The sequence below is a fragment of the Odocoileus virginianus genome, chromosome 9 (genome assembly GCF_023699985.2).
Source record: "Odocoileus virginianus isolate 20LAN1187 ecotype Illinois chromosome 9, Ovbor_1.2, whole genome shotgun sequence".
In the NCBI taxonomy this organism is placed as follows: Eukaryota; Metazoa; Chordata; class Mammalia; order Artiodactyla; family Cervidae; genus Odocoileus; species Odocoileus virginianus.
This window is the reverse complement of record NC_069682.1, coordinates 76,093,894-76,157,102: the sequence shown is the minus strand read 5'-3', so window position 1 is coordinate 76,157,102 and position 63,209 is coordinate 76,093,894. Positions and strand designations below refer to the sequence as shown.

General features: G+C 47.1%; 2 long non-coding RNA genes across 6 annotated transcripts; one reads left to right on the top strand and one right to left on the bottom strand.

Moving 5' to 3' along the window:
• Positions 1–35,463: 35,463 nt before the first annotated feature.
• Positions 35,464–49,947, bottom strand: LOC110151117 (uncharacterized). Of its 4 annotated transcripts, none has more exons than XR_002317958.2 (4): positions 49,707–49,947; positions 37,206–37,333; positions 36,418–36,728; positions 35,464–35,588 (listed from the first exon to the last, which is right to left on the bottom strand). It is a non-coding gene; the product is annotated as an uncharacterized lncRNA (long non-coding RNA). The 4 variants fall into 4 exon arrangements; XR_011489674.1 differs by lacking the exon at positions 37,206–37,333 and adding an exon at positions 47,348–47,436 and having other exon boundaries at positions 49,707–49,946; XR_002317957.2 differs by having other exon boundaries at positions 37,210–37,333; positions 49,707–49,946.
• LOC139036809 (uncharacterized) lies at positions 39,184–45,825 on the top strand. 2 transcript variants are annotated; one of them, XR_011489676.1, is made up of 3 exons: positions 39,184–41,878; positions 42,667–42,760; positions 44,427–45,825. It is a non-coding gene; the product is annotated as an uncharacterized lncRNA (long non-coding RNA). The 2 variants fall into 2 exon arrangements; XR_011489675.1 differs by having other exon boundaries at positions 39,185–41,878; positions 44,273–45,825.
• Positions 49,948–63,209: the final 13,262 nt, after the last annotated feature.

Genomic DNA, 63,209 nt, shown 5'->3' with positions numbered 1-63,209 from the left:
TTAAACTTGCTCTAGACGGTGTGTTTCAGGCTTAAGAAACTTAACGAAAGTTAGTTCTCAGGAGGATCCCATTCAGCTCAGGTTCTAATGGAAGAAGACAGAGGGGCTGACAGACGGAGTCACACCTACGTCCTGTAGAACCCCAGGAGGCACGTCCCAAAGTCCATCACACAGCAAGAATGCAGCCACCTCCAGGGAGACACACACACTCGTCTTAACTAACTGGTTTTCTGCCTTGATATATGTATTTAATAGTAGGCATGAGCTGTGTCTTTCTATGTAGGACTTATAAATGTCATTCATAAAGACAATCAATATTACTTTTGCAAAAGTAGATAAAAATTTTGTTTTAATTTGTTTTAAGATGCTTTGAAGTGGTCAAGCCTACTCAATGCCTAGCCATATTATTCTGTTAATAGTATTCTTATTAATAGAATATCAACTTTAATGGGAAGGGAGGCTTTAAAAACTTCAGCTTTAAAAACTACATTTCCCAGCTTCCTTATCAAGTAGACTTGGCCTTTGAACATTTCATTGATGCTGGCCAATGAAAGCTCAGCTGGTAAAGAATCCTCCTGCAATGTGGGAAACCCGGGTTTGATCCCTGGGTTGGGAAGATTCCCTGGAGAAAGGGAAGGCTACCCACTGCAGTATTCTGGCCTGGAGAATTCCTCCTTGGGGTCACAAAGAGTCGGACACGACTGAGCCACTTTCACTTTCACTTTTCACTTGCAATGAAATGTCGGAAGTCATTGGGTGTGCTTCCCAAAAAGTTCCTTAAAGTTGGAGGATGGGATAGGGAGGAGTGGTCAAGTCTCGGGTAATCTCTTTTTCCATTCTCCTTTTCTGCCAACTGAAAAACTATGTGAGTAGGAGAATAAGACCCAAAATTTTGGCCTTAGAATCTATACTACACCCATGCTTCTGAATTTCTTACTAAATGGAAAAAACAAATCTTACTTAAGCTGTCGATATCTGGGTTTTCTTCGGTAGGTAAACGGTATTTGGGGGCTTCCCTGGTGGCTTAGACAGGAAAGAATCCGCCTGCAATGCGGGAGACCTGGCTGCAATCCCTGGGTTGGGAAGATCCCCTGGGGAAGGGAATGGCTACCCACTCCAATACTCTTGCCTGGAGAATCCCATGGAGAGAGGAGCCTGGTGGGCTACAGTCCATGGGGGGTCTCAAAATGTCAGACACAACTGAGTGACATGCAAAGCTACTTTGAAGGGAGGAAATAAAGGAGGGAGTAAAACATTTCCCCCTCTTTCCAGCCCACCAAAAGTCATCAGAAGGGGCTAATTAAGGAACAGCTGAAATAATAGTACTTTCTTCATAGTATTTCAAAAATTCAGAAAAGACAGAGGAACCAGAAATCAAACTGCCAACATTCGTTGGGTCACAGAAAATGCAAGAGAATTCCAGAAAAACATCTTCTGATTTATTGACCACGCTAAAGCCTTGACTATGTGGATCACAACAAACTGGAAAATTCATAGAGATGGCAATACCAGACCACCTTACCTATATCCTGAGAAACCTGTATGCAGGTCAAGAAACAACAGATAGAACCAGACATGGAACAAGGGACTGGTTCAAAACTGGGAAAGGAGGACATCGAGGCTATATATTGTCACACTGCTTTGTTGTTCAGGCGCTAAGTTGGGTCTGACTCTTTGTGACCCCATGGACTACAGCACGCCAGGCTTCCCATTAACTTATATGCAGAGTACATCATGAGAAATACCTGGCTGGATGAATCACAAGCTGGAATCAAGATTGCTGGGAGAAATATCAACAACCTCAGACATGCAGATGATACCATTCTAAATGGCAGAAAGCAAAGAGAAACTAGAGAGCTTCTTGATGAGGGTGAAAGAGGGGAGTAAAAAAGTTGGCTTAAAACATTAAAAAACTTCAGATCATGGCATCTGGTCCCATCATGCATGCCTGAGTGTTAAGTCACTCAGTCCTGTCTGACCCTTTGCAACGCTATGGACTGTAGCCCACCAGGCTCCTCTATCCAAGGAATTCTCCACGCAAGAATGCCGGAGTGGGGTGCCATGCTCTCCTCCTGAGGAATCTTTCCAACCCAAGGATTGAAATCCCATCTCTCTTGTCTTCTGCATTGGCATGAGGGTTCTTTACCACTAGCACCACCTGGGAAGCCCCAGATCCCATCACTTCATGGCAAATATATGGGGAAGAAGTAGAAACAGTGACAGATTTTATTTTCTTAGGCTCCAAAATCACTGCAGACGGTGACTGCAGCCATGAAATTAAAAGATGCTTGCTCTTTGGAAGGAAAGCTATGACAAAACTAGACAGCGAATTAAAAACCTGAGACAGCCCTTTGCTGACAAAGGTCAGTATAGATAGTCAAAGCTATGGTTTTTCCAGTAGTCACGTATGGATGTGAGAGTTGGACCATAAAGAAAGTTGAGAGCTGAACAATTGATGCCTTTGAACTATGGTGCTGGAGAAGACTCTTGAGAGTCCCTTGGACAGCAGGGAGATCAAACCAGCCAATCTTAATGGAAATCAACCCTGAATATTCATAGGGAGGACTGAGGCTGAAGCTGAAGCTTCAATACTTTGGCTACCTGATGCGAAGAACAGATTCATTGGAAAAGACCCTGAAACTGTGAAAGATTGAGGGCAGGGGGAGAAGGGGATGACAGACGATGAGATGGTTGGATGGCATCACTAATTCAAAGAACAGGAGTTTGGGTAAACTCTGGGAGACAGTGAAGGACAGAGAAGCCTGGCTTGCTGCAGTCCATGGGGTGGCAAAGAGCTGGACACAACTTAGTGATTAAACAACTGAACAACATCCTGTTTCAACATATTCTGTCTTTTTGGCCACAAATGCAATCCGATGTGAAATTTAGCAACCACGCATATAATAAAGGGTGACGTGAAGAAATGACCATCTGAAATATCTAAACCCAAAACTTTATTTCCATTTTGGCCAAAAGCAAGATGTTCCTTTCAGTGGCAAGAGGCCCTCAACCTCCCACTTCACTGTGTGACTCAGTCTTACTGCACTCCCAACGACATTATGGATTTTTCTGTAACCTCCTTTCCTTAATAAATTCAAGATAGACCCACACGTTGCAAACAGCTTATAATAGTCTTACTGTTTCTGGGCTAAATCGGGGATGCAGCCCTGGCCAGTAGCTACGTCCATGGATAACTGAATAATCGCTTCAATTCCCTGCTTGTTTCTGAGAGAGTGTCGGCCTGGCCTCTGGGCATGGCTGATCATTACTCATTGTCAAACTGAGAGTTTCAACGCTCAGTGTGACCGTGTGTACTCTATCTGCTTTCTCCCTGGCAGATTATTCAAATGCCATCGAGTTGAAGTCAAGTTGCCCCAGAGCGCGCTGAATCTCGGCCCCAGAGGTCCCCATAGGAGCCCTTCCCTGAAGAGCTTCTTTTGGTATATTGTAATCTGTTTCTCAGTGAATATGTGATGATCGGATGCTTTCAGCCTGATTCTTTTTTCCTGCCTCATGTCCCCTGGAGATTCCGCTGCCTCCTTATAAAAGCCATGTGTTATCTTATCTCTTCCAGTGCAGCTGCTAAAACCAGAAAGCAACCTGGAAAACATTTCCCCAAACTGTACTGTTTTTCCTCATTTCTTTCTGACACCTCCAGATAACTTGTTAGCATACTGTCTTTCTCTATTGAGCCTTGCCCCAGTGGGTGTTTGGGGACTGAATGACATCACCTAGGAATTTATAATTAGAAACAAAAATGCTGCTTTCCAAATCTATAACACCAAGAGACAACTGGAGAGATTTTAAAAGTTGTTGGTGAAACCTCAAAGGCAAAAGGCCTTTTCTGATCACGTGGACACTCTGCCAGCTTTTAGGACGCTACCAGGAAAGTGTTGGAACAAGCAGCAACTGACCTTTCCAAGTGCTGATGGCCGTGCCATATGCCAAGGCGAACTCTCAAGACCTGGGGTTAGCCTTGGACACTGGACAGGAAATGTCACTGGGATCTCAGCTCTCCCAGGCGAAGCTGTGTTTCTCCAAGTTCCTGGAAGTCTCTGAGAAGTGTTCTGAGTTTATGCCACTGCAGACATGGAGCACAGTGACTTGATTATTAAGCTTTTATTTGTTCAACCAATTCTTATTGTGCTCAGTCACTTCAGTCGTGTCCGACTCTTTGTGACCACACGAACTCTAAGCCACCAGCCTCCTCTGTCCATAGGATTCTCCAGGCAAGAATACTGGAGTGGGTTGCCATGCTCTCCTCCAGGGGATCTTAATGACCCAGGGATGGAACCTGGGCCTCCTGCATTGGCAGGTGGATTCTTTACCGGCTGAGCTACCAGGAAAACCATTAGTCACTGTGAGTGTGTGCTAAGTCACTTCAGTCGTGTCCAACTCTTTGCAACCCTGTGGACTGTAGCCTGCCAGGCTCCTCTGTCCAAGAGATTCTCCAGGCAAGAATATTGGAGTGGGTTACTATGCCCTCCTCCAGGAGATCTTCCCAACCCAGGGACCGAACCCATGTCTCTCATGTCTCCCGCATTGGGAGGTGGGTTCTTTACCACTAGCACCACCACTAGACACATGCAACCATGTTTAAATTTAAATAACTTTCCCTGGCAGTCCAGTGGTTAAGACTCCACCCTTCTACTACAGGGGGCCCCTGATAGGATCCCTGGTGAGGGAACTAAGGTCCTGCAGGCCCTGAAGTGGGGTTAAAAAAATAAATAAATAAATTTAAATTATCAAAAGTTAAAGGACAAAGTAATCTGCTAGGTTGTATTTGCCACACTTCAAATAGTCAGTAGCCATGTAGGGCTGGTGTTACCCTATTGGACAGCACAGATCTAGAACATTTTTATCATCGTGTAAAGTTCTTTTTGGACAATGCTGAGCTAAAGAGCCTGCCTTGCCTGGCACACTCCAGAATTATTCGTATTGACATGTTGTAATCATTAATAACACCTCTTTTATTCTCAAAGTGTCAATAATAATTTATGAATGGACAGGAATTTCGCCACCATCTCCTCGAAGCCCGCGCCGGCCTGGTGGAGCCACAGTCTTTGCCAGGACCTCCCTGAGACCACAAACCCTTCGCTTTGATGAACAAGTTGGCAGTGTCCCGCAAGACCCCTGCCTTTTCCCTGCTTCTCTGGCACCTGTGAAATTCAACATTTATTGACAGGGGAAAAAAAAAAAATCCCAGTGAAGAAATTTTCAGTTCTCTCAAAGTGAATAATTTACTTGTAAAGCAGTTTCAGTTTTGGTTTTTAGTTCCCCTTTCGGAAAAAACTCATCTTGACCCCATTTGCCCTGAAGGGTGGGAGCTGGTCACACAAGAAGGTGAGGGGGTGGGGAGGCCCTGCCCACCGAGCACAGGCCCCGCCTCTATATCGGGGACCGGCGCTCAGGCTCCGCCCCCGGCCTCCTCCACTCCCCGCCCATCGCGCCCAGGCCCCGCCTTTAACTCAGGGACTGACACCAAGGCCCCGCCCACCGCGCCCAGGCCCCGCCTCCATCTCGGGACCGGCGCCCGGGCCCCGCCCTCAGCCCCCTGCACTCCCCGCCTCGGCCCCGCCTGTCCCGCCCAGCAGAGGGCACCTGCGTTTCCTCTTCTCGGTAAAGACGACACCAGCGTGAGGGACACTCTCCCTTTCAGTGTGACTTCTTTGTGAGCAGCAGTCCGAGGCCCCAGATAGCACAGGTCACTCTGAGGACACGGCGTCCCAGCGTGGAGACGAGAGCCGCACCCCCGCGGCGCGCAGCGCCTCAGTCTCCGGGGCCCGCGGCGCGGACACCATTTTGCAGAACTGAGGAGGCGGCCCGAGCCGCGCTCCCTGCCTCCGCGCCGCCGCGCGAGCGGGCCTGGGGCCAGCGGGCCTCCCCGGGAGCTCCTCGCCCGACGCGGGGTCCGCTCTTTGGAGGCGCCCTGAACCCAGCCTTGGTCTCACACACCTTCCGGGGAACAAGATGGTGGGGACGGCAAGGGCGGCTGCAGGAACCAGGGCTGGGCCGTGCTTAGCTGCCCTCCCGGACCGCAGGCCCACAGCGCAGCATCTACCTGTCCATCCAGCATCTCTTTCAGCCTTTCTCTACTCCCCACCTCTCCTCCATCTCTCCCCTCCCCCACCTCTCCCCACCTCTCCCCTCCCCCCACCTATCCCCCCACCTCTCCCCTCTACCCCACCTCTCCCCTCGCCCCATCTCTCTCTCCGTCTATTTCTCCCTCCGCCCGCTCCCTCCTTCCCAATCTTTGTTTCATTCTCCCCTTTCCCCCTCCGGCCCCGCATCTCTCTCCTCCTCATTCTTCCGGCACTTTCTCTGCAGGGGTCTTCCCCTCCCCCCGCGGGCGGGGCCTGCAGTCCCAGCGGATTCAAGGTCCGCTCTGGGGCCCCTTAACGGTACCAACTCATTACTGAGCATAGTTTATGATTTGTTTTTCTGTATCTAAGGGGAAGATGCTGAGGAAAGTTTGCATTTGGCTTATTTTTGCCTCTTCTGGTGCCTTGAACATATTTATGAGGTTAAAAAACTCCTATCCAAATGGATGTCCACTGCTGCTGCTAAGTCAGTTCAGTCGTGTCTGACTCTGTGCGACCCCATAGGCGGCAGCCCACCAGGCTCCCGTCCCTGGGATTCTCCAGGGAAGAACACTGGAGTGGGTTGCCATTTCCTTGTCCAGTGCATGAAAGTGAAAAGTGAAAGTGAAGTCGCTCAGTCTTGTCAGACTCTTAGCGACCCCGTGGACTGTAGCCTACCAGGCTCCTCTGTCCATGGGATTTCCCAGGCAAGAGTACTGGAGTGGAGTGCCAGGAATTTTACAAAGAGCAGGATGTCCACTGCTCTTTGTAAAATTCCCAGAAACCTTTTGGAAGGGGTTTGTTGCACCTTTTGGGAAGAAGACAAGCCCGCGGCTGGACTCCTGGGCCCTTGTGACAGCCAGTGATTGGTCGGCCGTGTCCAGTTTCCTTCTCTGTGATATCTGCCCCTCCTGTAAGGAATAAGCAAGACAGTGCAGGTAAAGGCTTCAGAAGGCATGTGGCATGGATTCAGTGAATACCAGCGAGTACTAGTTTACCATTTCTTTGCCACGAGCTCCCTCCACACTGGAGCTTGGCTTCTGAGCACACATGCTTGATAGAGGAAGCTTTGTATTATCTGAACCAAGCAGTTTGGCTCCACCAACTCCACAAATGCATTCTTGAATTTTATTAGCCCAGCCCTGCTCCACTGGGGAGGAAGCTGGAGTCCAGGGAGGCTGGGCGATTGTGACATCCCACAGCCACAGGCCAGAGGGCCAGTGTTGAACGTCCCTCCTTCTCTAAGGCCTTTCTATCTCTGATTACTTTTCACCTTAGGTCAAGTTATTAGGTCCTTATGGCTGAGATTTGTCTTGCCTGCTTCTTGAACCTGAAGTCAAACTGACTTAAGCAAAATAGGAATTTCTTGGCTCATATAGTTTAAAAATCTAGGAGTTCAGGCATGGCTGGTTCCAGGACAGGGGCTCAAACCAATATCCACCAAGTTCATCTCTTTTTCTGCTTTACTTCATGTTGGCTTCACTCTTGGATAGGTCCCCTTTCTGTAGTAGTCCCTGGTAACTTCACATTAACATTCTCTTAGTTTTAAGCCCAGGTGGAATTAAAGCACCTTTTTGCCAATAATTCCAACAACAGTCTTAACCCAGGTCTTATCTGACCAACTTAGACCATTCATGAACAGATAAAGTGGCCAAACCTAGGAAATAATGTCCATCCCTGAAGTCAGGATTCAGGGTCAGCCCCCCAAAACAATAGAATGCAAAGACTAGAGATCTCTTCAAGAAAATTAGAGATACCAAGGGAATATTTCATGCAAGGATGGGCTCAATAAAGAACAGAAATGGTATGGACCTGACAGATGCAGATATTAAGAAGAGGTGGCAAGAATACACAGAAGAACTATGCAAAAAAGATCTCCATGACCCAGATAACCACAATGATGTGATCACTCACCTAGAGCCAGACATCCTGGAATGTGAAATGAAGTGGGCCTTAAGAAGCATCACTATGAACAAAACTAGTGGAGGTGATGAAATCCAGCTGAGCTATTTCAAGTCCTAAAAGATAATGATGTGAAAGTGCTGCACTTAATATGCCAGCAAATTTGGAAAACTCAGCAGTGGCCACACGACTGAAAAAGGTCAGATTTTACTCCAATCCCAAAGAAGGGCAGGGCTAAACAATGTTCAAATTACTGCACAATTGCACTCATCTCACACGCTAGCAAAGTAATGCTCGAGATTCTCCAAGCCAGGCTTCAACAGTACATGAACCGAGAACTTCCAGATGTTCAAGCTGAATTTAGAAAAAGCAGAGGAACCAGAGATCAAGTTGCCAACATCCGTTGGATCATAGAAAAAGCAAGAGAGTTCCAGAAAAACATCTACTTCTGCTTTATTGACTACGCAAAAACCTTTGACTGTATGGATCACAACAAACTGGAAAATTCTTCAAGAGACAGGAATACCAGATCACCTGACTTGCCTCCTGAGAAATCTGTATGCAGGTCAAGAAGCAACAGTTAGAACCGGACATGGAACAATGGACTGGTTCCAAATTGGGAAAGGAGTACGTCAGGACTGTGTATTGTCACCCTACTTATTTAATTTCTGTGCAGAGTACATCATGTGATATGCCGGGCTGGATGAAGCACAAGCTAGAATCAAGATTGCCAGGAGAAATATCCATAACCTCAGATGTGCAGATGATACCAACGTTATGGCAGAAAGTGAAGAGGAATTAAAGAGCCTCTTGATGAAAGTGAAAGAGCAGAGTGAAAAAGTGGGCTTAAAATTCATTCAAAAAACAAAGATCATGGCATCTGGTCCCATCACTTCATGGCAAATAGATGGGGAAACAACGGAAACAGTGAAACACTTTATTTTTGGGGGCTCCAAGATCACTGTGGACAGTGACTGCAGCCATGAAATTTAAAGATGCTTGCTCCTTGGGAAAAAAGCAATGACAAACCTAGACAGTGTATTAAAAAGCAGAGACATTATTTTGCTTATAAAGGTCCATCTAGTCAAAGCTATGGTTTTTCCAGTTGTCATGTATGGATGTGAAAGTTGGACTATAAAGAAAGCTGAGTGCCGAACAATTGATGCTTTTGAACTGTGGTGTTGGAGAAGACTCTTGAGAGTCCCTTGGGCTGCTAGGCGATCCAACCAGTCCATCCTAAAGGAAATCAGTCCTGAATATTCATTGGAAGGACTGATGCTGAAGCTGAACCTCCAACACTTTGGCCACCTGATGTGAAAAACTGACTCATCTGAAAAGACCCTGATGCTGGGAAAGATTGAGGGCAGGAGGAACAGGGGATGACAGAGCATGAGATTGTTGGATAGCATCACCGACTCTATGGACATGAGTTTGCGTAAACTCCAGGAGTTGGTGATGGACAGGGAAGCCTGGTGTGCTGCAGTCCATGGAATCTCAAAGAGTTAGACACGACTGAGCAACTGAACTGAACTGAATTCATTGGAAGGACTGATGCTGAAGCTGAAGCTCCAATACTTTGGCCACCTGATGTGTAGAACTGACTCACTGGAAAAGACCCTGATGCTGAGAAAGATTGAAGGCAGGAGGAAAAGGGGATGACAGAGGATGAGATGGTTGGATGACATCACCAACTCAAGGGACATGAGTTTGAGCAAACTCTGGGAGATGGTGAAAAACAGGGAAGGAAGCCTGGCATGCTGCAGTCCATGGAGTCGCACAGAGTCAGACATGACTGAGCGGCTGAACAACAATAACTCCAAGACCACATGAGCTGCAAGTGGGGGTGGGATTGGCCAAAGGAAAACCAGGGAACATTTTCCCATAGAAGGGAAAGTGGATGCTCTGTAAACAAAATCTGTGGCTGTCTGTGACACACAGTAGGTGCTCAATATACTTCAGCTATTAAAGGGAGCACTTGACTAAAAGTTAAAGACCTATGGGGATTATTGAAGCTCCAGAATCATACCGTTAAGCTGGTGGCTCTTTACTTTAGAATTCTTCCATCCGTTAACCCCACTTTTAGAACTTCTGATTCAGTTGATCGGAGTGGGGGTGTGCCCAGCACTGGGTGTTAAACGCACCCAGGAGAACTTAATGTATGGGGCTGAAAACCACTGCTTTAAGCTAACCCATATGCTTGGCTGGTACTCACAAAGCTCATAACCATGGCACCACTTCCTTGGTTTAAGAGCCAAGGAATTGTTATATAATTATATATATAAGTAATTATTATATGTGACTCTTCAATGCAGAATTTGAAAACCTTCACATTATTTCTTTCAGTGCTCCATGTGCTGAAACAGGACTTTGGTGGCAGCTAAAAAAATGCGAAGTGGATCAGAACTTAGGGTGTGTGTGTGTGTGTGTATGTGTGTGTATCCTCTGTGATTATACAAAGCCTTGCTTTGGGTGGTTAAATCAGCAACACAGATGACTTGGGAACTTAACAAATGCTGAGTCATCCACCTCTTTGTTATTTCAATTTTCTTCCCCTCTCCCCTACCTCATGTCATCCGTAAACACGTAAACACCGGGTGAAAAGTTGTGGGTATTTAACCTCACCAAGACAGACCGGTGGACATCCTCTATCTCCAGAGATGGTATCCTGAGAAGGACACAGCATCCTCTGCGTGCCTCACTGCAGCCAAGAATGCATAGTGAAAGAAAGTGAAAGTGAAGTCGCTCCGTCATGTCCGACTCTTTGTGACCCCATGGACTGTAGCCCACCAGGCTCCTCCATCCATGGGATTTTCCAGGCAAGAATACTGGAGTGAGTTGCCATTTCCTTCTGCACAAGAATGCATAACTTATACCTAATCAGACCGTCACAATTAGAGGAACATTCTGTTACAGTGGGGCAGAGGGCAGGGGAAGGACTGCGGTCTTCAAAAATGCTAATCTCACAAAAGACAAAGAGAAGCTGTGGAAATGTTCCAGGTCCAAGGAGGCTAAAAGAAACAAAACAAAATATGACAATTAAATGCACACCCTGCCCCTAGACAGGAGCCTGTACTGGAAGGGAAATGTCAAAAGGAACAGTATAAGGCTGGCTGATAAAAACTGGAATCTGGATGGTAAATTAAACTGTTACATCGGGATAAATGAATTAAGTTTTAAAATCTATTGCAGCTGTGTAAGAGAGAATCCCCATTCTTAGCAAATACATACTTGGAGTATTTGAGAATCAAGGACCATGATGAATGTAACAGTGATAGATGGTTTAGGAAGAAATAGTGTGTGTGTGTGCTTGTGGAGAGAGACCAAACAAGCAAATAGAGTAAAATATTAATAATGTTAATAGGTAAATATATAAAAGGAGAAAGGTAATCTACATTATTTCTCTATTTGCAACTTGATGGATAAATTAAAATTATTTTCAAATTAAAGGTAGTTTAAAAGCTGGAGACAGAGAGACTATAAAAATAAACTGCATTCATTTAGTTGAAATGTGGAAATACACTTCATGACTCATGAAGATTAAGAATTCCAAACACACACATACACGAACACACACGTGCACACCCCATATATCAAAGCTCACACTTCATACTAATAAAATGAAGCATCCCTGCGTGCACTCAAGATAATTCGACAGTCAAAATGTGAGGTTCATTCCTAAACATTTTCATAAACTCTCCCAGATTATGGGGTTTAGCGGAAGCTGCCAGACAGTACAACCACACCCCAACGGTTTCTCAGGACTTGAAGTTTCCGAAATACAAGCCACTAAGTTACACTGACATACAGAAACACTCCCTCTATTTAAAGCTCCCCGATGGTGTCACTGCCCTATAGAATAAAATCCAAACTCCTAACCTCTGGCTGATGAAGCCCTATGGGCTTCCTAAGTGGCGCTAGAGGAAAGAATCCTGCCAACGCAGGAGACATGAGAGACGTGGATTCAATCCTGGGAGGAGGGCACGGCGCGCCACCCCAGTCTTCTTGCCTGGAGAATCCCATGGACAGAGGAGCCTGGTGGGCTACAGTCCACAGGGAAGCAGAGTCAGAGCTGAGTGAAGCAACTTAGTGCACACACACGGGCACACACCCGGGCACACACCCAGGCACCTATACCTATACCTACACCTATCCCTACACCTATACTTATACCTGCTCCTATAGGTATCGTGTCTTTTCTTTTTTTTTAGTGGTACCACTCAGCTTCCAGGATCTTAGTTCCCCAACCAGGGATCAAACACAGGCCCCCAGCAGTAGAAATGTGGAGTCTTAAGCACCGAATCACCAGGGAATTTCCTGGTCTCTTTTATTTGTCAGGCTTCATCTCACAGACTCCCCCATATTAACCTGATTTCTAGAAGATGCTGAGGGCTTTCTGGCCTCAGGGCCAGTGCACCTGCTGTTCCTGTTCCTAGAAAACTCTTATCCAGTTCTTCACATAACAGCATCCATCTTCTGAGATCGTTTCAGTCTCAATTCAGCTGTCGCCCAGCTCTATTTATCATGGAAATGACCATTAAGTGGATTTACTTTAAAAATCCTTACAAATATACTAGAGAAAACTTAGCTAAACACTTCCCACTCTGCCCAGTTTCTGGGCACGTCTTTTCTCTTCTGCCCTAAAGAGACCATGTTCATGACTCAACCCCTCACTTCTTTTGGGGTTCTCAGAGAGTTCTTCCATCAGAGCGTTCTTCCACCACTATTCTCTCCTGTGCATTATGTTTTTCTCTAGCTTAAATATTTATCATTTATTTAATTGGAGTATAATTGCTTTACAGTGTTGTGTTAATTTCTGCCGTACAACAACATGAATCAGCCTTAAGCACACATACCTGCTCCCTCCAGAGCCTCCCTTCCATCCTTCCCCCTCCCACCCCTCTGCGCCATCACAGAGCGCAGAACTGAGCCCTGGGGTTGGAGAGCAGCTTCCCACTGGCTTGCAGTTTACAGGAACTGAAGCGAAACTGAAAGCTGCTCAGTCCTGTCTGACTCTCTGCAGCCCCATACAGTCCATGGACTTCTCCAGGCCAGAACACTGCCGTGGGTTGCCTTTCCCGTCTCCAGGGGATCTTCCCAAGCCAGGGGTGGAACCTGGGTCTCCTGCACTGCAGGCGGATTATGATAGTGTTTACGTCAGTGCTACTCCAGTTCTTCTCCCCTCACCCACCATGTCCACAAGCTCACCCTGCTTTATTTTTCCTCATAGCATTTATTACTGACCACACACACCGCGTATATATCTGATAATACAATCTACATATTTTTCTGGTTATCAGTCCAACTCACCAACCCCAAACCTCCAATGGATTATAAACTCCATGAGGGCAGAAAGTCTGTGTGTTTTTTTATCACCACCAAATCCTAGCAGCTAAAGCAAGCGTGGTATAATGGTCACTCTAAAATCTTTCTTGAATGAATCGGTGAACAAATGAGCAGGACTGGATACACAGTTGGCACTCCATAAGTGAGTGCAGAAAAGAACAAAAGTGGAAGACTTCAACTACCTGAATTCAAGACTTACTATTAAAGCCACAGTAACAAAGACAAGATTTTTATTGATATAAGAAGAGACTTGTAGATTAATGGGACATCCAGAGAAATGCCCACAAAAATATGGTCAGTTGATTTACAAAAAGGCATCAATTTAATGGGAAAGTGGTTGTCTTTTTGCCAAATGATGCTAGAACAATTGGATATCCATATGAAAACAATAATGAACCTTGACCCTTTCCTCATAGTATACATAAAAAATTAATTTAAAATGGACCAAAGAGCTAATAGACCTAAACATGAGAGAGAAATTTATAAAACTTTTAGGAGAAAAGTCTTTACAACCTTAGGTTAGGCAAATATTCCTTGGGGCACAAAATCCTTCATATAAAAGAAAAAAACTGATAAATTAATCCTCATAAAAATTAAAAACTTGATATTCAAAAGACCCTATTAAGAAAATGAAAAAGCAAGTCACAAATGGGGAAAATATTTGAAAAACATATATCTGAGGAAAGACTTGAATCTAGAACACATAAAGAATGCCTGTATTCTAGATATATAAGTAGTAAGAAGACATTTTTTTCCCCCAATGGGAAAAATGTTTAAGTAGACGCTTCACCAAAGAAGAAATAACAACATCAAATAAACACATGTACAGATACTACGCATCATTAGTCATGAGGAAATATACATTAAAACCACAATGAGGTATTACCACACACCTGCTAAAATGGCTAAAATTTTAAAGATTGATAATCCAGTGGTCGGCAAAGATGCAGAGCAGTTGGACATTCCCTACAGGGCTGATAGGAATGCAAAATGGTGTGGCCACATTGTCTAACAGTTTGCTGATTCTTATAAAGTGAAATGTACACTTAGCTTACGACCCAGCAATCCCACTCCAAGGTGTTACCAAGGAGAAATAAAATCATGCATCTATACAAAAACGTGTGCTCCGTCTTTCATAGCAGTTCTCTTTATAATAGCCCTGAACTGGAAATAACCCAAGGGTCCATTCACTGATGAGTGAATAAACGAATTGGAGTACCTCCCTATAATGGAATATTACACCGCAGAATGAGGGGAGGGATTACTAATACACTCAAGAACAAGGGTGAAGCTCAAAAACGTGTTCAGTGAAAGTATGTAATCGTTTATATGAAATTCTAGGAAAGGCAAAGCTTTAGCAACAGAAAGAAGGTCAGTGCTGGCTAAAGGCCACAGTGACAGTTAGAGGGCTGTGTGTCTTGGTCAGAATTCAAATCAAGGATTAACACGGGCGCATTGCATTATGTGTATGATGCCCCAATAAAACACAAGCATGTTGGATGAAGAAAGAAACGTACTACTATCAAGGGTGATATTTCTTCATTTTCCACCTCCAGAACGTGCCAGCCTCAGCAGCCGTTGCCCGTCTGCACCCACATTCTTGTGGAGCTGCTGGGTCGCCATAACCTTGTCTGCTGTCGCCAGAGGACAGACAATAACGATGACTAACGTCCGCGTGGTGACCAGGTGCAGAGCCTGGCCTTCTCATCTGTAAAGTGGGGTCACTGCAGTGCCGGCCCCATAGACATTTGAGGGAAGGCGTGAGGAGGTCATCGTATTAAGTATGACTTGGTTGATGCTCAGCAAATATTAGCAAGCACTGTACTAATTATAGGCTGGGCACATATTAATATTAATGTGCCCAGTCCTGGGCTTAAGTTCTTCGGAGGCATGATTCCATTTCACCCTTACAGGGCAGGGCTTCTTCTGAGTCTCCTCTTACAGATCAGATGGAAGATCAGAGCAGAGAGGGGATAAAAGTTTACACAGCTGATAAGTGATCAGAGTTGGGATTCAAATCCAGACCTGCCTGACGGCAGGCTCAGAAGTGCTGCGGGAATCCAGTTCTGATCATCGGTGCTCTCCTTTCTCTTCTTTACCTTCTGTTCTTGACTCACCGAGGAGTCATTTCCTGAATCATTAGATCCTTCAATGGCCCCTCTGCCCACTGAGTCCTCTGCCCACCTCTATGGCACGTCCTTTCTTAGTGTCTTGCTAAAAGAATATTAAATTAGCTGGGAAGCAGTGGTCGTTCAAAGAGCCTTCCCAGACCTCACTCCATCTCCTTTCATTGCTGAGTTTTTCGTCATCGCATTTACCCTCTCAGTATAGTGTCAGTTTTGCAGAGTATCTTTTTTTGCAGGCTGTCAACACACACACACACACACACACACACACACTCTCTCTCTCTTCCTGATCCTCATCACCCACCCCACTGGCAAAGGCTGAATCTGTGTGGAATGTTGTCTTATTTTTTCTCCTGCCCCTAGTACTTAGACTTGTCACAAGAAACTGGTGTAACCATAAAACTTTAGAGGGAACTTGTAAGGCCCTCATCCAGGGCTTTTTCATAGATGGGGAAATCCAGAGAGGTTAAATGACTTCCCCAAGAGCACACAGCTGGTTGGGACAAAGCCACAAAGCTTGCGTTAGATTCCTCTGGGTTCCCATCAAGTGACGGTCCTGCCGCTTCTCCCCGCTCTCACTTCCAGGCCTAAGGAGGCAAGAGGCACAAGACACAACTGAAGCATTCTTAATCTTAATTTTTAAAATTATTTTTAATGTCATGTAGGAGAGCTGGAGTGAGGCATCTAAGGGACGTTTGAACACCACCTGTGTCCCATCCACACACCATGCTGGCTGTAGCTCATTCTAAGATATGGTGTCTTTTAAATCCTATAATGCTGTACACAGCGCAATGTCATTGTGGTGGACAGTAATTAGTGTCTACTCAAGTTCTTATTTCATTCACTGTAGACATTGAAAATATTCCCTAATTTTTGGTGGCCTTTGTCAGTTCTTCATTATTATTTCTTGAGATGCTCGAAGCCTCATCAAGTAGGCACAGGCTGGGCCTCTCCCAGACTCTCTGTGGTCCCAAGTCCCATACTTGTTTAGTGTCCACATTCTTCAAGACAAGAGGCCCATCAGACTCGCTCCCGGGGGCACACAGCTCCCTGGAAGGCTGAGAAGACAGACAGTCTTCTCAAGCACAAGCTCTAACAGGAGGTGATGGTTATGCAACTGGCTTACACAATTTCCCTTTTGCATCTCTAGACATCTCAGCCTTGTCCCTGGTTGCACGCTGTGGATGACTTGGCGTGAAGCATTATCTTTACAAGAAAACAAGTCGAAGATCTGTTCCCCTGGTGATGAAACCAGCACTCACTCAGCGGGCAGCCGTGGGAAGTGGGTGCCTGGTTATGCTCAGGCCTCAAGATTACAAGGCAACACCCCATGTGCCAGAGCATTACATAGAGGCCCACTGTGGGTAGATATTTGGGAGTGTGTGTTTGTCATAAACTCAAAGTCTGGGTGAACAGCCAGCCCAAAGTGGCAGAAACAATGATTAGCCAACCCATGACTCAAAGGGTGAGTGTATATTTCTGGGATGAAAACTGATTGTTTAAGAAATTCTTCGTAGTCAACACAAATATCAATGTTCGATAGCATTGAATGGTCCCAACTTACGCCAAAAAATGACTATCAGTAGCAATCAGGATACCTTTCTGTTTCCCCTTGAACAAACTATGGTTGAAGCAGCCCAATTTCTTAGAATGAAAGTCTATCCTTAGCACTTAATTCTTGGATTAGTAGATTTCCTTTGTTGCAGAATTTGGTTATTAACCAAGATAAGTACTTACCTATCCATTTAGAGTTCAGATCAGATGGAGGAGGGTGTAATAGCAAGACCCACTGCGGCTGCAAGCAACAGCAGCATCTGTCAATCTGCTTTAGGAATAAAAAGGAATTCATCATTGTCATAGCTGACACATCCAAATTTACTTCTGACTTCAGGCATAGCTGGATCCAGGCGTCAAATGTGGTTAGCAGGAGCGTGCCACTCTCCATTTCTTGGCTCTCTTTTCCTCTATGTTGTTGTCAATTTTCAGGTAGGCTCTTTCCATATGACTGTACAGTGATCATCCCTAGCTTCAGGCCTAAATGATCCTCATGGCTGGTGAGTCCAAAGTAAACACATGTGCACCCACACCTTTCCTAATACCTCTAACCAAAGTCCCAGGTAAGAATCCGACTGACCATGTACTTGAGGCACGTACACAATCCAGAATGCTTTCTTTCTTAACTGGCCGTTTCATGTGTATCCAGTTGTTTACCATTAAAACCAGGAAAAAACATGTGAAAGTGTTAGCCGTTCAGTCGTGTCCAACTCTTTATGACTCGTGGACTGTAGCCCGCCAGGCTCCTCTGTCCACGGGATTCTCCAGGCAAGAGCACTGAGTGGGTAGCCATCCCCTCCTCCAGGGGACCTTCCCCACCCCGAGAGTGAACCCAGGTCTCCTGCACTGCAGGCAGATTCTTTACGACTCAGTCACCAGGGAAGCCCTTTATAAACCAGACTGACAAGTCAGTTCTTTTTTAGGTCTCCTTAGACATTCATGTAAGATTACTCTGGAGTAGAAAGGCGACTACGTCTTTGAACACCAGATGCACAATAGTTGGCTTAACTTTAGGAGCCACGGTATACGAAAACACTAACTCTGTAGACCGTGTTTATACCCCCAAGGAGCCAGGGGGCTCTCCCTTCCTCTGGAAAGAACAGGCATGTCACTGGCTATAACATAACCAGCAATAGCAGAATTTCTTGGAACCCCAAAAAAACTCTGATGTATGAATTCCCACTTTCATTCCTGCACCCCCTCCTCCTCTTAGCCTTTAATACATTTTTGTAAGTGATAAAATTTTTTAAAAAACAGAGAGTGAAGTCCTCCTAGAGATCCTGCCCAGTCTTTTTTTTAAGTTTACAGTAATCAGAATCACAGCTGAGGGTTAGGATATTCATCCAAACCAAATCTCAGATCTTTTCACCCTGTGTCAGACCGGGGCTGAACCCCTGCCCTTGTTCTAACTATGAACTTTCTGACCCAGCTCCAGGCATGGGATTAAAGCTGCTTCGGAGTCTGAACTCTGCTCCACTCAACCAATCTGGGCATTTCCTTCTCTCATTTCCTCAGAATCTGCTTGGGAGTGTCCGGGAGAAGGTTGTCACGAACAAACTTGTCATAAAAATAATCAAATAAATGGAGAACAGGTCTATTTCCGGAATTTGAATTTTTGTATGCTAGGAAAGAAACCCAAGGGGATAAGGGGCAGAGAGAGAGAGAGAGAGAGAGAGAGAGAGAGAGAGAGAGAGAGAGAGAAGTCAGGTGAATCCAATAATACCAGGTCAACCTACTTCTAGTTCTCTCCTCTGGGACTCATTGCTCCTAACAATGGCCCTTTTAACTGCAAACACAGAAGGACTAACCTTTTTCTAGCCTGTCAGTGAGAATGATCAGCATATATTGGTAAGTATTTCCGTACCAAGCTCACTTGGAAAGGATACCGTTTCAAGCCTGGACAAAGCTCATATTGTCATGGTCCAGTTCCAGTTATTTTAGGCAAAGAAGGGGAATTTCCACTCCTCCCTCTAATCAGCCATGAGCACTCTGCCCTGAGTAACCACTTCCTTGGAATCTGTCAGAGTCCCAGTTATCTAACAGGAAGAGAAAATCCCCTGATACTACGCACAGAATTCCCAGCTCGGCCAGTCACTGTAAGAACATATCCGTGAGCTCACGCAGGAGCAAAGAAGTGACCTCATTCAGCAGAGGGAATGCAAGAGAGCTGATTCCAAAAGAAAGGTCTGCGACGGGGCAAAAGACATCATTTAATGTCGGTGTTCATGATGACAGTGACTCCCGTTACAGCGGAGTCACTGCGTGCCAGGTGCTGGCCCACCTGTGCCGTTCTTGTACTGGTCTGGCCTGCAAGGTTACCGTGTTTAAGGCTTTTTTTAAGAGTCAGTTAACGAATATTAGGTGGTGAGAGATATGGCAAAAATCCAAAGTAATGTGCAAATGGCCGTGGAAAAACAGTGAACTGGACAAAACCACTCCTCAAAATGAAAGCAAAACAAAACAAAACATACCACCACCATGACGAAAGAAAAAAAATTCACCATACATTCAACTTTCCTCAGGTGCCAGACACCTGACGTTTGTAAAATATCTCACAAGCATTAACTCTAATACTCACAAAAACCCTATGAATTAGGAAACATTATTTGTCCCCAGTTTACAGATGAGGAAACTGAGGCTTAGGAACACCAAGCAACCGGCTGAGGGTGACCTGGCCCAGTGACAGGGCTAAGGTGTGACCACACTCCCACGAGACCCCAGGACCCGGGCAGGTGCCAACTGTGATGCCATCACCATGTGTGCCAAGCTCAGGGCTCGGTCGTCTGGGTGATGCCAGTCACTCCTCTCGGCAAAGGAGGTGCCCTGAGTCCCTGGGGAAGCAGCCACGTCCTGTCCCTGCAGAATGAGAGCAGCCATCCCCGGGTCCGGGCTCTAAGCCACACGATTTGTCCTGGAGCTGACAGGTGACGAGTCAGTCACCCCGGCTCTGTCCTTCTCCTGTTCCTGTAAGCAGCCTGGTGTCCCGGGAGGTTAGGGCCCAACTCAGAGCGTCGCCAGCCACTGCGTGCAAGGCTGGCGCTGTCCCCTCCCAGCTCCCTGACGGGCAGAGCGCCTTCCCAGCTGCTGCGCGGCTCCTCCTTGGAGCTGCCGTCAGCACGGAAGGTGCCAGGCCACCTGGGGGGCCGTTCCTCCCCCTCGTGGGGCAGCTCGCAGCCAGCAACCAACTGACCGGCTCAGCGCGTGAAGGGCCGGCCCCTCTGCCTCCAGGTGGCACTGAGGTCCCGGCGGGATGGGGAGGGAGGGCGACCGCAGCTAGGACAGCCTCGGCGCAGCCCCTCCCTGTCCGGTCCGGCTGGCCTGCCCCACCCCGCCCGGCTAAACCCCGGGCACCCAATTCCCCCTCCCTGCTTCTGCTTCTAGAGACCCACCGTGCGCCAAGGAGCAGGTCCTTGAGCTTGAGGAGAAAGGCACTGACTGGGGAAAGCAGTCACGCAAACCCACACACAAGGAGATAAGAACTGTCACAACACCTGCCTTCCTCTTATTACGGGGCTTGGATGTGCCGAGTCCCACGCGGGGCACTACTCAGGCATAGTTCTGCTTGATTCAGAGAGCAAACTCACACGGTGGGTACTCCAGCTAGGGTCAAGGAAAGTGATGCTCAGAAGGGTTAATTAACTGGCCTGGGGTCACACAGCCAATAAGTGGTAGAGATGAAATTTGATCTCAGCTCTCTCAGAATCTCCCAGGCTTCCCGGGCTCTGTTTATACAAATAAAGTTTTATTGACACACAGCCGTGCACATTATTTACATATTGTCTGTGACTGCTTCTAACCTACCAAGGCCCAGTTCAGCCGTTGACACAGACCAACAGCCCCGAAATAGTTACAATCGGTCTCTTTGTGGAACATTTGCCAACCCCTACTCAGTGATGTTGGTGGTGGTGGTGGTTAGCCTCAGATACAATGTGAATTCTCTTCCCTTCACATCAAGGTCCCCCCTGCAGCGTGGTTTAGAGTTGACAGCTTCTCACCCCAGGGGAGGCGAAGTTTACCCATTCCATTAAGTTCTCACGCAACACTCACTGAAGAACAAAATCACATCATCTGTTTGGCCTGCATTTCTCTTACTGTTTCACCTACTAATTCTTGGGACGGAATTCCATCATTTCCTCCACAGATTAAGCCTACAGAGACCCACAAGGAAGTCTCCTCTTGAGATCTCACTCTGGAATTCTCACTGTTCAAATATATCCCATTACCTTTTGAAGCACTCCCAGCTCCCCGAGAAGGTCCTCTTCTAGCCTTTTAGTTACTGAGTTTCAATGCTTGCAAATGGTGATCACCTCCTTCCAGGGTTTTCTGCCACACAGCTCTCAGACTCTGAGCCCTTTTCTTTTCCCAGAAGTCAGTGGCTTCTTAATTATGTTTTGTTGCCCAGTCTTTGAACTGTAACCAATCGGCTTGCACGCTGGGATGATCAAAATACAATGAGGGCCCGGAACTGACCAAGAGGAAGCAAACCTAATTCACTCGGGTTCAACTGGCAAGTTGAACGTGAACCCAGCATAATGTTTCCCTCTCTGAAGGCCTTTCCCAGTCACCAGAATTTTCTAGTTTCGCTGTTGGGAGCTTGAACTAGCTTTGTTTGTTATTTAACACCTAAGACTTCTAGTATTTTTCAATTAAAAACTTTTCTTAAATTTAGAGTATACTTGCTTTCCAATGTTGTGTTGGTTTCTGGTATATACACTGTGAATCCGCTCTGTGTACACGTGTATCCCCTCCTCTTGAGTCTCCCACCCACCCCCCACCCACCCCCCGGGGTCAGCACAGAGCGCTGAGCTCCATAGCAGCTTTCCGCGGGCTGTCTGTCTTACACAGGGTGGTGTATATGTCAACGCGACCCTCTCAACTCGTGCCCCCGTCCGCTGTGTCCACAAGTCCACTCCCTACGTCTGCATCTCTATTCCTGCCCTGCAAGTAGGTTCATTAGTACCATTTTTCTGGATTCCACATGTATGCACTAATATACAATATTTGTTTTTCTCTTCCTGACTTAGTTCACTCTGTAAGCTGCTATGCTAAGTAAAACTTGAAACAACCTTTCTACAAAGCAATTTCATCATGTACATCAAGGATATTTTAAGTTTATACCCTTCAACTCAATCACCTCCCTTCGAGAATCCATCCCAAGCCTCAGAACCTAATGAAATAATCAGAGATGACACCAATGATGTAGATGTAGAGATATTTATCATGGTGCTATTTTAAATAATAGGAAAAATGAAAACATCAATTTTAATGTAAAGGAATGGCCAAAAAAATCAATTTCACATCTTTCTGAGGGAACATTTTGTAGGCAAGAGAATCATGTGTTTAAAGAATTTTTGATAATATTGTACATGTTCATGAAACGGTAAATTAAAAACTATATACTGAGGACTTCCCCGGCAGTCCAGCAGTTAAGACTCTGCACTCATACTACAGAGGATGCAGGTTTGATCCCTGGTCAGGGAACTAAGATCCCATAAGCTGATCAGAGTGGGAAAAAAACACAAAACCCTACATATTATAGAGGGGCTTCCCTGGTGGATCAGCAGTAAAGGACCGCCTGCCACCGCGGCAGACGCAGGTTCCATCCTTGGGCTGAGAAGATCCCCCGGAGAAGGGAACGCCTACCCACTCCAGGATTCTTGCCTGGAGATCCCATAGACAGAGGCGTCTGGCGGGCTGCAGTCCAGTGTCGCAAAGAGTCAGACCAACTTATCAGTTAAACAACAGCATACATTGAAGAATACCAAATCTGTAAAACACTTAACACTTGTCTCTGTGTGTATATATATATACACTTTGTAAACACATAGTAAACAGATGAGTGTTTTTGCTATTTTGTTTGTTGTGTAGGCCCAGAATCTAGACGGGGTTTCTCGGTCACAGCACTTCTGACATGTGGGGCTGAATCGTCCTCTGTTGTGGGGCCATCCTGTGCATTGCAGGATGGTCAGTAGCATCCTTGGCCTCTACGCACTAGAAGTCAGTGGTACCCCACCACCCACGCAGCCGCAATAACCAACATGTCCCCAAATGTTGTCAAATGTCCTTTGCAGACAAAAATCACCCCTGGTAGAAAACCACTAGACGTATCAGAAAACATTGTTTAGGACTTCCCTGATGGCGCAGTGGATAAGAATCCGCCTGCCAATGCAGGGAACATGAGCTCAATCCCTGGTCCTGGCAGATTCCTCACGCCACGGAGCAGCCCAGCCCGTGGGCCACAGTTACTGAGCTGAGCCCTGGGACTGGAGACCCACGGCGGCTGAGCCCGTGGCCGCACCTGCTGAAGCTCACACCCCCCGAGCCTCTGCTCCGCAACGAGAAGCCCACGCGAGGAAACCAAGGCTAGCCTCCACTCGCCACAGCCAGAGAGCCTGAGCAAAGCAACGAAGACTTGGTGCAGCCAAAAATAAATACATAAAATAATACACAAATAATACTCGTATTGTTTCATAATTCGATGAATTAGAAAAGGTACATGGAAATGTCAGTAGTGGTCTCTTGTGAATACGATTATTTCATTTTTAATGCATCATTATGTTTTCCCAAATTTTCCACCATACCAGGTCCTTTTCATAACCCCTCAATCACAATTCCAAAATCCAAAATCCACAAAACTCGTTTGACAGCAAATCTGGACTCTTCTGAATTTACCCGAGGGCTTTCATGATCCCAGGTGGCGTGAATATTCATACATTTCTTCGAAGAAGTATTCATGTGTTATCTGATATTCAGTGTAAGCCAAACATATCTAAAAATCTGGGAAAACCCGGCTTACACAGCACGCCTGGCTCCTAGGTTTGGGGCTGTGGGGCTGTGGGACTGCATTACTTTTACAATCAGCGAAACAAACAAATGAAACATATGAAAAGCATCGTGATACTCGTCGACTCAACAGAACAGAGCAAATTGAGGAGGAATTATTACGTACACACTCAGCCAAAAAAATTCTCTCCAAAAGAACTAGGAGGGAAAAAAAAAAACTGTGGGGAGCTGTAGTCAGCCTCCTTCGCAGGAGAGGAGACACGCAGCTGGAGATGCTGGTGCAGCTGAGGCCGCGGTCTGTGTGCCCGGCCCCTCTGCGAGCCCTCCCGATCCTGAGACGCAGCGCCGGGCGGTCAGCCTGCGGACGGCGAGTGGGTGGATGGGCACCTTCCCGGGACCAGGTTAACCTCTTAGAAGACCCGAGTCATCTGAATTCTACCTTTAAAAGGACGGCAAGCAAGGCGGGGCTCAGCAGCAGCTAGATCAGACGCGCGGCTGGCTGACAGCTCTTCAACCGCCCCGTGGAAACCGTCGCGGGCGGTGACATAAACATCATGCCGTCTGCAGGACGCCTTGATGAAACTGTGGGGACAGCGGTTCTGGAGAAAGACTGCTTGGGTTCCCGGCCAGCTTCGCCATCAACTACGAGCAAGTGCATCAAAGGTTGTGCGGCTCCACGTCCTCATTTGTAAGTGGGAACCACACGCGGACCTCCGCGTGAGGTCCGCTGTGAGGACGGGTGCGCTCACACAGGGCGTGTTGAGAAGGGCCCCGTGCTAAGGGCCCCGAGAGCCTCCGTCCTCACCCCCCAGGACATCGCCTCAGCGCCGACTGATCCGCTTGCTCTCTGCCCCTGAAGCAGCGCGGAGGCACGAGAATCCAGTCTGTACGCGGAGGGGCTGGTGGCACGTTCCTGCACATCCGGCCTCGCGCCGTGTGACCGGCAAAGCCAATTGCCTTCTCCGTGCCTCGGCTTCCTCGCGGATCCCACCTCAGTAACCACCATCAGGGTGGAGGCACTAAGAGACATGAGGGCTGTGGGCTGCGCCCTGCTCAGCCCGGCCATTTCTCAGTGCGGTGGCCATGTCTGCGGACACCCTGTCCTAGTGACGAGAGACTGGGAAGCAGGAAGTTCAGGCCACAAACCCCAAAGTCGCAGAAGCCTCCTCAGTGCAGCCCGTAAGCACGGGGCTTCCCCGGGGATGTTACTCCCGCTGCTGTTGCGATACAGGGTGACGGATGCACAAAGTTACTTACTGCGTCTCATAGTCCTGCCGTTATTGCCATAGTTTCTGCCTGTGCAAGCGAATCAGCCTCCCACTTACTAAGGTGACAGTTTCCTTGTACTATGAATGTAACTTTTTGCTTTTGTTTGTTGTTTTTAGTAGCTGTGTCCGACTCTTTGTGACCCCAAGGACTGTAGCCTACCAGGCTCCTCTGTCCATGGGATTTCCCAGGCAAGAATACTGGAGTGGGTACATTTCATTCCCCAGTGGATCTTCCTGGACCAGGGATCGAACCTGCATCTCCTGCACTGGCAGGCGAATTCTTTACCACTGGGCCACCAGGGAAGCCCATAAACATAGGTAAGTAGTAAGAAATACTATGTATTAATATCATTTTCTTGATATTAATATTAGCAATGTAATAGCAAGTAGTAGATTGATTTAAAGGAAAAGATTAAGTGAATATCAGACAAGGCAGAGACAGATATGGCGAAAAATCATGACGTTTGTGTGTGAATGTCTGTGTGTGAGAGGCTGTGGTTGACCACATCTGGTGATTAAAATAGCCCAGCAGGATGGTCAAAGGGCCTCTAGAGGGCTGCCGGCAACGACAGCCCGTGTGATTCACCCCACATTCCACGTTCTTTCTCAGTGAATCCTTCCTTTCTCTGAGAACACATCGACCTTGAGAACATGACATGTGAGAACATGAAATCCTTGACAGATTTCCTAACCACAAATTAGAACCACATGATCAACTGTCTCGGTCTCCCATTCTAAGTCCTTCCTAATGTTCTATTTTATGTCACTAGCTGGTGTGTGTGTGTTAAAGAGGGGATCCATGTGAACACAGGTCATACTTTCTTCACTTAATTACCTACTTCAGTAACAGACACTTGGGGGTGACCTAACCATGATAGTTTACCATGAGTTATGTGAATGCATGGCTGTTTCTAATTCCCCCAATAGCTTGATAAGGTAGAAATAATTACATGCCAATTTTTATAACTGGGGAAGAATCTGAGGCTTAAAGAGGTGCTGTAGGCCCAAGGTGAAGCAGCTAGAACCAGAAGTTGAACCCAAGTGGTCATCTGAACTTGGAACCTAGATCCTGTTACAGAACATTGAACACACTTTAAAAGATGCCTCAGATGGATGGATGAAAGGAAGGAATAGGAGAGGCATAAAGAGGCAACAGGACTATCTTGGAATAACCCTGAATCCACATCATGGGTTCTACTACATACTTGCTGAGCACCCAACAGACATTTCCTTTTATCCTCATATAAGATGTCTGCTCAGATAAAGGGTAACATGGATATGTCACAGAGGTTTGCTATTAAGACACGTGCTGTTAAGAGCAAAGACCCTGAAGTCAGACAGACTAGGTGCCAATCCTGGATTGGCCCCTTCAAAGCTAAGCAAACTTGGGCTGGCCATTTATACTGCCTAGGTCTCAGTTTCTCTCTGTGATGGGCTGATGATATCCACTCCAAGTGTTTAGTCGCTCAGTTGTGTCCGACTCTTGGCGACCCCGTGGACTGCAGCCCACCAGGCTCCTCTGTCCATGGGATTCTCCAGGGCTGCCATGCCCTCCTCCAGGGGATGTTTTGAACCCAGGTCTCCCGCACCGCAGGCAGATTCTTTATGACTGAGCCCCCAGGGAAGCCCATTCACTCCACAAGGGTCCTGGAGGCATCACATGAGGCCGTGTGTCCCCGGCGCTCGCTTTTACATCCTGTTCTCAATGTGTGGCTGTTGTCATTGTTGCCTCTTTGTCGGAGTTACCATACTTGTAAATCTCAGAACTATCAACCCAGGTCCACTTGAAGAGAGTGCGCAAGTTGGGCGTTGAAGTCAAACTTGAATTAAGGGAGTGTATTAACATTTGGCAGATTGATGGCACCCCAGAAAGATGAGCATCCTAACCCCCCAGAACTTGGAAACATGCTACCTTCACTGGCAACAGGGAATGGAGTCTGCAGTTGGAACCACGCTTGCTCCTCAGCGGAGGGCAGGGAGTCGGCCTGCAGGGAAGGCAGGGAGAGGGAGGGAAGTCTGAACTTTCCAGGTGGCGCCGGTGTAATCACAGAGCCCGTGAAAGTGCTAAAAGTGGGAGAGCACGGCCCTACAAGCAAGTCATGACGGGATCCATGTTGCCAGCTTTGAAGATGCCGGAAGGTTCCAGGGGCAAGGAACCAGGATGCCTCTAAACTGGAAGAGGCAGGAGTCCGATGCTCCCCTGGGACTTCCAGAAGGGACGCGCCCCACGCACATTTTGATCATTGGCCCAAAGAGGCCTAGGTTGGACATCTGACCTCCAGAACTGTAAGAGAAGTGTATATATTTTTTAAAGTGTTTCTTTTTCCTTTTTTTTAATGTGGACCGTTTTTTAAAGTCTTAACGGAACTTGTTACAGTGTTGTTTTGTTTTTTACATTTTGGTTTCTCAGTCACAAGGCACATGGGATCTTAGCTCGCCAGCCAGGCATCGAACCCACAACCCCCGGGCTGGAAGGTGAAGCCCTAACCACAGGACCACCAGGGAGGTCCCAAGTTGATACTGTTTTAAGGTTCATGTTGGAGGTGCTGCTGTCACAGCGGCCCTGGGAAGGGCATCCTGGAGGAAAGATCCCGACTCTGGCCTCAGCTTTGTAGGAATCAAGAGGTCTGCACAGTTCGCCTCAGGGAGGCAGCTTGGTTTCATTTGCCCTCTAAAAATAAAAGCAGAAACAGCCACTGCTTCTGCGTCTCCCGCTGCCTGCGCGGGAACCCCCGGGGCTCCCCCGGGGGGGCGGAGGGGGGCGGTCTAGGCAGACTAATGGGGGAGGTGGGCTTCCGGCTAGTCAGCCAGAGGAGGGGCGCCCCGGGACTTGTTGGGTGGGGGGCAGCCACCAGCAGTTTCCACCTAGGAGCAGGTGGAAGGCGTTTCTGGCTGAGCGAGGGAATTGTCTTTTTTGTTTCGGGTTTTTTTTTTTTTTTTTTTTTTGCAAGACCAGGAAATGGGCTTTTTAGTGAGCTCCAGGGCTCACCGAGGAGTGATCACGTAACTTTCCTTCACGCTTGGAGCTTTGGTTAAAACAGGAAATGAGCTGCCCGGCCATTGGCAGCTGGCAGGTCAGGGCACCGTGGTTTCTCCTGATCGTTTGCAAACGTGACCGGCTTCACTGCGGGCAGGAGAGGCTGACCCTCAGAGACGGGCCCATCTATAAAGGGAGATGGTCCGTTTCAAGTTCAGCTGTTCACTCTCGTTGTCTAAGTGCCTGTAAGATCTACACACAGAGCACAGATCTTAACTGTTTTGAGTTTTGACAATTATATACACCACTGTAATTAACATCCACCCAAAACAAGTCACAGAATGTATTCATTACCTCCTGCCCTTTTCTGGGCAACACCAACTACCAACCCCCACTCCCCAAGAGGCAACTACTGATCAGCTTTGGTTGCTATAAATTATTTTTCTAGACTTTCATATAAACAGCATCATACATCATGCGCTCCGATGGGTCTGCTTTTCACTTTGCATAATTCTGAGATTCATCTGTGTCATTCCGGGTATCAGTAGTCCTTTTCATTTTATTACTGAGTAGGTACATCCAGTGAATGCAACTCAGTTTTAAAAATCTGTTCTGTTAATGCCATTTGCGTTGTTTCCAGCTTGTGGCTGCTATGAATAAAAGTGCTGCAAACTTCCAGGTGTGACTCTGCTGTGCGGACATTTGCTTTCGTTTCTCTTGAGTAATACCAAGGAGCAGAATTATAAGAAACTGCCATACAGTTCTCCAGAGCGGTTGTACTGCTGTCGGGCATTAAATGACGGAACCACAGTAAGCGTGTGAGGGGCTCCTCCCGTCGCCAGCCCTGACACGGTGACTCCTGTCACACTACAATGTGCATACGCGTTTCTCTTCTTCTTCTTCTTTGCTTTCCTAATATGTGTGAATCGATTGTATCTCATTGTGGGTTTAAATTGCATTTCCCTGATGACTAATGGTAAGTACTTTTTCAGGGGCTGATTAGTCATGCTTATATCTTTTTTTAAGATCTTCAAATAATTAAGTGTATTTGGATTTAGGCAAAAATAGGCATGAAAACTAGAGTTAAGTCTTTAGGAGGTTAAAGTTCATAAACATCAGTATGAATTTATTCATGAATATACTTTGGCACACCTACAGAGTGCCGAACACATTACAAGTTAGACCACGAAGACACTAAATTCTGAAACATTTCTTTCAACTTCGAAAATTACTGAATCTTTAAACATTTATTTCAACTTCAAAAACTGCTCAAATGATTTTCCAGGGATAAAATTTATCTCATTCTTTAGTTTTTACATTTCCTCTAAGTGTTGTCAGTGTATCTTAGTATGTGGAATTTTACATATTCACAAAAGTTATGGGGGATCATTACTTATTTTACAAAAAAATATGCTAACAAAGAAGCATGCCTAGACCTTTTGTGAAGTGTCTGAGGCTTTTTGCTCATTTAACATGTATGTTTGTCTTGTATTAGTTGTAGGAATTCTTTGTATATTCTAGATGAAAGTTCTTTATCCCATACAGGTATAAAAATTTTCTCCCCATCTGTAGTTTGTCTATTTTCTTCCTAGTATCTTTGGACAAGCAGAAACTTTTTATTGTTCCATTTATTTTATGATTCTGTGTCCAAAGAAATCTTTGCCTAACCCAAGTCTACAAAGAAGTTTTTCTAATCTTCCAGAAGATTTCTAGTCCTAGCATTTACATTTAGTTCTGATTCATCTCAAATTTATTTTTGTGTCTGGAGTTAGCGTGAAAGATGGAATCAACAAATTCCATGGCCAGTGCTGTGGAGACGTCAGGGTGACGGTTCTCAGTTCAGGGTCTAGGGCCGAATTCAGCAAATCCTTTTCTTTATATAGAAACGAGCCAGATAGTGAATATTTTTGGCTTCACAGGCCATATGGTCCCTGTTGCAATTTCTCAACTTTGCCTTTGTAGTGCAAAAGCAGCTATAAACGACACGTAAACACAAGGGCATAGCTATGTTCCAATAAAACTTTACGGGCAATTTATAATGAAATTTGACTATCATAAAATTCTTCTATTTCATGAAATATTATTTTATTTTTAACCAGTTAGAAAAATTTAAAATCACTTTTAGCTTATGGACTATGCACAAACAGCAGCAGGATTTGAGCTGCAGCCTGAGGCTGCAGCTGGCCCAGCCCCGGGCGGCCAGCAGGGCAAACACCCAGCGAGCAGCAGGGCACGCTGAGAGCGAAGAGCTGTGCGCTGTGGGCCAGTGCACGGTGGGCGACGGGTAATCTACTTTGGACGCGATCAAAAGGAATTACAACTAAACCACAATGAGATACCACTTCACACCCAAAGGATGGCTGTTCCTTTTTTTTTTTAAGTGTTGGTGAAGATGTGGAAAAATTAGAACGTTGGTGCCTTGCTGGTGGGAATGTAAAATGGTGCAGCCCGTGTGGAAAGCCCGTAAAACTCAAATAGAATTACCATATGATTCAGCAATTCCACTCCCAGATAAATGCCCAAAGAATGGGAAGCAGGGACTCAGATCCGTGTATACCAGTGCTCATAGCAACACCACTGACAATAACCGAAAGGTGGAAACAAGTCATGCTCACTCACAGGTGAGTGAATAAAAGGTATAAACATGCAATGGAATATTATTCAGCTATAAAGACAGGGAAATTCTACTACATGCTACAACGTGAATGAAACTCAAAAACATGCTAAGTGAAATAAGCCAGACACAAAAGAATAAACTTTGTATGATGCCAATAATCTGAAGTAACAGAGAATAGGCAGATTCAGAGAGAAGGAAATTATAATTGAGATCACCAGGAGCTGGGAGGAAGGGGGTTATTTATATTGGTACAGAGTTCCTATTTGGGATGATAAAAGAGTTTTAAAAGTTGACAGCGATGACGGCTGTGTAACACTGAAAATACAGCGAATGCCACTGAATTGTACACTTAACATGTTAAGTGGTAAACTCTGTCATTCTGTACTGTGGTAAAATACTCATAGGTTGAAAAGTTAAGGGGATGGTAACTAAAAGTCTTACTACAGTGCCCTGTCCTAAGTGTTCGGCTCAGCCCAGCCGCTCGGTCCTGTCTCTTCTGAGACAGCATGGACTATAGCTGACCTCCGTCCACGGGGTTTCCCAGGCAGGGGCACTGGAGGGAGTGGCTATTCCCTCCTCCAGGGGATCTTCCTGACCCAGGGATCAAATCTAATAGCATCACATATTAATCCATTTGATCTCAACACTACGTGGTAGGTGCTGCTATTATTATTAAACCATTTTATAGGTGCGGAAACTGAGGCATTAGTCTTAACAAAAAGTACCTCTAGTGACTCTCAGAACCAGGATTCAAACTCCAGCAGCCTGGCTCTAGGTTTGTGCTTTCAGCTACTGCACTCCACTGCCTCTAAAAGCAGTAATTCTCTGGACTTTGGCTGAGAGTTTCCTGCTGCTGCTGCTGCTGCTAAGTCGCTTCAGTCGTGTCCGACTCTGTGCAACCCCATAGACGGCAGCCCACCAGGCTCCCCCGTCCCTGGGATTCTCCAGGCAAGAACACTGGAGTGGGTTGCCATTGCCTTCTCCAATGCATGAAAGTGAAAAGTGAAAGTGAAGTTGCTCAGTCGTGTCCGACTCCTAGAGACCCCATGGACTGCAGCCCACCAGGTTCCTCCGTCCATGGGATTTTCCAGGCAAGCATACTGGAGTGGGGTGCCATTGCCTTCTCCGGAGAGTTTCCTGGGGTGCATTTAAAACTCCCCGTGGCCAGGGAGCAGCTGTTTGAATCAACCTCTGGAGGCTGGACCAGGCATCACGAACTGTACAAGCACCGCGGGTGCTGCCAACGTGTAGCCCAGGTGAAAATAACTGAGATGACATCCTAGCCTTGACCCCAGAAATGAGCAGGGCTCAGCCAGGCGGGGCAGCGGTGAAGATTTCACTCCAGGCCATCCACTGTCTGAGTTATGGGTCTTCACCAAAACACTGTGGTCTTTTTCCTACGTGAGAATGATGACATGAGTCCTCAACAGGAATAATCGCACCTAGTGTTTACTGAGCGACAATGCCCCAAGCGTGACCCTACATGGTTCACATACTTGGTCTCCATTAACCCTCACAGCGATCTTAGCATGTAAATGCCATCATCCCCATTTCACAGATGAGGCAACCGAAGCCTAGAGAGGGTGAGCCGGTCAAGGGCGTCCCAGCAGGAACAGTGAGAAGGAATGTGGTTGGTTTTGTCTTGTTTTCTGTATGCGTCCACCTCTGTCTGGGCGTCTTGATTGAGTCAGAACGTTGGTGCTCCATGGCTCAGGACTGCCCCGAGGAGGTTTGTTAGTCAATCTGAATAATCTCACTCTGGGGTGGAGAGCAGGCCTGACGCTGGGAGAACTTTCTTGGGGAAGTTTAATGCACAACATCAGCTGGACTCTGACAACTAAATTCACAAGGCCCCTGGTCCAGGGAGAAGGTGGCAGAGAGAGTGTGTGTGTTCCTAGGTCTGGGTCACGTTGACTGTGTCCTAACGTAGAGCCAGCCTGGCTAGGGAAATGGACTGACCCCAGGGGGACGCCACATGAAGAAGAGTCCCTTGACCTTTTCCTCTGATTCTGAAAGTCAGAGACCACATCTTGCTAATTCATCACTCTGCCTCGAGAACAGTGTCTGGCACTCGGTGTGCATGCATGCTCAGTGAAGTCACGTCAGACCCTGCAATCCCATGGACTGTAGCCCACCAGGCTTCTCTGTCCAAGGGATTTCCCAGACAAGAATACTGGAGTGGGTTGCCATTCCCCTCTCCGGGGGATCTTCTCAGCTCAGGGATCAAACCCGCATCTCCTGCGTTGCAGGCGGATTGTTTACCACTGAGCCACCAGGAAAGCCCGGCATGCAGGATGGCTGCTCGTTAAAATCTGTGCATCTGGGAGGGGTGGGGCGGGGCTGCCATGAGGACAGGCGGATGAGCTGAGATCCTGGCTGAACACTTAACAAATAAAGGGATGAAGGAAAGCATGTCCCAAGGAAAGAAAAGTCCATGTTCCAAGTTCAAATTAGGCCTTTCGACTATGTCGCCCATGACTGACGAGAAAACTGAGGCTCAAAGATGTCTAGTGATTTTGCCGACCAACACATAGCTGGAAAGTACCGAAACCTGGATTTGAACTTGGGTCCCCGGATTTCTCTGCTACTCAGACAACCAGAGGACGATGCACGTGACCAGAAAGAAGGGCAACACGGGGACCCGAGCCATCATCACTAGTGACAAAAATCACAACAGGAGCACGAGCTAGGACTTATTAATGTTATAACGAGCTTATCCTGTGCCAGGAAGTGGTCTGAGTTTGAAATTCTTTATCTCTACAGAATATTCACCAAAAAACCTATGGAATGGAAGTTGCAGAAATGAGGTCCAGAGACATCAACAAGCCTCAGTTCACACGGTTAAATAAGGAGCAGAGCAGAAAATCAAACGCGGGGTCTCAGACCTCAAAGTTTAGCCACTGTTCTCCTGTCAGTGCATTCAGTGTCAGGCAACCGGCTTTGATTGTCATGAGGTTGATAGTTATTATACCTTTGTTTCTGGGCTTTTAACATTTCTATTTTAAGAGAATTTCCGCAGTCCTTTGACAAATTTTCCACTCTTCAAAACCAGGTGTTTTGGTGTCATGTCCTGAGTGATGGCAATATTTCGTCGCAGCTGTGAAAATGTAATCAGTAGATCGCTGCAAAGAAGAGGAAATCTTGCTTCTCTGACGGTGATCAGCCTGGGGTCTACACCCCCCGCGCACTTTCCCCAGGCCCCCTGGTGCTGGTCAGGAAGGAAAAGGGGCTTCTCCGTTTTTACTGGGGCTTCCATCCACGTGGACAGAGCCCATCTCCTAAAACTCCTGGCCTTATCTGCCCTTCCCTGACTCCTCTCCTGGGGAAGAGGATTACCTAGTAGGTAAATTGGGGAGGAATCAAGCTGTCCTCTGCTCTGTCTCCTCGTGGACAGGGGAGTTGTTCTCTGCTCCTGTGTTGGAGCTGGAAGATTCATTCCATTCTGGGGTCCAGGTAGAGAAGCCCAGTGGCCACCAGATCTCTAGATTTATCGGCCACAGAGGTGGCATTTTGGCTCCCATCTGCACTACAGATGGGATGTTTGTGTGTTCCTCCTCTTCCCAAATTTCTATGTTGAAAACTAACCCCCAGTGTCATGGTATTAGGAGATGTGGGCCTTTGGGAAGTAATTAGGTTGTGAAGGAGGACTCCCACAAGTGGATTAGTGTCAATCACTCACTTGTGTCCGACTCTTTGCAACCCCATGGACTGTAGCCCACCAGGCTCCTCTGTCCATGGAATTCTCCAGGCAAGAATACTGGAGTGGGTTGCCATTTCCTCCTCCAGGGGATCTTCCTGACCCAGGATTCAAACCGGGGTCTCCTGCATTGCAGGCAGATTCTTTACCAACTGAGCTATCAGAGAAGCCCTAGCAAAAGCCTTAATTGAGACCAAACAATTTTCACTTCCAATCTTTTGAGAAGTTAGAGGGGGGTCTGTTGTTTCGGAGGAGCCCAGCAACTCTTTCTCGTTGCCTGGGTTACAGTGCCCTGATTGTCCTTTGAGGAATTACCCAGGCCACCATGAGTCACATCAGTGGGACTGTCAAGACACCCTGTCCTTTCCTAGCCGAGGGATGAATCCAAAGCCAAGATAGACACCGGGACGGTCAGTCTTCACCAGAGTGGGGCAGGGTGGAGAGCACACGGCAGCTCCCCCACTCTGGGAGAGTAATTCTGAGACGTCTACTGCTCCCCGGATGCAGGGAACAGCTCTGGTCCTCGGTCTCTCTGTCTCCCTCCCTCTCCAGCTCCGCCTCCCTTTTTCTTTCTTTCTTCCTTAGCTCTCAGTTCCCCTCCTGTTTGTGACTCAATATCAGCTCATCAAACTCTGCTCAACACAAATCAGCCAGAATTGGTTGCCTTTGCAAGAGAGAGTACCAACACCCCCAGTCTAAACGTGGACTGAAAGATTTAGAACCTTGGTTTCCATGCCTTCATCTAACAGCTAGAGAAATTAAAGTTAAGAGGAGACTTTCAAATCTGGGGTCAGGGAGGGCTTGTGACTTGATGATTAAAAGCACGAGTTCTTGAGACAGCTGGTCTGGACATAAAGCCTGCCTCTGCCATTTTGTAGTTATTCATTGAAATGGGACACACGGCTTCCCAGGCTTCGTTCGGGTCCTTACCTCTTAATGTAAGATAAGAACAACACCTAACTCTCAGGGCTGGAAAAGCTACAAAGTGCATAATAACCTTTGGCTGTTATTTTAGTGATGATTCTTCTAGATTTCTTCTGAGAAGTCAAGCAAAACAGGACTGTAAATTGAAAAAAAAAAAAAAAGATGCTGAGCAGGAAGGCACTGGAGAAACCCTTTCTCCAAAGGGGATGTTTATTTCAGAGACAAGCAGGGGGAAGTTCAACCAGCTGTTTTCCAGGAAATCATCCACTTAACCCAGGGTGAGCTCTAAATTTTAATGACCAGCCAGTGTTGAAATACTGCAAAAAGAAGAAAACAAAAAAGGATGAGGATGTAAAAACCCAACCACACACTGCATACACTCTGACGTCTCCAATATTTAATCAGATTCCTGAGTTTGGAGGTGGTTCCCATCTCCACTAGGAGAAGAATCACAAGCATCACCAATACTGGCATCCAAAAGCTGAGCTCAGTAGTGAGTGTCAGACATCAAGTTCCAAGTTTCACTAGGGTCTCGGAGCAGTAAAATGTAAATGGTTAATCCGCACCCACTGGACTAGAAGTTTGGGGGTGGAAGCGTCTCCTGCCACAGATGTTCTCCTTAGTCTCCAAGCTCCCCCTTCCCTGTCCATCCAAACCTTCTCATCTCAGTGCAAATGCCAACTCCTCCGAGGCTTCCTAGTTCTCTCTAAGGGAGCTACACTCTCAGAATGTTCCTTTGCTTCCTAGCAGTCCCAAGTTTGTAATGACATGCTTTTCGTGACTGTTGGATCAGTTGCTTTTCCCAAGTAGACCTCAAGTTTCACATGACCAGAGATGGTATCTGTTATATATACTACTGATCAGGTTAGATTGGTTTCAGACCCAAAATAGTAACTATGTATGTCTTTGTTGATTTAATGACTTTGGCAATGCTCTATTATCATTCATTCACTCACCTGATGAGCACTTACATCTTTAGCATGTACTCTTCATTCAATTAATTATTAATAACCTATAACTGTTTACTACCTGCCAGGCACAAATGGGAGCGATGAGGACACAGCCATGACAAAGAGACAAAAATCTCCACCCTCGTGGAATTTAGGGGGAGGAGAAAATCAATGAATACACAAAAAAATGACATACCTTGGTGGAGTCTTAAGCTTCGGAGAAAAGTAAGTAGAGAAGAGAAATAGGGAGGGTCGGGATGGGGGCAATTTTGAAGAGAGATGCTGGAGAAGCAGAAACCCCGCCAAGTGAGGGAACACAGTGTGAGGCATGGGGTTGGGGAGGGGTCCGCAGGGAGCCGTAGTGAGGGTCGTGTCCTGGGTCATCGAGGCCGGAGCGAGACGGGAGGGGAGCGGGCGGAGGACGGGGCGCCCGGGAGACGACGCAGGCAGAGCCCTGAAGGAGTCTAGATTGTGCTCTGAGATGCGGAGTTGCTGGGAAGGATACATCTGGAAAGACAAGTGGGATTTCAAATTATTTTGGAGGGAGTTCCTTGACAATCCAGTGGTTAGGACTCTATGCTCTCACTGCTGAGGGCCTGGGTTCAACCCCTGGTCAGGTAAATAAAAATCCTACAGGCTGCATGGAGTGGCTAAGTAAATATATATGTATGAATATATGAATATATATATTATTCACTTCCCTGGTGGCTCAGAGGATAAAGCGTCTGCCTGCAATGCGGGAGACTCGTGCTCGATCCCTGGGTCGGGAAGATCCTCTGGAGAAGGAAATGGCAACCCACTCCAGAACTCTTGCCTGGAAAATCCCATGGACAGAGAAGCCTGGTAGGCTACAATCCATGGGGTTGCAAAGAGTCGGACACGACTGGGCGACTTCACTTCTATATTATTGACTACATATACATATTTGAATATCTGAATATATATATTTGATATTTGACAATTGACAGATACTTGAATACATACATACCTATATGCATAAAGCAGTCTGACTCTGGAGACTAGGTTGAAGGGGGCCCGGGGAGTTGGGAGGCTCTGGGGACCCTTTTTCTCCCTGGCCGGGGGCTGCGGCAGGACGTGCTGGTAATCAGGCTCTGTGAAGGTAAGGGCGCCAGGAGGTGCTGAAGGGTTGACTGGGATGTGAAGGAATAAAGGGGTGTCAGGGAGACTCCAGTATGTCTGGCCTAAGCCACTGGATGACGGAGCGCCTTCTGTCGGACTCTGAGGAAAGCAGGTGGTGGGGAGGCGATGGTGGGGACCGCAGGTTGGGGGCGCTGGGGTTCAGGCATGTGCTGTTTCAGGCTATTTACAGCATCCGAGGGGAGACAGTTACAGGACAGACACCGTCCTTGCCTCCCCGGGAACCGGCATCTCAGTGAGGGAGACACCCGGTCAACAGCACAACTACGAGGCGATCCACCATGTGAACCGGCGCCGGGCGCCACGGCGATGACGTGGCAGCGGCAGTCACGTGGTGTGACGCGCGGGCGTCGCAGGGGCCCGGGGGCGGCGTTGGCGGGAAGGTGGGCGGGAGAGCGGAGACCCGGGCAGGGCCCGCCAGGCCAAGTCCCGGAGGCAGGAACGAGCTTGGCGCGTCTGAGAAGCAGGAAGAAGGCAAGTCCAGGAGGCTTATCCACGGCTGGGTCCTACTTTAAGCGAGATGGGAGCGGCTTCCCTGGTGGTCTGGCGGCTAAGGCTGCACACTCCCAATGCAGGGGGCCTGGGTTCGACCCCGCGTTGGAGAACTACAGCCCACAGGCCACAACTTAGAGTTTATATGGTGCAACTAAGACCCTGTGCAACGAGGTGAGTTTTTTTTTTTTTTTAAGAAGACCCTAAAATCATAAAGATTATTATAAACAAACACAATGGGAAGCTGTTGGAAGACTTACAAGAAGGATACGGTCACACCTGACTCCCATTTTTAAAAATAACTTTGGAGGGCTTCCCTGGTGGCTCAGTGGTAAAGAATCCACCTGCCAATGCAGCAGACACGGGTTTGCTTCCTGGTCCGGGAAGATCCCACATGCCGCGAGGCAGCAAAGCCCCGTGCGCGGTTAACTACTGAGCCTGTGCTCTGGAGCCCTGGAGCTACAACTAGTGAGTCCATGTGCCTAGAGCCCGTGCTCCAAAGCAAGAGAAGCCACGGCAGTGAGAAGCCAGAAAGCCGCGACTAGAGAAAAAAGCCTGCCCTGCCCAGCCCCAGATGAAAGCAAGGGTACCGCTGGAGACTGGATTCGCGTAAGAGGGAGCAGGAAACCCCATTAGCATGCCATTAGGCATCACCCAGCCAGACAGGACGCTGACTCAGAAGGTCAGAGGCGGCGGAGAGAACCGGACAGATGTGGGACCTGCCTTGGAGGGCGAGACGACAGGATGAGAGGAAGAGGGATCCGGGGTGCTGAGGTCGTGGGGTGCGCGGGCTGTTGGAGTTCAGGGGGAAACTCGGCAGGACGGCTCACCTCAAGTGGGACATGACCGCGGGAGGGGAAGCATGCTGACACATGTTTTCAAAGTGAGCCAAGTCCACGTACAGGGTAGCAGACACATGAGAAATACTCCAGCCTGATGACTTTTCCCAAAGTAGCGTATCCGGAAAGTCAGGCCCGAAAGCCCCTCCGTGCCCGCTCCGTTCCCTCCTCACTATTCCTCCCCCAAGGCAACCACTGTCCTCGCCTGACACAAGCCTTACTGACAGCTTTAGACCTATGATTCACAGATACTAATCCGAGGGAAGCGTGGGGCACTTGCTTACGTAATTCTCCGAAAAACAGGCTCACTCGGTCTTCTAGGCCGAGCACGCTTCTGTCCCTTGCTGGGAGGCGGGCCTGTCTCCCCTTCTGCCCCTAGGGGGCGCCGCGCAGCCGGCGCGGGCTGGTGGCCGGCGGCCTGCCCCCCGCGAGTCAGAGGCGCGGCAAACCCAACGCGAGGTCCAACTGCAAAGCCGTGCTCCCGGCGGGCCGCGGGCCTGCTCCGCCCGGCCTCCCTTCTGGGTTTCACTTCACTCGTCCAGTCCCCGCAGAGGCTCTGCTTGAGGCACCCTTGTCAGTTCCTAGTTCTTGCGGCGGCTAATACTTGAATACGTTACAGCCAGTTTTCCTGTCCTGGAAATTAATCTCTTCTGTTTCCCTCGCTCACCTCCTCCTCCCCTCTCACTATTCCTGGGATTATTTCTTTTGGAAATAATTCCCTGTGCACTCTGCCTCCATAAATCTCTGAGTCCTGGCACATGGAATAAGCCTGTATTACAAGGGAACAGAATCAACAGGCAACTGGGAGGCAAGCTTCTACCCTCTGCAGTTTCCCCCAGTAGGAGGACCAGGTAACGCCTCCCGGACAAAAGGTTCATCTTTTCAACTGCTCTTCCTTTTCGGGAGACCCCCCATTCCCTGTCTTTTTATTAAAGGGCTGTTTTTGCGTCCTTGGCTCTGCACATGTTTTCTGCATAACATGAAACAGTAACCTTTAAGTCTTCCACATCCTGCTGTGCTCTGGACTCACAAACCACAGTTTTCAGACACACACAGGACACACAAACACACACACACACACACACACACACACACCCACCCTGAATCTGTACTAGCTGACTGCTGGCAAAAGAAAACAACTTTTCGCTGTTCCTTTGGCTCTCTCCGTTTAACACCTTAATTGAGAGATAATTTACATGCCATAAAACTTACCCGGTTTAAGTGTGTAATTCAATCTTTTTTCCCCCAGTTTATTTACTGAGGTGTATGCTGGCTGCTGCTTTTTGAGAAAGGAGCCACTGGGTGAGCATTTTGACTCCACAGTCCCTCCTCACCTAGAGAGGTGACATCTAAAGATCAGAGAGCAGATTCTGTTTCACCCCCAAAATAGCTGTTTTATTCATTGTGCCATTTACAACTCACTTCCTGTGTTTTGACTCTGAGCTGCAGGCCTGCTGCTTAGAAGCCAGGTGGATTGGGGTTTTTTTTTTTTACAATGTTAAGAAGTTTCTCTTGTGGTAGAGGAATTTTCTGCTTGCTTTTTTGTTTTGTTAGTGTTTAGTGAGTCTTCAGATCTTTGCTTCATCTGCTGAGCTAATTAGAGAGACGTGAAATGTACCTTTATGACAAGACAGAGTATTCAGACACAATATTTAGAGCTCTGCTCAACCGTCCACAGCATTCTAACTGTTGAGACTGGTGAAAAAAGGAAGATGCCTAGAAATATAAATAGGACATGGAGGCCTAGAACTTTCCCCTAATATTACAGTCTTCATCTGTCCTTGGATTTTGACATCTCTGAGTCTTTATTATTTGAGAAACAGAAATGACAAGAATCACTTTAGGAGATCTGCCTGAGGATCACGTGAGATAATTCACTTGAAAACACGTAGAATGCTAACAATTTTTAAAAATCTATTACTGTTCACTAAACACAAACCTTAAAAAGCTTCAGTAATGGTATAAGAATTCTGTTTTGGTGAATGTACATTAAAAAGTGCACAGTGCCCGCTGCTGGAGAGAGTGTACCAGTTTAACCAATGGCTCAGCCGACAGGTTACAAGGCCTGCTGTGCGCCAGGCCCTGGGGCCTGAATGGTGCAGGCAGAGCTGGGTGGAAGAAAGAGAGTCAACATATAGTTGAGCAAATAAATATCTAAGTACAAACTATGCAAGGGTTGCGGAAGAAGCTATTGTGGTGTGTTTATGTCTAAAGCAACTTAAGATAATGAATATTTTGCTAGTAAACGTATACCTGTAGGCACAGAAAAATTTTCTGAAACAAATCATGTGAAATTGGTTATAAGGGTCTCTTTTTGTGATAGAAACCAGAAAAGTACAGAGGGGAATGTCTTCTACTTTTTACTCTGTTAACTTTTCTATACAACTTCAAGTTTCTAATTAAAAGCATGTACTTTTATCATTTGTTTTGTTGTTATCCTAGAAATATATATATATCTTTATTAAGATATAAGTAGGCTTTATTAAGCCTACCAGTAGGCTTCTTTGGTCAATAGGCTGAGAGTCCATTTTTATTTTCTTCCTTAGACTTCTATCTAAAAACAACCTGTTATTTTAAATGAATAAATGATTAACTGCTTTAAATACTTAACTTGTCATGCCAAACTAATTAAAAATTAAATATTACACTTGAAAAGACAAAGGTCATTTACTGGAGTGCAAGAATTCATCAACCCATACCAAATCATTACCAGCCTGCTGTGCCCACAAAGTTTGCCCAGATAACACTTTCCTTCAACAGATGTCTGAGCGCTTACTGTGTACCAGGCATTGCTCTGAGCACTGACTACCAGATAAAACAAAACCCTCGGGGAGTCACAGACTAGACTCTAGTTGGAGGAAACAGACAGGTAAACCAAATACATATTTACATACAATAAGTGCTAGAAAAAAAAAATGAGAGCAGGGCTGGCTGGCAACTGTCCTGGGGAAACGGAGGGTGCTTTTCGCTCATCATTCAGAATACACTCTGCAGCTGCATCGCTGCAGAGAAAGGTCAGGAGGCCTGTCAGAGGAGATGCCATTTCAGCCTGGATGGAGAGAAGGGAGACGTGAGCCATGCAGATAAATGATGGAGGAGTGTTCTCTGCCAGAAGAAAGGACCAGTAAAGGCTCTGAAATGGGAGAGCTGGAAACCAGTAAATCGACAGTAAGTACAGGACCCTCGTACTGTTTATTCTACACACTTGTCACAGTGCTCTGAACACTTCATAATTTAAAATTAAAAAAAAAAACTAAAGGTGAACACTGATAGCTTTATTATTGTGTATACAGGACTCAGATTGTGTGGTTCTGGACATTGCTTCTCTTTTTTCAATAGTTAATAAAAAGTCAGTGTGGACTACACATCCTAGAAAAAAATAGATATATCTTTATTAAGACAGAGCTTAAGATTCTTTAGCCATATTCATGTCATTATGATGTATTTTTATTCTCATAGTATCTCATAAAATGCATACTTTATTACTATAGTACATGAGATTTAAAAAATCTTTTCTATTGTGCTAAAAAGCGCATAATGTAAACAAACACATTTTCACCAGGGGGCTTCCCTGATGGCTCAGTGGTCAGGAATTCACCTGCCAGCGCGGTGATGCAGGTTCGATCCCTGGGTGAGGAAGATGCCCTGGAGGAGGCAATGGCGACCCCCTCCCGTGTTCTCACCTGAGAAAGCCCATGGACAGAGAGGCCTGGAGGCCCACAGTCCCTGGGGCCGCAGAGAGTCGGACACGACCGAGTGACGGCGCAGCAGCAGCGTCTTGGTCGCCTCTGACTGTGCAGCTCAGGCTCTAAGGAATTCTCACTGTTGCACCACGCTTACCGCCAGCCAGCTCTCGAATCTTCCACCTTTCTAAACTGAAACTCTGTCCCCACTAAGCACTAACTCCCCACGCCCACCACGAGTGTACTTGCTGACTCTCTGAAACTCTGTTCTAGGCACCTCGTACAAGTGGAGTCACAGAGTACCCATCTGCACCTAAAGCTCACTGGAATGGTACAAGCCCATTTTTAGCCACCGAAAATGAAATCAGTGAGTATTAATTACTTCATAAGGGAAAGGACCCTGCTGCTGTGAGATGCTCAGCGGTCAGAGGGGCACAATGACAGTGGGTCCCTGAACTACTTAAAACAACAAAAAAACCAGCCAACCCTCAGGAGCCCTAGCACAGCATCCGCACTTTGTGCTGAGGTCCTTGCCTTAGAGTGAAGGGCTGGCTGCGAAGTCACCTCTAAGGCCTTTGATTCTTTCTCCTGCCCCTTCTCTCACATTCTCAGTCCTAACTCCATGAATTCTGATGAAAATCACGGAATCCGTGATTTTTCATGCTCCCTGGCTGAGCACTGGGTTAATCTTCTGTTCCTCTTTCAAACGGGATCTGTGGGCAGGCTGCTCTAGAACAGCGGTTCTCAACCAGAGGCCATCCAAACCCACCCCACCCTGCCCTTCGTGGGGGCGTGTGGCCGTTACAGGAGACGGGGGGCCTGTCATGACTGTGGAGGGAGTGCTGCCAGCATCTAATGAGTCCAACCTGGGGAGCTGGAAACACCCGCAGTGCACAGGACAGCCCCACAGCACAGGAGGATCCAGTCCGAACATCAGCAGTGCCAAAGATGAGAGCCTTGGGTGTAGGGAGACTGGGAAGGAGGAGGACGGGAGAAAACGGGTGGTGGTCCCTGCCTACTCATGCCCATCTGGTGTCTCCCACCCAGGGAACAGCCCAGCAACTTCTGTCTCTTTTGCTGTTGACTCTCCACTCTTGACTGGGCTTCCCAGCTGGTGTTATTGGTCAAGAATCCGCCAGCCAATGCAGGAGACCCAAAGAGATGCCAGTTTGATCCCTGGAGCAGGACTGGCCACCTACTCCAGTATTCTTACCTGGGAAATCCCATGGACACAGGAGCCTGGCAGGCTACAGTCCATGGGGTCGCAGAGTCGGACACAACTGAACACACTTACGTACTTACTAACTTATTCTCCTCCTGATTACTCTGTTATTCCTGAAGACCTGGGTGTGTGACTTCAATAACGCCATGTTAGACCCAAACACAATGGAATAAATGAAAACTGGAGGGCAAATTCTAACATGTACCAGAGCTGTATGAGCATTCTTTCTAAGACTTGAAAAAATCTTCAGATCCTTGGTTTAATTTAATGGATGATACATTCATCTGCATATGGCATTCAGCAGCAAAGTAAACTTTTTTCTGCGTCTTTGTTTCCAAATCAATGGGGAACAAAGGATATCCCCATTCCATTCAAGCCGTTTCAATGATTCTCAAATGAATGTGGGAGTAATAGTCAAGCCATTTAAATATAGTGATGAGAAAGCATACTTAGTAACCTTGTAAACATTCTATGAAAGTACAAGGGAACCTTTAAGAAGAATATCCAAGTGTCCTTTTTATATAATAGCCCTTTGTACTTTGAAATGTTCAGATGCCAATAAAACAGAATTGAACAGAACAGACTAGAAAGACTGCAACTTCCAAATTTTCTAGTAACAGTGCTGTTAAAACATGATTTTTGTTTCTTAACACTCAGAAACTTCAGCTTCCTCAGCCCTACTTACAGAAAGGACCTCGGACACAGAGTTCACCAACCGCCAGAGGAATTCAGAGGAAGCTAACTGTACCCTAAGGCCTTTGAAGCTCTCCAACGATGACCCAAGTTTTGTGTGTTTTTATTTTGAAAACAGCAGCAGCTTGGCGGGAAGCAGGAAGACAAGAGAACTGACTGAAACCCGCCCTCCAAATGGGAAGAAAAACTACCAATGACGAACTGTGAGGTTTGAAATCACTGTGCATCATACTATCCATTATTCAGACAGCTTCCAGCCTCGTTACCTGGCACCTTCTCCTGCTCTGAGCTGCCTGCAGAAACACACTGCAGGAAGGCTGAGCCGGTCTTTCAGAGGAAAGGCCGCTTCTTTATCTCCCCATTCTGCCTCTCCCCTCTATCTGTGTCCTGTCTCTCTGTTGCTATCTGCATGTGTTGCAATCCCCTCCCGTGTTCCAAAGGCCAACGAAAGAGTCTCCCGTCAGGGTACTCGGCCAAGCACATTCACTGCTCAACTGTTTTTCTCAGCCCTTTCACCCACCGATTTCAAATTTCTCTTTCAAGAGGCCAGCGATGGCAGACCTCAACTGAATCAGTTACAAAGAGGTGAGCTGGGAAACCACACCCGGGAGATTACTTCTAGAGAAGAGCAGCCTGACGCTCTTCATCTAAATCCCTAGTCCTCACTCCAGCCTACAAGACGGCAGGAAACTCGCAGCCATAAGCCAATGAGCTCAGCTGGCCCCGAATGGGTTCTTTTAAAAGTCTGTGTGTGTGTGTGTGTAGGGGGGAGAAACGAGGCGCTCTGCCCGGGAGAACCTGGAGAGAAAGAAGTCCTCTCTCCTAACGCTGTCTGAAGTTTGCTGCCAGGGACTCGGTGCATACCTGACCAAAAACAGCAAGTGCCCTACCTAACTGGTTTCACTGTTTCCCGGCTGCTACCTGGAGAGTAAACAGAACCTTATCATTCTCAGGGACATCTGACTTGGACATTTTTCCCCCCAAGTAAATATTTGTAATTTCAATGCTCTTCCACTGCTGCCAACTGCTGTCTTTGAACTGGATTGACTGACAGTTCTGTCTCTGAGGAAGCGCGCTCCATAGCAACGAGCCAGGGAAGCCTGCACCTTCCACCAGGCTGCCTCTCTGCGGCCACTGGGTGGGACTGGGGGGCGTGTGGTGACCCGGGACTCTGTAGTTATCTCGTCAAACTGGAGCCGGACCGAGGAAGGTTCTTCCTGTGCCCCCTGGGCACCCCCAGTCGGGCAGGATTTCTGTTGATTGCTTTGCACTTCTCAATGAATCCAACACTCGGGGCATTTTTCTCTCTTGATTCAGGAAGTGGGGAGCTGAGCTCTGAGAGTCTTTCTGCTCCAATGATATAAACAAATTGTAGAGGAAGTCAAGTCAAACTTTCCCTTGCTGCTTTTGTTCTCCCAACCAGCGATTCAGAAAACAGAGCCAACTTTTTTTTTTTTTGGATGACTTTTAAAGATTGCTCTTAACTGGAAAGGCAGAAACTCTTTTAAAAAAAAAAAAAAAAAAAAAAACCAAGATACTCAACTTACTTTTTTCAAAAAAGAAATGCCCTAGAAGGTTTGGGTTTTCTTTTTTCTTTTTTTTTTTAAATAAGGCTGTTTGTGAGACTTTTCAAACCAAATGTCTCCCTTGACATTGCAGTTACCTAATGGTTGTTCTTTCCTTCAAACTTCAACCAAAAGAGCATTAATGAGCTTTGTGTGGACAATGGCCAGACTTGATTAGAGGCCCTTGGTGTCATAATTCACAGCCAAGGAGAGCTAACAGTCATGATTCAATCAGGGTGCCCATACAAGGCATACAGCAGACAGAAACGAGACAACTTATTTGCAGCAGCAGCAGATACTGCTTGAAAAAAATCACACATAATAAGCCCTTCTTGTCGTGGAAGCTACTTGAAGGCCTTATCACCAGCTTGTAAGATGTCATCTCTGTCTCACTCATGGTTCTGAGAGAGACATTTCCAAACCAGAGACCCCTGACAACCCCAGGCGAACGCGTACCACCCCTGTCCGTGAAAGAAGCTCCGCGCTGCATAAGCGAAGGGAGGCAGGACGGCGGGGAGATGCACAAACATCTGCAGGGGGCTTCCCGCACTGGTGTTCCGGCATGTGAATCCTGGTGCAAGAAGTAAGACATGACGTCACGTGGGCATCTACACGCCACACTTGCTCGTCCTTGGCTGGCGCTCCGTGTACACGGGCAGATAGTCAACTTTCAGAAACAGCCCGATTCCCTAGTGAAGCATGCTAAGCTCAAATAGAGGCTCACACTCCTGACTGCATCTCTGTGTTCCCTTCTGTACAGCGGGGATACGGTGTGACACGGCAGAGCTGTTACATGGCTTAAAAGTAGTACCGCGACATCTCACCCCATCGCGTGGTGTGTGCTAGACTCTCAGTGAAAGGTCGTTACTGTTAAAATTCACACCGAGTTCGCCTGGGTCAGGAAAAACCAGCATCGGTAGAATCTAAATTTGGATTGTATTTACAAAGTTACTTCTATTAATATGTCAGAACATGTTTGTTTAACCATGATTGTCCCTGCCCTCCTTATCTACATTATATACTGTAGCTACTCACAGACCAATAGGTAGATAAAATCAGTTATGCAAGTTGTAATTGTGCAATTATTGAATAAAGAAAGGATGAAAGGAAAATGTAAAGTTCTGAAAGCTGGCTTGAGTTCACGTTTCATCTTATATCCATTAGACTGTTTATCTACTTGTCTACACTCTCGCTCTGTGGATCATTTTCCAGGCATGCATTTCCCCTGATCCACATTGGATGAGAAAGCTATTTCATTTCCATTATGGGGAGCGGACCCACAGCACACCCAGAGGCAGCACCTTGCCTGGAGGCCGCCGAGGTGTGCTCGGCAGTGTTGGAAGCTGTGTGCACCTCCACACCCCATAACTACTTTGAGAACTTTGATGTAGAAATATGCAATACCTACAGTGCTCCAGAATTTCTATAAAGCAAGTAGAGCTATTATGCCATGATGCAATCGCCATACATTTACCAAATTCAACGAATGCATGTACTGGGTGCTGGGTACAAACGGTGGTCATCGGTTCTGGCTGGTCCCCGGTAAAGACTAGACACACGTGCCTGCAGGACCAGGAAAGCAGAGACACCGTTATGAGGCTGCGTGTGCAGTTGCTCAGTCGTGTCCAGCTCTTTGCGACCCCGAGGACTGCAGCCCACCAGGCTCCTCTGTCCATGGCGATTCTCCAGGCAAGAATACTGCAGTGGGTTGCCATTTCCTCCTCCAGGGCATCTTCTGGACCCGGGGATCAACCTGCATCTCAAGTCTCCCACACTGACAAGTGAATCCGGTACCACTAGCTCCACCTGAGAAGGAAGTAAACCCTCATACCCAACCAACAGCACCTGCAGGTGTGAACACACGCAGGAGGGTCACGTTTGGTGCATTTCCTACTTATCAGTTCACCCCTTATACCTGATGCAACGTGACTTTGGAATTCTGGTGCGTGCTCTGTCCAAGTCTAAGTGGGATACCAGGGAAAGCAAGAGAGGATCTTGAATAAAAGTATTCACCAGGCTGTTGGGCTTTTTAATCATTCTATTAATCATGAGTCTCTGGAAAAACAGAATCAATAAGATATGGATGTATAGGAAGAGATTTATTATGAGGAAATGGACTCATGCAGTTATGGAGATTGAAAGGTAGGATAATTTTCTGTCTGGAAGCTGGCAGCCCAGGAGAGCCAGGAATATAGTTCCAGGCTGAGTCCAAAGGCCTGAGAAACAGGAGGACTTAGGGCAGGAAAATCAACGCCCCAGCTTAAGCCAGGGGCCAGGAAGAGCCAACCTCTTCCTCCTCTGCTGCTTTGCTCTGTTCAGCCGCTCAAGGGACTGGATGAGGCGCGCCCAGGCTGAGGAGGGCACGCTGCCTCACTGAGTCTGCCGATCCAATGCCAATCTCATCTGGAAACACCTTCGCAGCCATTCCCAGAAACAGCACAGAACCAATATCCAGGCAACCCGTGATCTTGCTGACACACAAAATTAATCATCACAACCCACTAAAGAGGAATAGATGATGTGATCACCCAGGAAAAAGAAATACTGACACTGACAGAGATACCATAAAAGAAATGCCCCATCTCCACAAACGGGATGGCAACCAAGACGTGTGCGTGCATGCTCAGCCAGGTCCGACTCTTTGCCACCCTGCTTCTCCATCCACAGGATGCTCCAGGCAAGAACATTGGGTTGGGATGCCATTTCCTCCTCCAGAGGATCTTCCCAACCCGGGGAGCGAACCCGCAGTCTTCTGCGTCTCCTTGGATCGGAAGGCAGATTCTTTACCACTGAGCCGCTTGGGAAGATTCACCCCCGCCCTGGGAAACAAACACTGCCTGAAATCTCAGAGATCGCACATAAAACACTTGACAGATATTTTCCCAAATTTGACACAAAAATCCTAAAGATTTGTATCACAGTAATGTGTTGTCATGTATGGATGTGAGAGTTGGACTGTGAAGAAAGCTGAGCGCCAAAAAATTGATGCTTTTGAACTATGGTGTTGGAGAAGACTCTTGAGAGTCCCTTGGACTGCAAGGAGATCCAACCAGTCCATCCTAAAGGAGATCAGTCCTGGGTGTTCATTGCAAGAACTGATGCTGAAGCTGAAACTCCAATACTTTGGCCACCTCACGCGAAGAACTGACTCACTGGAAAAGACCCTGATGCTGGGAGGGGTTGGGGGCAGGAGGAAAAGGGGACGACAGAGGATGAGATAGCTGGATGGCATCACCGACTCATGGGCATGAGTTTGTGTAAGCTCTGGGAGTTGGTGATGGACAGGGAGGCCTGGCGTGATGCAATCCATGGGGTCGCAAAGAGTCAGACACGATTGAGTGACTGAACTGAACTGAATGTGTTGTGAAGCCAAAGAAACTTCTCTAAATTGACAATAATTTATTTAAAAATAAACTTTAATTAATCCTGATGGCAGAAGGATTAAATCTTCTTTCAAGTAGTCTCCCTCTAGAAAATGATAATCCAAGATCATTGTCATATTAACAGGTAGTCCAAGAGTATGCAGGGTTTCCTAGGTGTCCCTAGCAGTAAAGAATCTGCCTGCCAATGCAGGAGACCTAAGAAAAGCAGGCCAGGAAGATCCCCTGGAGGAGGAAATGGCAACCCACTTCAGTCTTCTTACCGGGGAAATTCCACGGACGTAGGAGCCAGGCAGGCTGCAGTCCATGGGGTCATAAACAGTTGGCCATGGCTGAGTGACTGTGCACAGAAGAGTATGTAGACAAAATATATAGGAAGCATATATTGTAGGAAAAGTCAGGTAGTTAATAAAAAGAACCCAGTTATATGCATTACCTAACTTAATTACCCACCTCCACTCTGGCCACGTGATGCAGTGCAGGCCAGTGCAGCAGTAACAGAAGGCTCTGGGAGAGTCCCGGACAGGTTTGTTGTGCTGAAAAGGAAAAGAGGTCCTTGGTTCTACCTGTCTTCCTTTTCCCTGACTTGAGAGGAAAGCAGTCAGGCATCCTGCAAGCACAAGGAAGAAAGAATCACAGAGCTCTGACATTCTAGAGCCTCTGAAACAATAACTTCCTGCCTCTGGACTTCCTTTTACGTGAGAGGAAAAAAACCTAAGTCTCCGCTGGCTTTTCGCTACGGTGGTTGCTACTTACAGCTGAAAGCATCCCGAACTGGTTTAATGCAGTTGAGGCGGAGCACAATCAGATAACCAAGCTCACAACAGCAGCGAATGGAGTGATCAGAAAGAAAACCAGATCTTTCTGACCTTAAAATCTGTACCCTTAAGCATGATGTTACACTGTCATTATGATTTCTGCAAGTAAGCAAAAACACACAGCAAATGTGTTTGCTCCAGTTAGAGTAACAAGACCGTGTCATATTGCCTCAAACTCTAGGACACTAAGTCTACATTACAATTTAAACTTAACTGTAAATTTCTGGGAGGATATGGAAAGTGCTAAAGAATCCCTTAATATTGATAATGTTGAAAATATGCTACAAATGTGCCTCCTATTTCTTTAAAGATTTTTGGGGGGATGAGGGCCGCTTTTAAAGTCGCTATTGAATTTGTTACATTATTATTTCTGCTCTATGTTTGGGTTTTAGGCCACAAGGCATGTGCAATCTCAGCTCCATCGCCAGGAATCGAACCCACACGCCCTGCATTTGAAGCGAAGTCTTAGCCACTAGACCACCAGGGAAGTCCCAGTACCTGCCAATTTACTCCCGTTATCTATTTCTCCATCACTCGAGCTGAGCCCGAGCCCCCACTTTAGAGGCGAGAAGACTGCAGCTCAGAGAGCTCAGGTGGCCTGCGCAGGGCGGCCAGAACAAGTTAAACTCAGCTCTGCCACAGCCCAGAGCTGGCACCTCTGCAGGTTAGAGGGCAGTAGTAAAGTATGTCCCATGTGTGTTAGGACTGGGTTGGCCAAAAACTTCCTTTCGGTTTTTCCATAAGATATTATAGAAAAACCTGAATGAACTGTTTGGCCAATCCAAATGAATAAATGATCTTCCATGTGGCAACAACGCTTGACAGTTCATCCACAAATGAATAAAGCTTGGGAAACAGTCTGGTGGCAGATACTGAAGTGAAATAAGCCAGTCAATTTCTGCTCAGCCCCATCTAGCTGTAACATTCAGTGAATTTCACCATCTCTCTAAGCATCCGTTTCTTCCTCCGTGAAAAGGAAAGAACATGAATACAACCTCACAGAATAGTCCTGAGAATTCAAGGCGGGCAAAAGCTGCCTGGTTCCAGCCAGACTGTCCAACAGCCCTTGACAAGTGTTCACGGTCATTTAATTACTGTCCCATATGTCCTTCCTACATGCAAACGAGGCAGTTCTGTTCTTATCTGGGTATTTCTCTTTGACAAATTCTGAGCACTCTCAAAACTAGAAGGAATATGCAATAATCTGAGAGCAAATGGTCTCTGCAAAAGGAAAGACCTGAATTTTGCTAGAAACAATGTTTTCCATGCCCATCCATGCATGCTAAGTCGCTTCAGTTGTGTCGGACTCTGTGTGACACCATGGACTACAGCCCACCAGCTTCCTCTGTCCATGGGACTCACCAGGTAAGAACACTGGAGTGGGTGCCATGCCCTCCTCCAGGGATCTTCCCGACCCAGGGACTGAACGATGTCCCTTACATCTCCTGCACTGACAGGCAGGTTCTTTACCACTAGCGCCGCCTGGCAGGGAACAAAATGAAAACGGAGTCTGGTGAGAGTGCCAGGGGTGGGGGCAGTGTAGAAAAGGTTTTTCTGCCCTTGCAAAACGTAGGCCAATCATATATCTGACAAAGGATTTGTATCCAGAATATGTGTTTGATAGTTTTCAAACAAGAAGAAGCAGAAAGCAAACCACTCAATATTTTAAAGCGGCAAAAGATGTGAATGGACACAACATTAAAAAAAACATATGTGTGTGTGTGTGTGTGTGTGTATATATATATATATACACTGATGACAAATAAGCAAATGAGAAAATGTTCAACGTCTTTAGTCACAGTGATGAGAGACCACTATGAACTTATTGGAAGAGCTAAATTTTAAAAACCCTGATATATCAAGTGCTAGCTTCATAGAACTTTGTGTGTTCGATCCTGGGCGAATAACACACCCCTAATACATGCGGTATATGGGGAAACTTCCAAAGAAAATTAAGAACCAGACCTTTGGAAGAGAGGGCTAAGAAGACGAGAGAGGGACTAAAATATGAACGAAATGTTGATGGACAGGACTTCACCTCAAAGAAGTGATGTCTCTTCCTGAAAATTTCAATCACTACTGGGCCATCTGCCATTTTACAAGACAGGGAGAAAGACGTAAGAGCGACATCACGTTTACTAAACCTCTGCTTTCCTCAGGTACCTCACTCAGGACTCCCACAGCTGGTCCCAGATTACAGACACAGCCCAGAGAGGTCAGCAGTTTGCCCAAGGCCACACAGCAGTTGAACAGAGGAACCAGAATTCCCAAGATGCTCCTTTTTTCCTCCTCACATAACGCAGCCTTCCCTACCAGGAAAGCAGCACGGCAGCCAAGTGAGTGATGCTGCTCCCTCGGGGGAAGTTCTCCCTTTAACGTGCCTCCTGCAGACAGAGTCCCTCCCCCACTCCCCGCCACCTTCCTGCCTTCTGAGGTCCCTCCACTTTTCAGTTTTATGTTGGATACCTGCCCCGTCCACGCCCCGCCTCCCCATTATATCAGTGTTAGCCAGTGTGATTCAACTTGCTTTTCATTTGCATCCCCCCATAAGGAATGGGCTTCCCTGGTGGCTCAGCTGGTAAAGAATCCGCCTGCAATGTGGGAAACCTGAGTTCAATCCCTGGACTGGGAGGACACCCTGGAGAAGGGAACGCCTACCCACTCCAGTATTCTGGCCTGGAGAATTCCATGGACTGTATGGTCCATGAGGTCGCAAAGAGTCGGACACGACTGAGCGACTTTCACTTTCTTTCCACGAGGAATATTTTTTGGAGAAGGAAATGGCAACCCACTCCAGAACCCTTGCCTGGGAAATGCCATGGACAGAGGATCCTAGCAGGCTACAGTCCATGAGTTCGCAAAGAGTCGGACACGACTGAGCAACAGAGCACACATGCATGAGGGATGTTTTTAGGCTCTTTTTATCCTACTCACCCCCGTGTTAATACCGCAGACATACTGCACACCTACTCGCGTGCTGTGCGTCTCTGTGGGCTTCATCTAGAGAAAGATGAGCTTTGAGAAGCATAAAGTGTGGCCCCTGGCAGGCAGCTCTGTGCCCCTCGGGCTCAGGGGTGGCGGCGAGCCAGCGGCACAGTACAGAGCCGGGCGGAGCTGGTGCCCAGGCACTGTGAGCGCTTCCTGGGCATCGCCTCATCCAGCCCTCTGCTCAGACGCTGCGCTCCCGGCTCCACCCAGAACTGGGAAGCTGCATTAACTCCAGTGGCCCCTTCTTGAAAACAGTGGTGTGGTGTGTTTGAGTCGTTCAGTCCCGTCTGACTACTGCAGCCCCATGGACTGTAACCTGCCTGGCTCCTCCGTCCACGCGATTCTCCAGGCAAGAGTACCGGAGTAGGTTGCCATTTCCTTCTCCAGGGGATCTTCCCAACCCAGGGACGGAACCCAGGTCTCCTGCATTGCAGGTGGATTCTTTATACCTGCAATGAATCCTGCAAGAGACTGAGCTACCAGTAAAGCCCAATCTCCTGAAAATAGAACTCTTTACTTTCATTTTGCCCCTCCTCAGCCTCTCTTGATCTCTGTCCTTTCCAGGAGGGAAACAGAAGTGATTCTAGCAAAGAAAACCACGGAGGGATACTGGTGTCTCTTCCAAGTGGCAAGATTGCTCTTGATCACCCCCAATTCCATATTTTCCCAGCTTTTCAAACTTGTTGTGAATTGTTCCTTTCATTTGAAAGGTCTGAGTCACTGTTTGCAGACAAGGATTTAGACTCTGAAAACGTCCTAAACTGGCCCTTTTCTGGAAATCACAATGCCTAATCTTCATAAGCATGGAGCTAGGTTCTTTTCAGGGATTATCAAAATTTCATTTTGCAACCACCACCATCTTACAGGTGGGGAATGGAGGCTCAGAGAAATCAGTGAATTCACCCCAGGTCACATGAGGACACGCAGTGGCCAGCCCAGCTACAAATCCAGGACAGACTGGCTCCAAGTGCAGGCTGCTAACCACGATGAGAAGCCAGCACTTAATTTTAGTGTATTGCTTCCCACAAAGTGGGGAGGAAACAGAAGCTGGAGATTTTTCAAAGGAGGAGGGGCTACCTTTGTGCTTTATATAAGTTTACTTGCCCAGCCACAAAAGAACATCCTGGTGCTGAGTAGTATATAGACTTTTTTTTTTTTTAAGTCATGCTTCTGATAACTGGGGAAGCTTCCCTGGTGGCTCAGATGGTAAAGAATCTGCCTTCAATGCAGGAGACCTGGGTTCAACCCCTGGGTTGGGAAAATCCCCTGGAGAAGGGAGTGGCAACTCACTCCAGTATTCTTGCCTAGAAAATTCCATGCACAGAGGAGCCTGGTGGGCCACGGTCCATAGGCTCGCAAAGAGTCGGACACAACTGAGCAAATAACACATACTTACTTCTGGTAACTGATTAAGACTTTCTACCCAGCCACTTACTGCTTTCAGCAAAAGACTTCTCTCTTCCTCCTCAATTACTGTATTATAAACTGACTCCCTCAAGGGAGAGACAGCAATGAAGACAGGGCTCTGGGGGGAAGCGCTCCCTCGTACGCTTTTCCAGATGTTCCCAGAACCTTCAGAGAGATCTGAATAATGAACTGTGTTTTTCATGTTGCTCAAATTTGCTTTTCCACCTACCATTCTTTAACATGGTTGCACTGTGTTAACTTTGAACCGTTTCCTGTGTTCTTGGAGAACTAAGTCAACATTCTTTCATTTTCAGAGTAAAAGGAAGAAAGAACATCATGTCTATAATGATCTATAATGTGTATTCTATCAGGTATAAAGGAACTGAGAATGTTCCATCCACTATGCACTTTATACAAATTAGCTCTAATCCCTTCCACAACTTCCAGTAAATGTTCCAACACCCAGTTTTAGAAAAGGAATCTCAGAAAAGGGAAGTGACTAGCCTGGGGACACACAGTGGAGCTTTGACAGGAGCAGATGTCAAGCTTCTCTTTCGCTGGTCCCAGAAATCACGTGCTGGGCGGTGTCACCATCTCCCACATGTGGCCATCACACTCGTCAAAACTTTCTCTTGCAGGTACCTATGGAACTTCCAGTAGAAGCCTAAAATTTCCATTTCTAACCCGACAAATCCCCTTCGCCCAATTCTTGATATCTTCAGTCACTTCTTGGGTTCTTAAAATGCAGACAGATTCCCAGTTTCTGGTAAGAAAAGCTTAGAAGTCACCACTCCACCACAGCAACAGGCAGAAAGCTGAACACACTGAAAAAATGAACAAGTCTTCTTAGATCAGTAAGAGAAGTGAAGAGAGATCCACCCAGTCAATCCTAAAGGAAATCAGTCCTGAATATCCATTGGAAGGACTGATGTTGAAGCTGAAGCTCCAATACTTTGGCCACCTGATTCAAAGAGCCAACTTACTGGAAAAGACCCTGATGCTGGGAAAGATTGAAGGCAGAAGAAAGGGACGACAGAGGATGCGATGGTTGGATGGCATCACTGACTCAATGGACATGAGTTTGAGCAAACGCCGAAGATGGTGAAAGACAGGGAAGCCTGGCCTGCTGCAGTCCATGGGGTCACAAAGAGTCAGACACGACTGAGCATCTGAATAACAGCAACAACGAGAGAAGTGAGGTCACAGGGCAAACCACTGCCCCAAACTGGGGAGGCAGGCACTCACAGAAAATTAGCACTTAGGGGACCATCAGCCTTGGTGGGAGTCAGAGACGGGCTAGAGAAACCAGTACTGAAACTGAATACTGGCTGGAGGCTCCTGTGGACAGATCTGAGACTTAAAAACTCCAGGGATACCCGGTCATAGGGAGGGGCCCCCGCTTTGTGAGATTTACTGACCCGGCTCTCACAGTGAGTATCAGGGAAAAGTCCCTCATGCTTCCAGCAGGGGAGGGGACGAGGCGGCACTCTGAGACAAGCTGCAGCATCCTGTAACACGCTCCGCCCGCAGGAGAAACTACTTAACCAGAACTTCATCTGCTGCGGTTTTATAAGAACCGAACTGACTTAGGAGAAGGAGAATACGTAACTCCAGGCCCCTGTAGCTCTCCACGTGGAGGAAGGGAAATACCCAGCTCCAGCCCACTCGAGCCACCTGTCGCATCTAGGGAAGATGAGCTAAGAAGCACTGTGGGGTTCACTGCAGAGACACCAAAAGACTGGGGGCTGAACACAGGGCTTCGAGGCGCTCCCCTCCCCTCCCCACACACTGCCAAACACCTGCAGCCGTTCTTTCTACTGGGCACATCATGTCAGGCTATCCGTGACAAATCACAAGGCATACTAAACACACACACACACACACACACACACACACCCCAGTTTGGAGAGAGAGAGAGCAAGCATCCAAACCAGACTCAGATGTGGCAGGGATGTTGGAATTCTTAGACTGGGAATTTAAAACAACAAGGATTAAGACACTGAGAAGTCTCCTGGGTAGACAGCATGTAGGAACAGATGGGAAATGTGAGCAGAGAGTCAGAGAGAAAATCTAAGAATTACAGGAAACGCTGGAGATAGAAAATGTTGTAACAGAAAAGAAGACTGTCTTTAATTGGTGTCCTAGTAGACTGGACATAGCTGAGAAAAGTTATCTCCAAGCTTGACGATATATCAATAGAACACTCATAAACCAAAAAGCACAGTTACTGAAGACAAAAAATAATTTAAAAACCAGAATGGAATGTCCAAGGGCTGTGGGAGAACTACAAAAAGTGTGACAAGGTGTAAGGGGAATCCCAGAAGGAGAAGAAAGAGTGAAAGCAACAGAAGAAATATCTGAAGCACAAATAACTGGGAATTTCCCCCAAATTAATGTCAGACACTAAACCATAGATCGAGGAAGCTCAGAGACATCAGGTAGGACAAACGCCCATGTATAGGCTCTGTCTCACTGCTTCACATGGTGTAACCGCATCTTTATGCATGTGCTCAATCACGCCCCACTCCCCCATGGACTGCAGCCCACCAGGCTCCTCTGTCCATGGGACTTCCCAGGCAAGAATACTGGGCTGGGTGGCCATTTCCTTCTCCTGGGGATCTTCCCGACCCAGGGATCAAACCCCTGTCTCCTGAATCTTCTTGCACTGGCGGGCAGATTCTTTTACCACTAAGCCACCTGGGAAGCCCTAGGCATGTCGTATTTAAATGGCAGAATATCAAAAATAAAGGAAAAAATACTGAAAGGAGTTAGCAAGAAAATCACTTTGCTGATGGGCAGAGATAGTAACGACCCCTGACTTCTCAGAAACCAACACTCAAAACGAGTGGAGGGAAATACTTAAAAGCTTGAGAGAGAGAGAGAGAGAGGGAAAAAAAGACCAACTGAGAATTCTGTTCTGAGCAAAATGACCCTTCAAAAGTGAAGAAAAAATAAAGACTTTCTCAGACAAAAAATTGAGAAGATTTGTTGCTGGCAGACCAGACTTGCAAGACCTGTTAAAATAAGCTCTCTGGAGAGAAAGAAAACAAGTCAGAAACTCAGATCTACATAAAGAAGGAGGAGCAAAAGAGAAGGAGTAAGTGAAGGAAGAAGAAGGTTATTGTTCTTATTCTTTACTGATCTGACTGATAACCACTTACTCAAACTAGTAACAGGAGCCATGTATTCAGTCATGCACGCCTGCGTGAGATGTGTGCGTATACGTATGGACAAGCGAACAGAATGCCAGTGGTGATGCCAGAGAGCAGGGAGGAGTCTGGATTATGTCTGTAAAGGACCTGCACTCCCTGTGAAGTGGTCTAGTGTCGTTTGAAAGTGGACCTGGGCACTTCCCAGGTGGTCCAGTGATTAAGCCTTCCATCTCCAGCGCAGGGGCTGCTGGTTCGACCCCTGGTCAGGGGGCTAGGGCCCCATGTGCATCATAGCCAAAAAAAACCAGAACAGAAATAATAGAAGCAACACTGTAATAAGTTCAATACAGATGGTAAAAATGGTCCACAAAAGAAGAAAAGGAAAGTGGACTCGGATCAATAGAAACATGTGTGTGTAAAAATACACGTATATCAGTGTGCACTGCGAATTCTAGAGCAGCCACTGGAAGCAGCAGGACACACGGCGCAGAGCCACACCGCCTGGTCAGCGCACAGCCTGGGGACGCTCTATCCTCAGACAGAGAGACAGAGCTCCGGCCTCGGGCTGACGGAGCAGGGCGGGACGCGGCTTAAGTTTCTTAGCTGGAAGAAGGTGCTGCTTTTACTTCCTCAGGTGGCTGGCCCTGGCTCCCCTGGCCTTCCTTTCAGTAGAGTGGGGAAGCCACTGGATGGCTTCAGAGGAAGTGATTTTGAATAGTGATGGCAGCAGGCAGGGCCAAAGAAAGTGGGGGAAACGTTCAATAATTCACTTCTATAAGTAAAGCAGAGACATTACTCTGCCAACAAAGGTCCATATAGTCAAAGCTATGGTTTCTCCAGTGGTCATGTATGGATGTGAGACTTGGACCATAAAGAAAGCTGAGTACCGAAGAATTGATGCTTTTGAACTGTGGTGTTGGAGAAGACTCTTGAGAGTCCCTTGGACTGCAAGGAGATCCAACCAGTCCATCCTAAAGGAGATCAGTCCTGGGTGTTCATTGGAAGGTCTGATGCTGAAGCTGAAACTCCAATACTTTGACCACCTCATGCGAAGAGCTGACTCATTGGAAAAGACCCTGATGCTGGGAAATTGAAGGCAGTAGGAGAAGGGGATGATAGAGGATGAGATGGTTGGATGGCATCACCTACTTGATGGACAAGGGTTTGGGTGGACTCCGGGAGTTGTTGATGGACAGGGAGGCCTGGCGTGCTGCGATTCATGGGGTCACAAAGAATTGGACACGACTGAGCGACTGAACTGAAAAGAAAATCTTGGGCTCAAAAGCCTCATTCCTGCCCCCACCCCCACCCTGTCTCAACTCGGGCTACTGATTAGCAGCAGTAGTTACGGAGCCGCGTTCAGTCAACAAATGCTTTCCTCTCTACCTGCGTCCCTCCCCGGAGTTTGGGCTAATGGGACTTCCCTGGTGGTCCAAGGGTTACGACCTCCCCTTTCAACACAGGGGGAGTAAGTAGGTTCAATTCCTGGTCTGGGAGCTAAGATCCCATATGCCTTTCAGGCAAAAAAACCAAACCATAAAGCAGACACAAGATGGTAACAAATTCAACAAAGCCTTTAAATTGGTCCACATCAAAAAAATCTTAAAAAAAAAAATCTGAGCTACCATTTTCAAAGTCAAAAGGCAACCTGTCAGAATTGCCTCTTTGGACTCTAGAGCGGGCACAGCCCTGCAGTGAAGCCACAGTGGCCACGCCCCAGCCCTGGGCCCAGGTATCCCCTCCCCACGAGCCCCCAGCCTAGGGGCAGCAGGTATGCCAGTGAGACCCAGGGTCCCGAGACATGCCATGTGTCAGGAGCTCACTCCAGCCCTGGTTTGTTTCTGCTGTTTACACACAGCTTCCCTCACAGCTCAGCTGGTAAAGAATCTGTCTGCAACGCAGGAGACGCCGGTTCGATTCCTGGGTCAGGAAGATCTGCTAGAGAAGGGATACACTACCCACACCAGTATTCTTGGGTTTCCCTGGTGGCTCAGCTGATAAAGAATCTGCCTGCAATGCGGGAGACCTGGGTTTGATCCCTGGGTTGGGAAGATCCCCTGGAGAAGGGACGGACTACCCACTCCAGTATTCTGGCCTAGAGAATTCCATGGACTGTATAGTCCATGGGGTCGCAAAGAGTCGGACATGACTGAGAGACTTTTTTCACCATAGCCACACTATTATGCTAAACCATAAGCAACTGCTATTTTTACAGTTTGGCAAGAGCCGACACAGACAGTCTCATACAGCTCACCCTAACATGTTCCACCTGCCCTCAGAGGCCTTTGGGTTTGCACCGTAGGCATTTTAAACTGTTTTTCAGTTCCTCAAACTGCCATGGGAACTCTTACTTCCAGGTCTTCACGAGCGCTGCCCCTGCCCCTTAAAGCCCTCACCAGGCCGCACTGGCGTTGCCATGTCCTCCAGGAAACGTCGCCCGACCCTCTGCCGTCTGCACTGCTATGCACCCTGAGCCGCCCCAATGGGACATCTCCCAGTGTTGGTGACGACAACACTATCTAACACTCAGAAACGTGCTAATGCCAGACACCCTTCTAGTAAGTCTAGTAAATCAGCTCTGCCTGTCTCTTAACAGCAGTTGGCAATGATCCTAGGCCATCTCTTTACAAGAGGATAATCATGCAATGAAGACATACACGGGTGCCTCGGAAATACTGATAATTCAGTTCCAGATCACTGGAACGAGGCAAATATGGCGATAAGTGAGTCACATGAATTTTTTGGTTTCCGAGTGCATATAGAAGTTATGTTTACACAAGTGTGCTATCATATGTCTAAAGAACAATGTATATACCCTAATTTTAAAGTACTTAAAGAATATTTGATTGCTATGAAATCTAACCATCATCTGAGCCATCAGCCAATCATAGTAGTAATGTCAAAGATGACTGGCTGCTATATCAGATATGGTCATGAAAATGTTTGAAATAGCCTGAGGATTAACAAAACAGGACAGAGAGACATGAAGTGAGCAGATGCTTCTGGAAAAGCGACGACACACTCGCTTGATGCAGGGTTGCCTTAAAGTTCCATCGTGTAAGAAACGCAAATCTGTGAAGGACAATAAAGCCAAGGGCAATAAAACAAGGCATGCCTGTACATAGGGCTTCCCAGGCGGCACACTGCTAAAGAATCCACCTTTCAATGCAACGAGTCTCAGGAGACCCAGGTTCAATCCCTGGGTTGGGGAGATCCCCTGGAGTAGAGAATGGCAACCCACTCCAGTATCCTTACCTGGGAAATCCCACGGACAGAGGAGCCTGGTGATCTACAGTTCATGGGGTCGCAAAGAGCTGGACACAACTGAGTACATGTTCAGGCCTGTAGATAAGTTTTTTCTCTCAATCCCACCTGCCTGTATATAATTCAATCCTCCAGCAACACTATGTGGGACATACTTTTATTAGCTCCATTTTACCGATGAGAAAACTAAGGCATAGAGATACGCTGTGATCAGCTCAAGCCCAGATAGCGGGTAAGTGATGGCACCACGTTTGAACCCTGTGTTTTTCCAGAGCCTCCGAGTGACACTGCGTCATCACTGCAGGGACTGTCTGTCTGTCTCCCACACTGGACCGAGAGTACCTCAAGGGCAGGACCAGTGCCCACACGGCCCTGAGGCGTATGTGCAGTGCCGGCCTCCAGGGTATCTGGCCCAAAGAAGGCACCAGATGGGTGTTTCATTTACTGAACGTGACAGGAGGACCGGAAAGGAAGGAGGTGTTGCCCAAATATCAAGGGGTTCGCTGTTGTTCCGACTCTAAGTTGTGTCTGACTCTTTGCGACTCTATGGACGGCAGCACGCCAGGCTCCTCGGCCCTCCACCATCTCCCGGAATTTGCTCAGATTCATGTCCATTGAGTCCGTGATGCCATCTAACCATCTCTTCTGCTGCTGCCCCTCGCCACTTTCGCCTTCAATCTTCCCCAGCATCAGGGTCTTTTCCAATGAGTCGGCTCTTTTGAAAAATGCCAGAACCACTGCTTATGAGGCGGCTTGAGAACTACTTAAAGGGAGGGGCGCAGAACGGAGAGGAGAGGAAACAGGCAGAAAAGGGACTTGAATGGACTCATTCTGAGGAGTGGGCGGGCGGAAAAGCCACAGGACAGAGCCTTTGGCTTTTCCCAGCAAAAGTAGGTCAGGGGAGGAATAAATGATCACAGTGACTTTTCTTGCATTCTGATATTCTTGGAGAGGCAAGTAAGAGGGAAAAGAAAACCAGGGGCGTCGGAAAATGCCGGGTGACGTCTACCACTCAGACCTTTGGCTAAGCAGTTGTGGTCCTTACGCTTTTAGTGTTCATTTGCTATTTCACTGACTATTTACAATGCACGTAGGGTGTGCTTAGTAATTATTTTCTCTAGTGAACAAAGCAAAGTCACTAACCATCTGGAGATTATACCCCAGACCCAGGCAGTTCAACATGGCAGCCCCAAACCACACGTGGTCCTTGAGCATGTGGAAGGTGGCAGTTGGGACTGAGGGGCTGAGAGTATAAAACAGATGCTGCCATCATCAATCCATCAAAAATAAATGAATATTGGGGAAAAAAAAGACACCAGATTCTGAAGATTTGGTCCAAAAAATGAATTTAAAGTATCTCATTAGCAATCTGGAGAAGGAAATGACAACCCGCTCCAGTGTTCTTGCTGGAGAATCCCATGGATGGAGGAGCCTGGTGGGCTGCTGTCCATAGGGTCGCACAGAGTCAGACACGACTGAAGCGACTTAGCATGCACGCATGCACTGGAGAAGGCAATGGCAACCCACTCCAGTGTTCTTGCTGGAGAATCCCAGGGACGGGGGAGCCTGGCGGGCTGCCGTCTATGGGGTCGCACAGAGTCAGACATGACTGAAGCTGAGACTCAGCAGCAGCAGCATTAGCAATCACTCTATATTGATTTGAAGTGATTGAATATTCAATATAATATTGAGGTGGTAATACGATGGACGTTGTTTATTGTTAGGTCGTGTCTGACTCTTTGCGACACCATGGACTGCAGCACACCAGGCTCCCCTGTCCTTTACTATCTCCCAGAGTTTGCTCAAATTCATATCCATTGGGTCAGTGATGCCATCTAATCATCTCATCCTCTGTCATCCCCTTCTCCTCCTGCCTTCAATTTTTCCCAGCATCAGGGTCTTCTTTTCCAACGAATTGGCTCTTTGCATCATGTAGTCCAAGTATTGGAGCTTCAGCTTTAAAATCAGTCCTTCCAATGAATATTCGGGGTTGATTTCCTTTAGGATTGACTGGTTGGATCTCCTTGCAGTCCAAGGGACTCTCAAGAGTCTTCTCCAGCATCACAGTTCCAAAGCATCAGTTCTTCAGTGCTCATCCTTCTTTATGATCCAAGTCTCACATCTGTACATGACTACTGGAAAAACCACAGCTTTAACTATAGGGAACTCTGTCATATGTTATGTCATATATTATAGACATGTGGAGTTTAATAAAACACACTGTTGAGCTAGACTGGGACCCTCTAGTAGAGGGTCTTGGGCCCTTCAGCTCACATCTCCTCGGGCAACAGAATACAAAGAAACTCTAAGGGATGAAAAACAACTGC